Source organism: Harmonia axyridis, chromosome 2 (genome assembly GCF_914767665.1).
Source record: "Harmonia axyridis chromosome 2, icHarAxyr1.1, whole genome shotgun sequence".
Taxonomy (NCBI): domain Eukaryota; kingdom Metazoa; phylum Arthropoda; class Insecta; order Coleoptera; family Coccinellidae; genus Harmonia; species Harmonia axyridis.
Window position 1 is genome coordinate 41335161 of NC_059502.1, and position 72089 is coordinate 41407249.

The window sequence follows — 72089 nt, forward strand, 5'->3', positions numbered from 1 at the left end:
CCTGTGCAATACGATGAAAAGTGTTAGAATGAGAAACATTGAAGAAAATAACAAACGAATGAAATCAACAACAGAAGTCAGTCGTGCATTTGTGGTTACAGCAGCGATTGACCTTACCACGTGGGAGATTACAGCTACCTGCGTGACATCCGAGTCCAAGAAAATGAACAATGTGGAACGGCTTACTTGGATAATTGTTCATTGAACAAAAAGAAGGGAATAAGTACAGTCCCTTATACCAAAGTGGTTTCCTCAGACACGTGTGTCAAGCTTTCGTCCCTGTGCAATACGATGAAAATGTTAGAATGAGAAACATAAGGGGAAATAACAAACAACTGAAATCAACAACAGATGTCAGTCGTGCATTTGTGGTTACAGCAGCAATTGACCTTACCACGTAAAAGATAATAGCTACCTGCGTGTCATCCGAGTCCAAGAAAATCAACAATGTGGAATGGCTCACTTGGATAATTGATCATTATACAGAAAGAAGGGAATAAGAACAGTCCCTTATACCAATGTGGTTTCCTTAGACACGCGTGTCAAGCTTTCGTCCCTGTGCAATACGACGAAAAGTGTAAGAATGAGAAACATTGAAGGAAATAACAAACAAATGAAATCAACATTAGAAGTCAGTCGTGCATTTGTGGTTACAGCAGCAATTGACCTTACCTAGTGGGAGATTATAGCTACCTGCGTGACATCCGAGTCCAAGAAAATCAACAATGTGGAATGGCTTACTTGGATAATTGATCATTATACAGAAAGAAGGAAATAAGAACAGTCCCTTATACCAATGTGGTTTCCATAGACACGTGTGTCAAGCTTTCGTCCCTGTGCAATACGATGAGAAGTGTTAGAATGAGAAGCATTGAAGGAAATAACAAACAAATCAAATCAACAACAGAAGTCAGTCGTGCATTTGTGATTACAGCAGCAATTGACCTTACCACGTAAAAGATAATAGCTACCTGCGTGTCATCCGAGTCCAAGAAAATCAACAATGTGGAATGGCTCACTTGGATAATTGATCATTATACAGAGAGAAGGGAATAAGAACAGTCCCTTATACCAATGTGGTTTCCTTAGACACGCGTGTCAAGCTTTCGTCCCTGTGCAATACGATGAAAAGTGTAAGAATGAGAAACATAGAAGGAAATAACAAACAAATGAAATCAACAACAGAAGTCAGTCGTGCATTTGTGGTTACAGCAGCAATTGACCTTACCACGTGGGAGATTATAGCTACCTGCGTGACATCCGAGTCCAAGAAAATCAACATATATAATAAGCTATAATCTCCCACGTGGTAAGGTCAATTGCTGCTGTAACCACAAATGCACGACTGACTTCTGTTGTTGATTTCATTCGTTTGTTATTTTCTTCAATGTTTCTCATTCTAACACTTTTCATCGTAATGCACAGGGACGAAAGCTTGACACACGTGTCTATGGAAACCACATTGGTATAAGGGACTGTTCTTACTTCATTCTTTCTGTATAATGATCAATTATCCAAGTAAGCCATTCCACATTGTTGATTTTCTTGGACTCGGATGTCACGCAGGTAGCTATAATCTCCCACGTGGTAAGGTCAATTGCTGCTGTAATCACAAATGCACGACTGACTTCTGTTGTTGATTTGATTTGTTTGTTATTTCCTTCAATGTTTCTCATTCTAACACTTCTCATCGTATTGCACAGGGACGAAAGCTTGACACACGTGTCTATGGAAACCACATTGGTATAAGGGACTGTTCTTATTCCCTTCTTTCTGTATAATGATCAATTATCCAAGTAAGCCATTCCACTGTAACGGTTCAATTTACACCATTTGATATTTCGGTTGGTACTACGCCCTCTGGAGTTTGATTGTTGATTCAACTCGGAATATTCCGTATTAATATAAATTTGAATTTATTATGGAACAGTTATTTCCGGATAAGTGAGGTCGAATATCATTACCGTTGGGAAATATTTTATAGTTTCTGGATTTCTTGTTGGTTTTCTTCTGTGTGGGAAGTTTCGTTTGACAACTGGTAGATTCTGTGGTTATGGATTGTAAAAATGGAGGTTATCGGCGATTTGAGATAGTTTTTGAAAGAGAGTTTTTTGGAAAGAAAATTTGCCTGATTGAAGAATATATGATCTAGAATCATCCTTATTATAGGCGATTATTTCTTCAATTTGGATAATTCCCTGTATGGTTTATGGTATTGTGAATATTTCTGGGAAATACGTTTTATACGTGATTATAAAATTTTCTTCCACAAGGCCCATCTCTGGTATCGAATTTTACTCTGAAGATCTGAGAGGTATGATATCATTTCTATATCTTGAGCTGTTGTCTGAAATTTCTGTTTTATTAGGATTCGCTTCCCGCCGATTAGTTCGAATAACTGTTGAGCTTACAAGAGGAATATCAAGAAGATCCTTTTCCCTCGAACAACAACTGAGAGGTATAAATTCCGTTTCATTTTGTGAACAATATCTTATTGTCTTTTATTAGGGTCCTAGTGCCTGGATAATTGTTTGGAATCCTAGTGCCTGGATATTTTTGACAATCCTAGTGCCTGGGTATTTTGGAGAATCCTAGTGTCTGGTAAGAGTCTGGTTGGATTTGAAGAGTCCTAGTGACTGATTACGTTCAGGAGTTCTGGAGTCTGGTGTATAGTACGGTTAAAGTTTATGGTACTTATTTTCTGGTAGATGGTAAATTTCTGGTGCAGTTCTGGTGGATGGTATTTTCTGATAGATGGTACAGTTCGAGTACATAGTATATTGCTGGCATATGGTGTACCTTGAGTAGATGGTATATTCTACGTATAGAGATCTCACCGTTAGATTTGGTGTCAACCTTCAATATTGATTTTGTATCAGGTAACCGGTGCTTGCACTGGGTATTGTATTGAGATTTAGTTTTGGAAGTAACGATTTATTGTACTGATAGTAAATCAGTCACTTGAATAGGAGTTAACGGTTATATTATTAATTTTCTATCCATTGATAGTTATATTTAGGTATATTTAATAAAGGTTGTTTCATGCTTGTTATATACTGTCGACATTGTAAACAGTTTGCGGTGAGGTGCACTTCACTAACTGGCCATTTATTTTAACAACTATAATACTTGTGTATCCCTTCAGGATTTGTGACTGGAATTTGTTATCACTTTATTCAACCTGCTATTTTATACCAGCCAGTTATTACAACCACTGTATTTGTATATTCCTTCTGGATCTGTGGTTTAGGTCAATCTTCTTGTTTACTTGGTTATTTGACTTGTTTAGTATCTGGTATATTTGGAGTTTGTCGAACTCCGTTTACGTTTAGTTTTGGTACTGAAGTTTTAGGTTTAGCCTAAGCCAAGTGTGGCTGATATAAGTATTCTGTTTTGAGGATTAGTTTAGGCATTGTAGGTTGTAGGAAGCCCTTCTGGCATTTGTTGTTGATTATAGTTTATAGGAAGCCCTTCTGGCATTTGTTAGTGTTAGGTAAAGTTTTGGGAAGCCCTTCTGGCTCTTGGTAGTTTAGAGAATTCTTTTTCATTATTTTTTTTTATCAACCACTGCATAAGTATTAATTTTATTAAACGTTTGACTTGAGTGATTTGTTTTATTGCTACTCTGGTAGAGGAGTACGCAATTTATTCTTAAGACAGGCATATCTCTACCTGGCGCCCATTATTTCCACCTTATTTTGAAGAACTCACTCCCGTCTTCACTGAGTGTAGTCGCGAGCCGAATTTAGCCTTGTGACCGGCTTACTCAAGGTCGACACGTCACAAATTGGCGCCCAACGTGGGGCCCAAAAGTCTATTCTATCTGACTTGCAGTGGTTGATCGGTCTTGTTGTTATTATTGATATTTTTCGTGTTGCGTTAGTTTTCAAATCTACCTTGTTATCAATTTTTTCTGTAGTGTCGATTTCCGTTGTATTTATTGGCGCTGTCAATATTTTGTATTTTTGAGGTTAGGTAAGATTGTGTTTTTAGTATTCTGTTGAGTATGGAGGGTCGAATGAACGTGAATCGTCTTGATAAAGATGAATTAAGTTATGAATTAGCTGTTAGAGGTGTAGGTAACGTGAATACGGTTGTTGAGATGAGAAAGAGTCTTAGAGGTTATTTGAGGTTAGAAAAATCTGGAATTACAACCAAATATCCACCATATCCATATCGGTTCGAAGATGACTCAAAGGCGATAGAAAGCTCAATTGCATTCTTTGAAAGAGAATTATTAGAATTTTCGGGTGATGAGAAAAGTCCATCTTTTCTTAAGACGTCTACCCGGTTGGTACATTTGTTTAAGCGAGCGGAAAGATCTCAAGCGCTCTCAGAAGAAGAACAGATCCTCCGGTCAGGATATTTAGCGAAAATAATTGGGTTACAGGCGGAATTAGGTTCGCGAGCTAGGAAATATCGGAGATTGTCGCTGCAAACTCAGTCACCTCTTGAGTTGAGCATGCTGATGGATAAAGCTGGTATGTCTGATTCATCGTCGGAATCTGAGTCGGATGACCTCACAGTTAGTGATGTAGTTCACCGGACCACTAATACAGCTTTAGCTCCCCAATGTAAGGTACCTTCAGTATCTGTGGCCAAATGGAATATTACCAAATTTAGTGGAGATAATTCTAAATGCTCCCTGAGTTCTTTCCTTGAAAATGTTGAGGAATTATGTATTTCCCGGAACGTTACAGAGGAGCAGTTGTTCTTGTCTGCAAGTGATCTATTTGCGGGTAAGGCTCTTATCTGGTTCCGATCTGTCCGGTCCACCTTGTCAACGTGGTCTCAGCTGGTTGATGAACTGAGAAAACAGTTTCTCCCTCCCAATTATAACGAGAAACTTTTCGATGAGATTAAACGCCGAACACAAGGCCCTGATGAAAGCATCGGTATGTATCTGGCAATGATGGACACTATGTTTAAACGTCTTACTGTACCAGTCAATGAGGAAGCTCGACTGAGAATCCTTCTTCGTAATATCTCACCGTTTTACCAGAGTCAGTTAGGTTTGACTAACATAACCTCGATTTCGCAACTCTTGGATATCGGAAGACAACTCGAGGCTCGCAAGGAATCCATCGAATCGTTTGTACCTCCTCCACGAAATAGGAGCTCTTTGATGGAACCTGATCTAGCATACGTATATGCAGAACAACCTTCTGCCTCTTCTGTTGATGTGAGTACTTCTTCTGCTGATGTAAGTACCTCTCCGGCTGCGGTAAGTGCAGTATTAACTTGCTGGAATTGTAAGCAACCTGGTCATGCTGCTAGGGATTGTAAGATGACCAAAAATAAGCACTGTTTCAAGTGTGGTCGTCCAGGTTCCACTGTTCGGACCTGTCCTAAGTGTAAGCCGTCGGAAAACTGAGGGGGAAGACCTCTAATGGCAGTATGTGTGCCTTCCCTCATTTCTCTGCCCGTGATCGTTTACCTTTGCACCAAAAAGCTTTGTTAGATTATGTGTTGGCGCATGCGCAAAATGATGAACGTCCATATTTGTCGGTTTCCGTTTTTGATGTTGATTTGTTAGGTCTTTTGGATTCTGGTGCTTCATGCACGATTATAGGAGGCCCTGGATGGGTGTTGTTGAAGAAATTGAATCTGAATATTAATGTTGATAATGTAATTTCTTGTAGAGTCGCTAATGGACAAAGTTGTTCAAGTATCGGTTCGGTGGATTTACCAATTAAGCTTGAGAATAAGATTAAGATGATTTCAGCCTTAGTAGTTCCTGAGTTGCCGCATTCTTTAATCCTGGGCATTGATTTTTGGAGGAAGTTTGGTGTCGTACCGGATCTTCGTTGTGGGAAATGGATATTTCAACGAGATGCTGATGTCTCTGTGGATGCGATTGCATCAGAGGAACACCTTACCCCTGAGCAATCTAGGATACTGAATGAGGTTGTGCAGGAGGCTTTTCAAAGCATGGGTGACGAGTTAGGATGTACTAATCTGGTGGAACATGAGATAAAAACCTCGTGTCGTCCCATTAAGCAGAGATATTATCCTGTGAGTCCGGTAAAGCAAGGTCATATTGATGCAGAGTTAGACAACTTACTGGAGCAGGGCATTGTTGAACCTTCGACCAGCCCCTGGTCATCCCCGATTCTTCTTGTTAAAAAGAAGGATGGCTCGTACCGATTCTGCGTTGATTACAGGAAATTGAATGCCGTCACCGAAAAAGATGCGTATCCTCTCCCCTATATAAATGCTACCTTGGATCGGCTCCGCAACGCCAAGTTCTTGTCCTCTATGGACATTAAGTCGGCTTATTTTCAAGTGCCCTTAGAAGCATCCTCTCGACCTTTAACTGCGTTCACAGTACCCAATAGAGGTCTGTTTCAGTTCCTCCGTCTGCCTATGGGACTGTCTAATAGTCCGGCTACCTTCCAGCGTTTGGTCGATAGAGTTCTTGGTCCGGATCTTGAACCATATGTTTTTGTCTATTTAGATGACATAATCATCATTACTGATACCTTCGAAAAACATGTAGAGGTATTGAAGGAAGTCTTTAAACGACTCAAAGCGGCTAACTTAACGGTTTCAAAGAAAAAGTGCCATTTTTGTCGACCGGAACTCTTGTATCTAGGTTATGTAGTGGATTCTAAAGGTCTTAGAATGGATCCGGCGAAGGTTCAGGCTATTTTGAACATACCAGTCCCCACTTCTGTTTCAGAGGTTCGACGTATACTGGGTTTGGCTTCATGGTACCGGAAATTCGTACCAAACTTTGCGGATCTGACTGCTCCCTTAACGGAGCTACTCAAGAAAAATCGATCCTTCAGATGGAGTTCCCAATGTGATGAGGCTTTGATTAAGTTGAAGGAATGTTTGATTAGTGCCCCTGTTTTATCTTGTCCGGATTTTTCGAGGTCGTTTACCATTCAGTGTGATGCTTCCGGTTATGGGATTGGTGCTGTCTTGACTCAGCAACAAGAGGATGGAGAAAAGGTGATATGCTATCTTTCCAGGTCTTTAACCCGGTTAGAGCGCAATTACACCACCACGGAACGTGAATGCCTTGCTGTTCTATGGGCGATTGAGAAGCTGCGACCGTATATTGAAGGGTCACATTTCTCGGTCATCACCGATCACGCTAGTTTGCTCTGGCTGGATCGACTGAATTCACCTTCTGGTAGATTAGCCCGGTGGGCTATCAGACTTCAACAGTATGACTATACCATTGTCCACCGTAAAGGTAAAGATAACATCGTACCTGATACCTTGTCTGGGGCGGTACCTATCATCGATACTGTTGATACTCCTCAGAGTCATTCCTCGGATCTGTGGTATGACAAACTTCTAGGAAAAGTGACTCATGCCCCTCACCGGTTCCCATCCTGGCAGGTTATTCAGGGTAAGCTTTTCAAGAATGTAACACCTCGAATTCCTGAATTAGCCTCTGACTCGGATTACTGGAGAGAAGTTGTTCCTCGTCCTCGAAGAAAATCTCTAATTAGGCAGGTTCATGAGTCTTTACTGCATGTAGGAGTTTTCAAAACTTATAGTAAGTTGGCACAACGGTATTACTGGCCAAAGATGCGATATGACGTGGCTTCGTTTATTCGCTGCTGCAGAACCTGTCATGCCATCAAACCAAGCCAGGAGAAGCCTGCTGGCCTCATGCTCTCCAAACAGGTCTCAATTTCTCGACCATTCGAGCTTCTGTCTGCGGATTTGGTTGGTCCTTTACCTCGATCTCGCTCCGGTAACCAATATATTTTTGTCGTCGCGGATTGTTTCAGCAAGTTCCCTCTTCTTTTTCCACTGCGTACGGCTACTGCATCAGCCATTGTAAAAATACTGGATACACATGTCTTTCCTGTCTTTGGGTGTCCCAATTCCATCATTGTCGATAATGGCGTACAGTTCCGGTCTAAAGAATTTGTTAAATTCTTACAATCTTATAATGTCACCATTCAGTATACCGCACTATACCATCCCCAAGCTAATCCGGTCGAAAGAATTAATAGGGTTATAAAAACCATGTTGAGGTCCTACCTGTCAGAAGATCAGAGAGGTTGGGATAAACAGTTAAACCAGGTTGGGTTAGCTATTCGTTCCTCAAAGCACGAAGTCACCGGTTACTCTCCAAGTTTTATTGTTTTTGGAAGGGAAGTTTCGTGTAAGGGTGAAAATACCTGCCCTGATCAGATCAGTTTCGACAGGTCTGCCTTGACTAAGGACCGGGAAAAAGCTTTCGAGAGAATATATGGTGACGTTAAGACTAAGTTAGCAAGAGCGTACGAGGCTAATAGTCGAACTTACAATCTTCGACGTCGGGATGTCCAATACACTGTTAACCAGTTGGTGTGGAGAAGAAATCAGGTACTTTCGGACGCCGCGAAATATTTTACAGCTAAGCTGGCACCGAAATATGTTGGACCTTTCTTGATTTCCGCGCGGGTATCCCCTTGGACTTATGAACTGCAGAGTGAGGACGGTAAATACCAGGGAGTCTGGCATATAAAAGACTTGAAGGCTCATCCACCGGATCAACTGACTGATGAACACTTGTCGGACTAATTTTGGCTGTTTTGTTTTTGCTTTGGGTTAAAGGATGGTTAACCCTTGCCTAGAGCATAAATTTACTAGGGTGGTCACTACCCCCATCTAGTGGCTGACATATGCTTAACATCTTTTGTATCGTCAGAACCACGATAGCAACATGCTATAATATCCATCTCCGTTTCAATTTGCTGAGATTGGACTTTTGAAGTTAATTCAAGTGTGACAATTCTGGTTTTGGTTGTGTCGGTATTGAAGTTTGCTGTTGTCGTTTTCTTTAGGATTCATTGAGGTATTGTCGTTATTTGGTTTACCGTATTTGGCTTTTTGAAGTTGCTGGCAGAAAAAAAATTTTGACCCTTTTGGTAAAATTTTTTTTTAAAGTAAGGGGGGATTTGTAACGGTTCAATTTACACCATTTGATATTTCGGTTGGTACTACGCCCTCTGGAGTTTGATTGTTGATTCAACTCGGAATATTCCGTATTAATATAAATTTGAATTTATTATGGAACAGTTATTTCCGGATAAGTGAGGTCGAATATCATTACCGTTGGGAAATATTTTATAGTTTCTGGATTTCTTGTTGGTTTTCTTCTGTGTGGGAAGTTTCGTTTGACAACTGGTAGATTCTGTGGTTATGGATTGTAAAAATGGAGGTTATCGGCGATTTGAGATAGTTTTTGAAAGAGAGTTTTTTGGAAAGAAAATTTGCCTGATTGAAGAATATATGATCTAGAATCATCCTTATTATAGGCGATTATTTCTTCAATTTGGATAATTCCCTGTATGGTTTATGGTATTGTGAATATTTCTGGGAAATACGTTTTATACGTGATTATAAAATTTTCTTCCACAAGGCCCATCTCTGGTATCGAATTTTACTCTGAAGATCTGAGAGGTATGATATCATTTCTATATCTTGAGCTGTTGTCTGAAATTTCTGTTTTATTAGGATTCGCTTCCCGCCGATTAGTTCGAATAACTGTTGAGCTTACAAGAGGAATATCAAGAAGATCCTTTTCCCTCGAACAACAACTGAGAGGTATAAATTCCGTTTCATTTTGTGAACAATATCTTATTGTCTTTTATTAGGGTCCTAGTGCCTGGATAATTGTTTGGAATCCTAGTGCCTGGATATTTTTGACAATCCTAGTGCCTGGGTATTTTGGAGAATCCTAGTGTCTGGTAAGAGTCTGGTTGGATTTGAAGAGTCCTAGTGACTGATTACGTTCAGGAGTTCTGGAGTCTGGTGTATAGTACGGTTAAAGTTTATGGTACTTATTTTCTGGTAGATGGTAAATTTCTGGTGCAGTTCTGGTGGATGGTATTTTCTGATAGATGGTACAGTTCGAGTACATAGTATATTGCTGGCATATGGTGTACCTTGAGTAGATGGTATATTCTACGTATAGAGATCTCACCGTTAGATTTGGTGTCAACCTTCAATATTGATTTTGTATCAGGTAACCGGTGCTTGCACTGGGTATTGTATTGAGATTTAGTTTTGGAAGTAACGATTTATTGTACTGATAGTAAATCAGTCACTTGAATAGGAGTTAACGGTTATATTATTAATTTTCTATCCATTGATAGTTATATTTAGGTATATTTAATAAAGGTTGTTTCATGCTTGTTATATACTGTCGACATTGTAAACAGTTTGCGGTGAGGTGCACTTCACTAACTGGCCATTTATTTTAACAACTATAATACTTGTGTATCCCTTCAGGATTTGTGACTGGAATTTGTTATCACTTTATTCAACCTGCTATTTTATACCAGCCAGTTATTACAACCACTGTATTTGTATATTCCTTCTGGATCTGTGGTTTAGGTCAATCTTCTTGTTTACTTGGTTATTTGACTTGTTTAGTATCTGGTATATTTGGAGTTTGTCGAACTCCGTTTACGTTTAGTTTTGGTACTGAAGTTTTAGGTTTAGCCTAAGCCAAGTGTGGCTGATATAAGTATTCTGTTTTGAGGATTAGTTTAGGCATTGTAGGTTGTAGGAAGCCCTTCTGGCATTTGTTGTTGATTATAGTTTATAGGAAGCCCTTCTGGCATTTGTTAGTGTTAGGTAAAGTTTTGGGAAGCCCTTCTGGCTCTTGGTAGTTTAGAGAATTCTTTTTCATTATTTTTTTTTATCAACCACTGCATAAGTATTAATTTTATTAAACGTTTGACTTGAGTGATTTGTTTTATTGCTACTCTGGTAGAGGAGTACGCAATTTATTCTTAAGACAGGCATATCTCTACCTGGCGCCCATTATTTCCACCTTATTTTGAAGAACTCACTCCCGTCTTCACTGAGTGTAGTCGCGAGCCGAATTTAGCCTTGTGACCGGCTTACTCAAGGTCGACACGTCACACCACATTGTTGATTTTCTTGGACTCGGATGACACGCAGGTAGCTATTATCTTTTACGTGGTAAGGTCAATTGCTGCTGTAACCACAAATGCACGACTGACTTCTGTTGTTGATTTCATTTGTTTGTTATTTCCTTTTATGTTTCTCATTCTTACACTTTTCATCGTATTGCACAGGGACGAAAGCTTGACACGCGTGTCTAAGGAAACCACTTTGGTATAAGGGACTGTTCTCATTCCCTTCGTTTTGTTCAATCAACAATTCTCCAAGTAAGCCATTCCACATTGTTGATTTTCTTGGACTCGAATGTCACGCAGGTAGCTTTAATCTCCCACGTGGTAATGTCAATTGCTGCTGTAACCACAAATGCACGACTGACTTCTGTTGTTGATTTCATTCGTTTGTTATTTTCTTCAATGTTTCTCATTCTAACACTTTTCATCGTATTGCACAGAGACGAAAGCTTGACACGCGTGTCTAATTAAACCACTTTGGTATAAGGGACTGTTCTTATTCCCTTCTTTCTGTATAATGATCAATTATCCAAGTGAGCCATTCCACATTGTTGATTTTCTTGGACTCGGATGACACGCAGGTAGCTATTATCTTTTACGTGGTAAGGTCAATTGCTGCTGTAACCACAAATGCACGACTGACTTCTGTTGTTGATTTCATTTGTTTGTTATTTCCCCTTATGTTTCTCATTCTAACATTTTTCATCGTATTGCACAGGGACGAAAGCTTGACACACGTGTCTGAGGAAACCACTTTCGTATGAGGGACTGTACTTATTCCCTTCTTTTTGTTTAATGAACAATTATCCAAGTAAGCCGTTCCACATTGTTCATTTTCTTGGACTCGGATGTCACGCAGGTAGCTGTAATCTCCCACGTGGTAAGGTCAATCGCTGCTGTAACCACAAATGCACGACTGACTTCTGTTGTTGATTTCATTCGTTTGTTATTTTTTTCAATGTTTCTCATTCTAACACTTTTCATCGTATTGCACAGAGACGAAAGCTTGACACGCGTGTCTAAAGAAAACCACTTTGGTATAAGGGACTGTTCTTATTCCCTTCTTTTTGTTTAATGAACAATTATCCAAATAAGCCATTCCACATTGTTGATTTTCTTGGACTCGGATGTCACGCAGGTAGCTATAATCTCCCACGTGGTAAGGTCAATTGCTGCTGTAACCACAAATGCACGACTGACTTCTGTTGTTGATTTCATTCGTTTGTTATTTTCTTCAATGTTTCTCATTCTAACAATTTTCATCGTATTGCACAGGGACGAAAGCTTGACACACGTGTCTAAGGAAACCACTTTGGTATAAGGAACTGTTCTTACTTCATTCTTTCCGTATAATGATCAATTATCCAAGTAAGCCATTCCACATTGTTGATTTTCTTGGACTCGGATGTCACGCAGGTAGCTATAATCTGTAACGTGGTGAGGTCAATTGCTGCTGTAACCACAAATGCACGACTGACTTCTGTTGTTGATTTCATTTGTTTGTTATTTCCTTCAATGTTTCTCATTCTAACACTTTTCATCGTATTGCACAGGGACGAAAGCTTGACACACGTGTCTAAGGATACGACTTTGGTATAAGGGACTGTTCTCATTCAATTCTTTTTGTTTAATGAACAATTATCCAAGTAAGCCGTACCACATTGTTGATTTTCTTGGACTCGGATGTCACGCAGGTAGCTATAATCTCCCACGTGGTAAGGTCAATTGCTGCTGTAACCACAAATGCACGACTGACTTCTTTTGTTGATTTCATTCGTTTGTTATTTTCTTCAATGTTTCTCATTCTAACACTTTTCATCGTAATGCACAGGGACGAAAGCTTGACACACGTGTCTATGGAAACCACATTGGTATAAGGGACTGTTCTTACTTCATTCTTTCTGTATAATGATCATTTATCCAAGTAAGCCATTCCACATTGTTGATTTTCTTGAACTCGGATGTCACGCAGGTAGCTATAATCTCCCACGTGGTAAGGTCAATTGCTGCTGTAATCACAAATGCACGACTGACTTCTGTTGTTGATTTGATTTGTTTGTTATTTCCTTCAATGTTTCTCATTCTAACACTTCTCATCGTATTGCACAGGGACGAAAGCTTGAAACAGGTGTCTAAGGAAACCACTTTGGTATAAGAGACTGTTCTTATCCCCTTCTTTTTGTTTAATGAACAATTATCCAAGTAAGCCATTCCACATTGTTGATTATCTTGGACTCGGATGTCACGCAGGTAGCTATAATCTCCCACGTGGTAAGGTCAATTGCTGCTGTAACCACAAATGCACGACTGACTTCTAATGTTGATTTCATTTGTTTGTTATTTCCTTCAATGTTTCTCATTCTAACACTTTTCATCGTATTGCACAGGGACGAAAGCTTGACACGCGTGTCTAAAGAAACCACTTTGGTATAAGGGACTGTTCTTATTCCCTTCGTTTTGTTTAATGAACAATTATCCAAGTAAGCCATTCCACATTGTTGATTTTCTTGGACTCGGATGTCACGCAGGTAGCTATAATCTCCCACGTGGTAAGGTCAATTGCTGCTGTAACCACAAATGCACGACTGACTTCTGTTGTTGATTTCATTTGTTTGTTATTTCCTTCTATGTTTCTCATTCTAACACTTTTCATCGTATTGCACAGGAACGAAAGCTTGACACAGGTGTCTAAGGAAACCACTTTGGTATGAGGGACTGTTCTTATTCCCTTCTTTTTGTTTAATGAACAATTATCCAAGTGAGCCATTCCACATTGTTGATTCTCTTGGACTCGGATGTCACGCAGGTAGCTATAATCTCCCACGTGGTAAGGTCAATTGCTGCTGTAACCACAAATGCACGACTGACTTCTGTTGTTGATTTCATTTGTTTGTTATTTCCTTCTATGTTTCTCATTCTTACACTTTTCATCGTATTGCACAGGAACGAAAGCTTGACACAGGTGTCTAAGGAAACCACTTTGGTATAAGGGACTGTTCTTATTCCCTTCTTTTTGTTTAATGAACAATTATCCAAGTAAGCCATTCCACATTGTTGATTATCTTGGACTCGGATGTCACGCAGGTAGCTATAATCTCCCACGTGGTAAGGTCAATTGCTGCTGTAACCACAAATGCACGACTGACTTCTGTTGTTGATTTCATTTGTTTGTTATTTCCTTCTATGTTTCTCATTCTAACACTTTTCATCGTATTGCACAGGGACGAAAGCTTGACACGCGTGTCTAAGGAAACCACTTTGGTATAAGGGACTGTTCTTGTTCCCTTCGTTTTGTTTAATGAACAATTATCCAAGTAAGCCATTCCACATTGTTGATTTTCTTGGACTCGGATGTCACGCAGGTAGCTATAATCTCCCACGTGGTAAGGTCAATTGCTGCTGTAACCACAAATGCACGACTGACTTCTGTTGTTGATTTCATTTGTTTGTTATTTCCTTCTATGTTTCTCATTCTAACACTTTCCATCGTATTGCACAGGAACGAAAGCTTGACACAGGTGTCTAAGGAAACCACTTTGGTATAAGGGACTGTTCTTATTCCCTTCTTTTTGTTTAATGAACAATTATCCAAGTAAGCCATTCCTCATTGTTGATTATCTTGGACTCGGATGTCACGCAGGTAGCTATAATCTCCCACGTGGTAAGGTCAATTGCTGCTGTAACCACAAATGCACGACTGACTTCTGTTGTTGATTTCATTTGTTTGTTATTTCCTTCTATGTTTCTCATTCTAACACTTTTCATCGTATTGCACAGGGACGAAAGCTTGACACGCGTGTCTAAGGAAACCACTTTGGTATAAGGGACTGTTCTTATTCAATTCTTTTTGTTTAATAAACAATTATCCAAGTAAGCCGTTCCACATTGTTGATTTTCTTGGACTCGGATGTCACGCAGGTAGCTATAATCTCCCACGTGGTAAGGTCAATTGCTGCTGTAACCACAAATGCACGACTGACTTCTGTTGTTGATTTCATTCGTTTGTTATTTTCTTCAATGTTTCTCATTCTAACACTTTTCATCGTATTGCACAGGGACGAAAGCTTGACACACGTGTCTATGGAAACCACATTGGTATAAGGGACTGTTCTTACTTCATTCTTTCTGTATAATGATCATTTATCCAAGTAAGCCATTCCACATTGTTGATTTTCTTGAACTCGGATGTCACGCAGGTAGCTATAATCTCCCACGTGGTAAGGTCAATTGCTGCTGTAATCACAAATGCACGACTGACTTCTGTTGTTGATTTGATTTGTTTGTTATTTCCTTCAATGTTTCTCATTCTAACACTTCTCATCGTATTGCACAGGGACGAAAGCTTGAAACAGGTGTCTAAGGAAACCACTTTGGTATAAGAGACTGTTCTTATCCCCTTCTTTTTGTTTAATGAACAATTATCCAAGTAAGCCATTCCACATTGTTGATTATCTTGGACTCGGATGTCACGCAGGTAGCTATAATCTCCCACGTGGTAAGGTCAATTGCTGCTGTAACCACAAATGCACGACTGACTTCTAATGTTGATTTCATTTGTTTGTTATTTCCTTCAATGTTTCTCATTCTAACACTTTTCATCGTATTGCACAGGGACGAAAGCTTGACACGCGTGTCTAAAGAAACCACTTTGGTATAAGGGACTGTTCTTATTCCCTTCGTTTTGTTTAATGAACAATTATCCAAGTAAGCCATTCCACATTGTTGATTTTCTTGGACTCGGATGTCACGCAGGTAGCTATAATCTCCCACGTGGTAAGGTCAATTGCTGCTGTAACCACAAATGCACGACTGACTTCTGTTGTTGATTTCATTTGTTTGTTATTTCCTTCTATGTTTCTCATTCTAACACTTTTCATCGTATTGCACAGGAACGAAAGCTTGACACAGGTGTCTAAGGAAACCACTTTGGTATGAGGGACTGTTCTTATTCCCTTCTTTTTGTTTAATGAACAATTATCCAAGTAAGCCATTCCACATTGTTGATTTTCTTGGACTCGGATGTCACGCAGGTAGCTATAATCTCCCACGTGGTAAGGTCAATTGCTGCTGTAACCACAAATGCACGACTGACTTCTGTTGTTGATTTCATTTGTTTGTTATTTCCTTCTATGTTTCTCATTCTAACACTTTTCATCGTATTGCACAGGAACGAAAGCTTGACACAGGTGTCTAAGGAAACCACTTTGGTATAAGGGACTGTTCTTATTCCCTTCTTTTTGTTTAATGAACAATTATCCAAGTAAGCCATTCCACATTGTTGATTATCTTGGACTCGGATGTCACGCAGGTAGCTATAATCTCCCACGTGGTAAGGTCAATTGCTGCTGTAACCACAAATGCACGACTGACTTCTGTTGTTGATTTCATTTGTTTGTTATTTCCTTCTATGTTTCTCATTCTAACACTTTTCATCGTATTGCACAGGGACGAAAGCTTGACACGCGTGTCTAAGGAAACCACTTTGGTATAAGGGACTGTTCTTGTTCCCTTCGTTTTGTTTAATGAACAATTATCCAAGTAAGCCATTCCACATTGTTGATTTTCTTGGACTCGGATGTCACGCAGGTAGCTATAATCTCCCACGTGGTAAGGTCAATTGCTGCTGTAACCACAAATGCACGACTGACTTCTGTTGTTGATTTCATTTGTTTGTTATTTCCTTCTATGTTTCTCATTCTAACACTTTCCATCGTATTGCACAGGAACGAAAGCTTGACACAGGTGTCTAAGGAAACCACTTTGGTATAAGGGACTGTTCTTATTCCCTTCTTTTTGTTTAATGAACAATTATCCAAGTAAGCCATTCCTCATTGTTGATTATCTTGGACTCGGATGTCACGCAGGTAGCTATAATCTCCCACGTGGTAAGGTCAATTGCTGCTGTAACCACAAATGCACGACTGACTTCTGTTGTTGATTTCATTTGTTTGTTATTTCCTTCTATGTTTCTCATTCTAACACTTTTCATCGTATTGCACAGGGACGAAAGCTTGACACGCGTGTCTAAGGAAACCACTTTGGTATAAGGGACTGTTCTTATTCAATTCTTTTTGTTTAATAAACAATTATCCAAGTAAGCCGTTCCACATTGTTGATTTTCTTGGACTCGGATGTCACGCAGGTAGCTATAATCTCCCACGTGGTAAGGTCAATTGCTGCTGTAACCACAAATGCACGACTGACTTCTGTTGTTGATTTCATTCGTTTGTTATTTTCTTCAATGTTTCTCATTCTAACACTTTTCATCGTATTGCACAGGGACGAAAGCTTGACACACGTGTCTATGGAAACCACATTCGTATAAGGGACTGTTCTTACTTCATTCTTTCTGTATAATGATCAATTATCCAAGTAAGCCATTCCACATTGTTGATTTTCTTGGACTCGGATGTCACGCATGTAGCTACAATCTCTCAATTGGTAAGGTCAATTGCTGCTGTAACCAAAACTGGACGGCTGACTTCTGTTGTTGCTTTCATTTGTTTGTTATTTCCTCCAATGTTTCTTATTAAGCCATTCCACATTTTTGATTTCCTCCCACGTGGTAAGGTCAATTGCTGCTGTAACCAAAACTGGACGGTTGACTTCTGTTGTTGATTTCATTCGTTTGCTATTTCCTTCAATGTTTCTTACTCTAAAACTTTTTGTCGTATGGCTGAGGGATGAAAGCTAGACACACGTGTCTAAGGAAACCACTTTGGTATAAAGGACTGTTCTTATTTCCTTTTTTTTGTTCAATCAACAATTATCCAAGTAGGCCATTCCACATTGTTGATTTTCTTGGACTCGGATGTCTCGCAGGTAGCTATAGTCTCCCACGTGGTAAGGTCAATTGTTGCTGTAACCACAAATGCACGACTGACATTTGTTGTTGAATTCATTTGTTTGTTATTTTCTTCAATGTTTCTCATTCTAACACTTTTCATCGTATTGCACAGGGACGAAAGCTTGACACACGTGTCTTAGGAAACCACTTTGGTATAAGGGACTGTTCTTATTTCCTTCTTTTTGTTTGATGAACAATTATCCAAGTAAGCCATTCCACATTGTTGATTTTTTTGGACTCGGATAACACGCGGGTAGCTATAATCTCCCACGTGGTAAGGTCAATTGCTGCTGTAACCACAATTAGACGGCTGACTTCTGTTGTTGATTTCATTTGTTTGTTATTTTCTTCAATGTTTCCCATTCTAACACGTATCATCGTAATGCTGAGGAACGAAAGCTTGACACACGTGTCTATGGAAACCACATTGGTATAAGGGACTGTTCTTATTTCCTTCTTTCTGTATAATGAACAATTATACAAGTAAGCCATTCCACATTGTTGATTTTCTTGGACTCGGATGTCACGCAGGTAGCTATAATCTCCCACGTGGTAGAATCAATTGCTGCTCTAACCACAATTGAACGTCTGACTTCTGTTGTTGATTTCATTTGTTTGTTATTTCCTTCAATGTTTCTCATTCTTACACTTTTCATCGTAAATCACAGGGACGAAAGCTTGACACACGTGTCTAAGGAAACCCTATTGGTATAAGGGACTCTTTTTATTTCCTTCTTTCTGTATAATGAAGAATTATCCAAGTAAGCCATTCCACATTGTTGATTTTCTTGGACTCGGATGACACGCGGGTAGGTATAATCTCCCACGTGGTAAGGTCAATTGCTGCTGTAACCACAAATGCACGATTGACTTCTGTTGTTGATTTCATTTGTTTGTTATTTCCTTCTATGTTTCTCATTCTAACACTTTTCATCGTATTGCACAGGGACGAAAGCTTGACACACGTGTCTAAGGAAACCACTTTGGTATGAGGGACTGTTCTTATTCCCTTCTTTTTGTTTAATGATCAATTATCCAAGTAAGCCATTCCACATTGTTGATTTTCTTGGACTCGGATGACATGCAGGTAGCTATAATCTTTTACGTGGTAAGGTCAATTGCTGGTGTAACCTCAAATGCACGACTGACTTCTGTTGTTGATTTCATTTGTTTGTTGAAATAACAAACAAATGAAATCAAGCTTTCGTCCCTGTGTAATACGATGAAAAGAGTTAGAATGAGAAACATTGGAGGAAATCTCCAATGTTTCTCATTCTAACTCTTTTCATCGTATTACACAGGGACGAAAGCTTGACACACGTGTCTAAGGAAACCACTTTGGTATAAGGGACTGTTCTTATTCCCTTCTTTTTGTTTAATGAACAATTATCCAAGTAAGCCATTCCACATTGTTGATTTTCTTGGACTCGGATGTCACGCAGGTAGCTATAATCTCCCACGTGGTAAGGTCAAGTGCTGCTGTAACCACAAATGCACGACTGACTTCTGTTGTTGATTTCATTTGTTGGTTATTTCCTTCTATGTTCCTCATTCTAACACTTTTCATCGTATTGCACAGGGGCGAAAGCTTGACACACGTGTCTAAGGGAACCACATTGGTATAAGGGACTGTTCTTATTTCCTTCTTTTTTTTAATGAACAATTATCCAAGTAAGCCATTCCACAATGTTGATTTTCTTGGACTCGGATGACACGCAGGTAGCTATAATCTCCCACGTGGTAAGGTCGATTGCTGCTGTAACCACAATTGGACGGCTGACTTCTGTTTTTGATTCCATTTGTATGTTATTTTCTTCAATGTTTCTCATTCCAACACTTTTCATCGTATTGCACAGGGACGAAAGCTTGACACGCGTGTCTGAGGAAACCACTTTGGTATAAGGGACTGTTCTTATTCCCTTCTTTTTGTTTAATGAACAATTATCCAAGTAAGCAATTCCACATTGTTGATTTTCTTGGGCTCGGATGTCACGCAGGTAGCTATAATCTTCCACGTGGTAAGGTCAATTGCTGCTGTAACCACAAATGCACGACTGACTTCTGTTGTTGATTTCCTTCCAAGAAAAACAACAATGTGAAAAGGCTTACTTGGATAATTGTTCATTAAACAAAAAGAAGAGAAATAGAACAGTCCCTTATATCAATGTGGTTTGCTTAGACACGTGTGTCAAGCTTTCGTCTCTGTGCTATACGATAAAAAGTGTTAGAATGAAGAAGATTGAAGGAAATAACAAACAAATGAAATCAACAATAGAAGTCAGTCGTGCATTTGTGGTTACAGCAGCAATTGACCTTACCAATTGAGAGATTATAGCTACCTGCGTGACATCCGAGACCAAGAAAAACAACAATGTGAAATGGCTTACTTGGATAATTGTTCATTAAACAAAAAGAAGAGAATAAAAACAGTTCCTTATATTAATGTGGTTTCCTTAGACACGTGTGTCAAGCTTTCGTCTCTGTGCAATACGATGAAAAGTGTTAGAATGAGGAAGATTGAAGGAAATAACAAACGAATGAAATCAACAACAGAAGTCAGTCGTGCATTTGTGGTTACAGCAGAAATTGACCTCACCAATTGAGAGATTATAGCTACCTGCGTGACATCCGAGACCAAGAAAAACAACAATGTGAAATGGCTTACTTGGATAATTGTTCATCAAACAAAAAGAAGAGAATAAGAACAGTCCATTATATCAATGTGGTTTCCTTAGACACGCGTGTCAAGCTTTCGTCCCTGTGCAATACGATGAAAAGTGTTAGAATGAGAAACATTGAATTTAATAACAAACAAATGAAATCAACAACAGAAGTCAGCCGTCCATTTATTGTTAAAGCAGCAATTGATCTTACCACGTGGGAGATTATAGCTACCTGCGTGACATCCGAGTCCAAGAAAATCAACAATGTGGAACGGCTTACTTGGATAATTGTTCATTAAACATAAAGAAGGGAATAAGAACAGTCCCTTATACCAAAGTTGTTTCCTTAGACACGCGTGTCAAGCTCTCGTCCCTGTGCAATACGATGAAAAGTGTTAGAATGAGAAACATTGAAGAAAATAACAAACGAATGAAATCAACAACAGAAGTCAGTCGTGCATTTGTGGTTACAGCAGCAATTGACCTTACCACGTGGGAGATTATAGCTACCTGCGTGACATCCGAGTCCAAGAAAATCAACAATGTGGAATGGCTTACTTGGATAATTGTTCATTAAAGAAAAAGAAGGGAATAAGAACAGTCCCTTATACCAAAGTGGTTTCCTTAGACACGCGTGTCAAGCTTTCGTCCCTGTGCAATACGATGAAAAGTGTTAGAATGAGAAACATTGAAGAAAATAACAAACGAATGAAATCAACAACAGAAGTTAGTCGCGCATTTGTGGTTACAGCAGCACTTGACCTTACCACGTGGGAGATTATAGCTACCTGAGTGACATCCGAGTCCAAGAAAATCAACAATGTGGAATGGCTTACTTGGATAATTGTTCATTAAACAAAAAGAAGGGAATAAGAACAGTCCCTTGTACCAATTTGGTTCCCTTAGACACGTGTGTCAAGCTTTCGCCCCTGTTCAATACGATGAAAAGTGTTAGAATGAGAAACATTGAAGAGAATAACAAACGAAGGAAATCAACAACAGAAGTCAGTCGTGCATTTGTGGTTACAGCAGCAATTGACCTTACCACGTGGAAGATTATAGCTACCTGCGTGACATCCGAGCCCAAGAAAATCAACCATCTATTGCCATCTATTTATCCTGTCCGCTGGACACTTTTTCAATGCGAACTGTGGACCATAGATTACAATAAAATTAAGCTGGAAATGAAGAAACGAAATACAGATAATTTTGTGGGATTGGAATTTTTTATTTCGAGCACAGTTTAGAAACTATCTGTTTGAAAATTATTATTATTATTATATATATTATTATTGAAATTTAATATGAGGCGCACGCGCACTTCTATATTCTACCTAATAGACTAAGGGCCAGTTGCACCATTTGCCTAAACATTAATTAAAAATTTAAACGTTGATTACTCTATGATTTCTCAAGAGAAATCAGAAATTAATCAATGTTTAAATTTTAATCAATGTTTAGGCAAATGGTGCAACTGGCCCCTAATATTAGGTATATGGCTCGACCTGTACATAGTTAAAAAGAAGAAAAATATTCTATGTTCGTCAACCATGCCGGGTTGACAAATTGTAAGTAACCTCAGTTTAGCGAACATTCTTTCAAGAGTTACTTTATAAACAGTTGTTGAAGTGATATTTCTAGTGGAAAGTTTCATGTTTGAATAGAAAAATGTTTGAATATGGAGGTAATTTTTTTAATATTAGCTTAGGGATATTTTCATTTATTCGAATATCTTCAAATATCAGTTATATTTTATGTAGTTAGTTTTTTTTATTGGTTTATGAATTTTCAACTTTCTTAACGAAAAATTTATTACAATTCAAAAAATTTCGACTTTTTAGTTTCTTTTCATGTTTTCTGGAAGTCATAGACTACTCCATTCAATGAGAAATTGCAGTTTTCCTTAGTTGAAGTTTTTCCTCGAAAACTCTTCAAGTATAGAGTTTGCTTGAGACCCCTCTCTTTTTATATCAACGTAAATTTTACTGAATGAATAAAAAAATAAAGATTTTTCCGAAAAACTTTTCATTAGATATCTATAGGAATCTCTTCAACTTATGAACTGTTCAGCTTATACTCAAGTATCGCCATATTGCTGAAATTATCATCAACCGAGCTATCTGATAATGCACTAATATACTGGGTGTGCCGTTTGAGATAAGAAGGTAGTAATCTGAAATTGATTAAATTTTCAGCACAAAATTATTATTAGTTTTCCATAAACAATAAGCCATCGCGGTGAATCACTCTGTACATCATTATCATTCAGCCTTTTGCTTCCACTGAGGGATATAAATTTCGCCTTACTGGTTTATGACTGTTTTGCAATTATCTCTGGCCAAGCGTTTTTATAGACCATTTCAAGGGACTTTGGATATACTATATACAGAAATATTATAATTTCCAAAATGATTTCCACTATTATATTGTTATTTTTTTTTTCAGAATCTACATTTCTTAGAGTTAACTCAGTTAGAAGAAGAAGAGGTATTATTAATAATATATTATTTACCAATTCTAGTGAATACAAATTACCCTGTAGAGTTAAACAAAAATTTTCTGCAAGTAAGTATAGAGATCTTAAAAGAATTATTCATGGTCAATATGAATATGTAATATAATAATGAATCAACTAATATCAACTTTTTCAGAAAATGAGTGTAGAAAATCTGTAATCAATTACAATGGATTATCAATTACAAAACCTTTTATCCAGAATGAGATGACAGGAAAACATTCGAAACCTTCAACTCCCCCTAGTTCAGCTGTAAAAACAGTTGAAATCAATGCAAGAGATAATACGGAGATAATCAAAAATGATACAATTTCCAATAGGACAATTGAAAAAATTGAAAGTAGCATCTCGAATAAAAATGAATCTAAAATTGAGGAGCCCACAGTAAATGTATGGAAAAAATCATGGGCTAGTCTATTTGATAAAGATGTTAAAACAATATCGAATGAGAAAATAGACAATAAAATTAATGATTCACATGTAACATCTTTAAAACATACAAAAGTAGTCAAAAAAATAGATTCAGCCGCTCATATGTTAGGAGGTGAGTTCAAAACCATATCTTTTTTTATATATTTATCTTACTTTCAACTAACAATTTTCTTACATCTACAGTAGATAATTATTTTACTTAGTTGAACCCATTTTACTTGATGAAAAGTGGAATGCTTTGGTTTTCACCTACAAATATCAGTGAAATTCAAGTTTCTATCATGGTTAGTAATATTTTTTAATTTTCAGAATTTCTCAAGAACTATAAAATTGATGGGACCCAAACCAGTTTTGAACCCAGGGGTTTACGAAACAAAAGTAACTTTCGTTATATAAACTCAATATTACAAGCCTTACTTGCTTGCCCACCACTTTGTAATCTCCTCAAACGGCTATCAGAGAACTTCACTCACAAAAATGCACTGAAATCAATAACAATGAGTGAAAATATGTAAGTATGAATTAATATAATTTGCAACTTTGATTGAATAACAATTTTATATATGTATTTTCATTATTCAACTATTCCAGGTGTAAATTTATGAATAACTTCGATAATCTGCCCAATGTAAGACGCAAGTCACGTTCAAAAAAGAAAAACAAGAAGCAAACTTTCGTCAATATAGACAATGGCAATTCGTTTGAGGCCTCATCGTTTTATACGATGCTAAACGGAACACGTAGCGATTCTTTCCTTGTTGAAGGCCGACAAGAAGACGCCGAAGAATTCTTGGGCCTTCTGTTGAATGGACTCAATGATGAAATGATGGGAATAATGAAATTGATTAGCCATGACGAAAATATTCAAGCAGCTAAAAAAGAAGTGAAAATAGATGTGGATGATTGGAAAGTTATTGGTCCTAGGAACGAAGGGAATGTAACAAGAGAAATACAAATGGACAAGACACCGATTAGTGATATATTCGGAGGACTTCTCTGTTCAAGAATCCATAAAACCGGAGACGAAACTTCAGAAAATATTGAACCATTCCTAACATTGCCATTAAATATTAAGAAAGCAAATAACATAGCTGAAGCATTAAAAGGCCTTACAACCAAGAACAAACTAAAGGGTCTGACATCATCGAAATGTAAGAAACGGTTGAAGCATGGCAGCAAGTGATGATAGAGAAGTTGCCTGTAGTTTTAGTATTACATTTGAAATGCTTCGAATACAGAATGAATGGCTGCACTAAAATAATGAAGACTATAGAATTTCCCATCAATCTGCAGATTGATTCTAAAATATTATCTGGAAGGACGAATACTTCAGCGGAGAGACAATATAAATTAATATCTGTAGTATACCATGTAGGAAAGGAGGCCAGCTTTGGGCATTATATAGCAGAAACTTTCCATTCGGGGTATAATACATGGTTGAGGTTTGATGACTCTAAAATAAACAGAGTTACGGAAGAAGATGTTCTTAAACGTCAAGGAGATAGAGTTCCTTATTTATTATTTTATCGAAGGAGTGATACGGTGTGAAGTGTAAAGATTCATTGATATAGTTGTTAATTTGTACAGATTAGATTTAAGGATGCTGAACATTGTAATATTTTTCTGTTGTTTCATGAGAAATGCCATGTCTTGTATTTCGGGAGAATATGATAAATTGACTTTACAATGTTATATATATGTATATGTATATAAAAAATGAATATTATATTTTAATAAACGAACTTTGTATAAATGTAAAATTTTGTTTGTTTTTTTTGAAGAAATTTCTTTTCCTAAAACTTAAATTAAATTTTTGCAAGAACTACTATCTCAGAAGAAAAAAAAGATCGTCTTCGTGAAAATTCCAATCGACCATAAACAGTATTAGCTATTTCAGGACTTTGGACTCTTTATTCTTTTTTCTTTGCTCTTGAAATCAGGTGAATTTCGCTCAATATAATAAAAAAAAACTTGACCAAACTTCATAATTTTCCCCTGTGTTCAGCGGCGCTACGTTCTCCTACTTCTGTAACCTAGATAAATGAGGATATTTTGGAAGATCGTACCTCATGCACTCGAATCATGTAATTTTTTTTTGTTTCACAAAAATCACAAATATACCAGTCATGAACTCTGAATTAACCTATATCTATAATGACCCAAAACAAAACACTCATTAATTTCCGTTTTATAACTTATTATTCCTTTTCCTGGGTCAGAACAATTTTTTTGGATTACTCTGATTACTATGAAATTTCTTTTTTCTATTGGTCATCTAATTCACTTGAAAATCTAAACTCAGTTGAATAATTACTCAAAAAAAAGTTCTGTCCAAGGTCAGATTGGATTTCTTTAAATTTTATTATCCTGGATATTAGACATGAGAACTCAGAATATATTGAATTTCTCTCTTACTACAGTTGAAGGTCTGTGCTTATAATTTACATCTGGTGTACGCTAGTAGTTTCGATTGTCTGGGATACCAACTATTCAATGGCATAGGCCTCGATTTGGTAACATTTTGGATGTTCCACCATTTACTAATGTACATGCCTAAAACCTCTAGAATTTGCTTCTGAATAAGGATTGGTCAATTTTTCATCGTATTGCACAGGGACGAAAGCTTGACACGCGTGTCTAAGGAAACCACTTTGGTATAAGGGACTGTTCTTATTCCCTTTTTTTTGTTTGATCAACAATTATCCAAGTGGGCCATTCCACATTGTTGATTTTCTTGGACTCGGATGTCACGCAGGTAGCTATAATCTCCCACGTGGTGAGGTCAATTGCTGCTGTAACCACAAATGCACGACTGACTTCTAATGTTGATTTCATTTGTTTGTTATTTCCTTCAATGTTTCTCATTCTAACACTTCTCATCGTATTGCACAGGGACGAAAGCTTTACACACGTGTCTAAGGAAACCACTTTGGTATAAGGGACTGTTCTTTTTCCCTTCTTTTTGTTCAATCAACAATTATCCAAGTAAGCCATTCCACGTTGTTGATTTTCTTGGACTCGAATGTCACGCAGGTAGCTATAATCTCCCACGTGGTAAGGTCAATTGCTGCTGTAACCACAAATGCACGACTGACTTCTGTTGTTGATTTCATTCGTTTGTTATTTCCTTCTATGTTTCTCATTCTAACACTTTTCATCGTATTGCACAGGGACGAAAGCTTGACACGCGTGTCTAAGGAAACCACTTTGGTATAAGGGACTGTTCTTATTCCCTTCGTTTTGTTTAATGAACCATTATCCAAGTAAGCCATTCCACATTGTTGATTTTCTTGGACTCGGATGTCACGCAGGTAGCTATAATCTCCCACGTGGTAAGGTCAATTGCTGCTGTAACCACAAATGCACGACTGACTTCTGTTGTTGATTTCATTTGTTTGTTATTTCCTTCAATGTTTCTCATTCTAACACTCCTCATCGTATTGCACAGGGACGAAAGCTTGACACACGTGTCTATGGAAACCACATTGGTATAAGGGACTGTTCTTATTCCCTTCTTTCTGTATGATGATCAATTATCCAAGTAAGCCATTCCACATTGTTGATTTTCTTGAACTCGGATGACACGCAGGTAGCTATAATCTGTAACGTGGTAAGGTCAATTGCTGCTGTAACCACAAATGCACGACTGACTTCTGTTGTTGATTTCATTTGTTTGTTATTTCCTTCAATGTTTCTCATTATAACACTTTTCATCGTATTGCACAGGGACGAAAGCTTGAGACACGTGTCTAAGGAAACCACTTTGGTATAAGGGACTGTTCTTATTCCCTTCTTTTTGTTTAATGAACAATTATCCAAGTAAGCCGTTCCACATTGTTGATTTTCTTGGACTCGGATGACACGCGGGTAGCTATAATCTCCCACGTGGTAAGGTCAATTGCTGATGTAACCACAATTGGACGGCTGACTTCTGTTGTTGATTTCATTTGTTTGTTATTTCCTTCAATGTTTCTCATTCTAACACTTCTCATCGTATTGCACAGGGACGAAAGCTTGACACACGTGTCTATGGAAACCACATTGGTATAAGGGACTGTTCTTATTCCCTTCTTTCTGTATGATGATCAATTATCCAAGTAAGCCATTCCACATTGTTGATTTTCTTGGACTCGGATGACACGCAGGTAGCTATAATCTGTAACGTGGTAAGGTCAATTGCTGCTGTAACCACAAATGCACGACTGACTTCTGTTGTTGATTTCATTTGTTTGTTATTTCCTTCAATGTTTCTCATTCTAACACTTTTCATCGTATTGCACAGGGACGAAAGCTTGAGACACGTGTCTAAGGAAACCAATTTGGTATAAGGGACTGTTCTTATTCCCTTCTTTTTGTTTAATGAACAATTATCCAAGTAAGCCGTTCCACATTGTTGATTTTCTTGGACTCAGATGTCACGCAGGTAGCTATAATCTCCCACGTGGTAAGGTCAATTGCTGCTGTAACCACAAATGCACGACCGACTTCTGTTGTTGATTTCATTCGTTTGTTATTTTCTTCAATGTTTCTCATTCTAACACTTTTCATCGTATTGCACAGGGACGAAAGCTTGACACACGTGTCTATGGAAACCACATTGGTATAAGGGACTGTTCTTACTTCATTCTTTCTGTATAATGATCAATTATCCAAGTAAGCCATTCCACATTGTTGATTTTCTTGGACTCGGATGTCACGCAGGTAGCTATAATCTCCCACGTGGTAAGGTCAATTGCTGCTGTAATCACAAATGCACGACTGACTTCTGTTGTTGATTTGATTTGTTTGTTATTTCCTTCAATGTTTCTCATTCTAACACTTTTCATCGTATTGCACAGGGACGTAAGCTTGACACGCGTGTCTAAGGAAACCACTTTGGTATGAGGGACTGTTCTTATTCCCTTCTTCTTGTTTAATGAACAATTATCCAAGTAAGCCATTCCACATTGTTGATTTTCTTGGACTCGGATGTCACGCAGGTAGCTATAATCTCCCACGTGGTAAGGTCAATTGCTGCTGTAACCACAAATGCACGACTGACTTCTGTTGTTGATTTAATTCGTTTGTTATTTTCTTCAATGTTTCTCATTCTAACACTTTTCATCGTATTGCACAGTGACGAAAGCTTGACACACGTGTCTAAGGAAACCACTTTGGTATGAGGGACTGCTCTTCTTCCCTTTTTTCTTTTTGATGAACAATTATCCAAGTAAGCCATTCCACATTGTTTATTTTCTTGGACTAGGATGTCACGCAGGTTGCTATAATCTCCCACGTGGTAAGGTCAATTGCTGCTGTAACCATAAATGCACGACTGACTTCTGTTGTTGATTTCATTTGTTTGATATTTCCTTCAATGTTTCTCATTCTAACACTGTTCATCGTATTGCACACGGACGAAAGCTTGACACACGTGTCTAAGGAATCCACACCGGTATGAGGGACTGTTCTTATTCCCTTTTTTCTGTTAGATGAACAATTATCCAGATAAGCCATTTCACATTGTTGATTTTCTTGGACTCGGATGTCACGCAGGTAGCTATAATCTCCCACGTGGTAAGATCAATTGCTGCTTTAACAATAAATGGACGGCTGACTTCTGTTGTTGATTTCATTTGTTTGTTATTGAATTCAATGTTTCTCATTCTAACACTTTTCATCGTATTGCACAGGGACGAAAGCTTGACACACGTGTCTAAGGAAACCACATTGATATAATGGACTGTTCTTATTCTCTTCTTTTTGTTTGATGAACAATTATCCAAGTAAGCCATTTCACATTGTTGTTTTTTATGGTCTCGGATGTCACGCAGGTAGCTATAATCTCTCATTTGGTGAGGTCAATTGCTGCTGTAACCACAAATGCACGACTGACTTCTGTTGTTGATTTCATTCGTTTGTTATTTCCTTCAATCTTCCTCATTCTAACACTTTTCATCGTATTGCACAGAGACGAAAGCTTGACACACGTGTCTAAGGAAACCACATTCATATAAGGGACTTTTCTTATTCTCTTCTTTTTGTTATTGAACAATTATCCAAGTAAGCCATTTCACATTGTTGTTTTTCTTGGTCTCGGATGTCACGCAGGTAGCTATAATCTCTCAATTGGTAAGGTCAATTGCTGCTGTAACCACAAATGCACGACTGACTTCTATTGTTGATTTCATTTGTATGTTATTTCCTTCAATCTTCCTCATTCTAACACTTTTTATCGTATTGCACAGAGATGAAAGCTTGACACACGTGTCTAAGGAAACCACATTGATATAAGGGACTGTTCTTATTCTCTTCTTTTCGTTTAATGAACAATTATTCAAGTAAGCCATTTCACATTGTTGTTTTTCTTGGTCTCGGATGTCACGCATGTAGCTACAATCTCTCAATTGGTAAGGTCAATTGCTGCTGTAACCAAAACTGGACGGCTGACTTCTGTTGTTGATTTCATTTGTTTGTTATTTCCTCCAATGTTTCTTATTAAGCCATTCCACATTTTTGATTTCCTCCCACGTGGTAAGGTCAATTGCTGATGTAACCAAAACTGGACGGTTGACTTCTGTTGTTGATTTCATTCGTTTGTTATTTCCTTCAATGTTTCTTACTCTAACACTTTTTGTCGTATTGCTGAGGGATGAAAGCTTGACACACGTGTCTAAGGAAACCACTTTCGTATAAAGGACTGTTCTTATTTCCTTTTTTTTGTTTAATCAACAATTATCCAAGTAGGCCATTCCACATTGTCGATTTTCTTGGACTCGGATGTCTCGCAGGTAGCTATAATCTCCCACGTGGTAAGGTCAATTGCTGCTGTAACCACAAATGCACGACTGACTTCTGTTGTTGATTTCATTTGTTTACCTCATGCACTCGAATCATGTAATTTTTTTTTGTTTCACAAAAATCACAAATATACCAGTCATGAACTCTGAATTAACCTATATCTATAATGACCCAAAACAAAACACTCATTAATTTCCGTTTTATAACCTATTATTTTTTTTCCTGGGTCAGAACAATTTTTTTGGAGAATTCTCGTCTCTGATTACTATAAAATTTCTTTCTTCTATTGGTCCTCTAATTCACTTGATAATCAAAACTTAGTTGAATAATTACTCAAAAAAAATTTCTGTCCAAGGTCAAATTGGATTTCTTTGAATTTTATCATCCTGGATATTAGACATGAGAACTCAGAATATATTGAATTTCTCTCTTACTACAGTTAAAGGTCTGTGCTTATAATTTACATCTGGTGTACGCTTATAGTTTCGATTGTCTGGGATACCAACTATTCAATAGCATAGGCCTCGATTTGGTAACATTTTGGATGTTCCACCATTTACTAATCTACATGCCTAAAACCCCTAAAATTTGCTTCTGAATAAGGATTGGTCAAGTCTATTCAATTCTTTTACATTTTTAGACCTCAGATTTAAAAGAATAGAAAAATTCGTCGTTTCGCAATTCAGAATCAAACAATGAATAATTGACCAATGAAATAGAGTAATGTCTAGAAATGACAATGCATATGAAATATGAAAGCGAGGTTTCAAATGAATGAACTCTGCAATCGATTAAAAAGACGGCATTAAATTTCGAATGTAGAATCTCATATTGTCATTATTAGAACTCTTTATTGCTAAATTCATATGTTAGAATCTTATATTCAATTTTTATATTTTTTTATTTATAAAATCCCAATTCTATTCATGTTTCTTCGGACGAATACCAGTTTCTACTATGAAATGAATAATAACAATTCAATTGTATCTATCAATTTCAACATATGTGATCTCCAATTTCAATATCTTTTTTCAATTATTCCTGAAAAGTGATCATTCAAACTTTCATTCGTAACTTCACAAATAATTAATTACTCAACTATCTAATCATCATCAGTGAATAGTAACGAATATTCATAAATATCAACTACTCACTGAATAGAAAACTATTCACTGAATAGCTAGAAGGCTAATTTCTTAGAGTATATTCTATGTTCTAAGGTAAATTTCATAGAAAACTTCAAAAAGGATGAAAGTGTGGCGGCTTCTCATAAAGCTCCACATAGCAACAATAAACACAGCATTCGGTAGCCTAGACGTTAAGAGGTAGACTCACTCACCGAGATGCGACAAGGTGCCGGGTTCGAGTCCCGGCGGCTCCCGATAATAATAAATTCCCCAAGCGTCTGTGACACGGCACACACAATTATACCAAAGTCACACTCATGAGTCCGGTGTGTGTGCCAGGGACGAAACGCATGAGTAGGCATATGTGCTATCCAACAAAAGTATGTTCGCTTTCTTGGGTTGGCAGATCGAATGTCCCTATTATCGGGAACAAAAAATAATTTCGGAAACTTGTACTTTGGTCGGGAGACACAAAAATAATATTAAAGTAAATATAATAATTTAACATAATTGTTATATTCCACTAAAGATCGAAATGTCGAAATATCAACAGACAATGGTTTTCTCATTACCTATGTTATAATTATCAACAGAATTTAATATTTATTTTTCAGCTTGCCACATCTATCAGAATCAATTATAACCATATATAAGGGGTACATTTGTATTTATCTATGAATATAACCACGCTTAAAATGAAACCACGGAATGCAGATTACAGAAACCACAAAATACAAATATACCCCTAGCTACACTAGCGCCATCTATTTATCCTGTCCGCTGGACACTTTTTCAATGCGAACTGTGGACCATAGATTACAATAAAATTAAGCTGGAAATGAAGAAACGAAATACAGATAATTTTGTGGGATTGGAATTTTTTATTTCGAGCACAGTTTGGAAACTATCTGTTTGAAAATTATTATTATTATTATATATATTATTATTGAAATTCAATATGAGGCGCACGCGCACTTCTATATTCTACCCAATAGACTAAGGGCCAGTTGCACCATTCGCCTAAACATTAATTAAAAATTTAAACGTTGATTACTCTATGATTTCTCAAGAGAAATCAGAAATTAATCAATGTTAAAATTTCAATCAATGTTTAGGCAAATGGTGCAACTGGCCCCTAATATTAGGTATATGGCTCGACCTGTACATAGTTAAGAAGAAGAAAAATATTCTATGTTCGTCAACAATGCCGGGTTGACAAATTGTAAGTAACCTCAGTTTAGCGAACATTCTTTCAAGAGTAACTTTATAAACAGTTGTTGAAGTGATATTTCTAGTGGAAAGTTTCATGTTTGAATAGAAAATTGTTTGAATATGGAGGTAATTTTTTTAATACTAGCTTAGGGTTGTTTTAATTTATTCGAATATTTTCAAATATCAGTTATATTTCATGTAGTTAGTTTTTTTTTATTGGTTTATGGATTTTCAACCATCATAACAAAAAATTTATTACAATTCATGAAATTTCGACTTTTTAGTTTGTTTTCATGTTTTCTGGAAGTCATAGACTACTCCATTCAATGAGAAATTGCAGTTTTCCTTAGTTGAAGTTTTTCCTCGAAATCTCCTTAAGTATAGAATTTGCTTGAGATCCCTCTCTTTTTATATCTACGTAAAATTGACTGAATGAACAAAAAAATATGCGGCGCACGCGCACTTCTATATTTTACCCAATAGACAAAGGGCCAGTTGCACCATTTGCCTAAACATTAATTAAAAATTTAAACGTTGATTACTCTATGATTTCTCGAAAGAAATCAGAAATTAATCAATGTTTAAATTTTAATCAATGTTTAGGCAAATGGTGCAACTTGCCCCTAATATAAGGTATATGGCTCGATCTGTACATAGTTAAGAAGAAGAAAAATATTCTATGTTCGTCAACCATGCCGGGTTGACAAATTGTAAGTAACCTCAGTTTAGCGAATATTCTTCAAAGAGTTACTTTATAAACAGTTGTTGAAGTGATATTTCTAGTGGAAAGTTTCATGTTTAAAAAGTTAATTGCTTGAATATGGAGGTAATTTTTTTAATACTAGCTTAGGGATATTTTCATTTATTCGAATATTTTCAAATATCAGTTATATTTTATGTAGTTGTTTTTTTTTTATTGGTTTATGAATTTTCAACTTTCAAAACGAAAAATTTATTACAATTCAAGAAATTCCGACTTTTCAGTTTCTTTTCATGTTTTCTGGAAGTCATAGACTACTCCATTCAATGAGAAATTGCAGTTTTCCTTAGTTGAAGTTTTTCCTCGAAAACTCTTCAAGTATAGAGTTTGCTTGAGACCCCTCTCTTTTTATATCTACGTAAATTTGACTGAATGAATAAAAAAATTGAGATTTTTCCGAAAAACTTTTCATTAGATATCTATAGGAATCTCTTCAACTTATGAACTGTTCAGCTTATACTCAAGTATTGCCATATTGCTGAAATTATCATCAACCAAGCTATCTGATAATGCAATAATATACTGGGTGTGCCGTTTGAAATAAGAAGGTAGTAATCTGAAATTGATTGAATTTTCAGCACAACATTATTATTAGTTTTCCATAAACAATAAGCCATCGCGGTGAATCACTCTGTACATCATTATCATTCAGCCTTCTGCTTCCACTGAGGGATATAAATTTCGCCTTACTGGTTTATGACTGTTTTGCAATTATCTCTGGCCAAGCGTTTTTATAGACCATTTCAAGGGACTTTGGATATACTATATACAGAAATATTATAATTTCCAAAATGATTTCCACTATTATATTGTTATTTTTTTTTCAGAATCTACATTTCTTGGAGTTAACTCAGTTAGAAGAAGAAGAGGTATTATTAATAATATATTATTTACCAATTCTAGCAATGTTTAGGCAAATGGTGCAACTTGCCCCTAATATTAGGTATATGGCTCGACCTGTACATGGTTAAGAAGAAGAAAAATATTCTATGTTCGTCAACCATGCCGGGTTGACAAATTGTAAGTAACCTCTGTTTAGCGAACATTCTTCAAAGAGTTACTTTATAAACAGTTGTTGAAGTGATATTTCTAGTGGAAAGTTTCATGTTTAAATAGGTAATTGTTTGAATATGGAGGTAATTTTTTTAATACTAGCTTAGGGATATTTTCATTTATTCGAATATTTTCAAATATCAGTTATATTTTATGTAGTTAGTTTTTTTTTATTGGTTTATGAATTTTCAACTTTCTTAACGAAAAATTTATTACAATTCAAGAAATTTCGATTTTTTAGTTTCTTTTCATGTTTTCTGGAAGTCATAGACTACTCCATTCAATGAGAAATTGCAGTTTTCCTTAGTTGAAGTTTTTCCTCGAAAACTCTTCAAGTATAGAGTTTGCTTGAGACCCCTCTCTTTTTATATCTACGTAAATTTGACTGAATGAATAAAAAAATTGAGATTTTTCCGAAAAACTTTTCATTAGATATCTATAGGAATCTCTTCAACTTATGAACTGTTCAGCTTATACTCAAGTATTGCCATATTGCTGAAATTATCATCAACCAAGCTATCTGATAATGCAATAATATACTGGGTGTGCCGTTTGAAATAAGAAGGTAGTAATCTGAAATTGATTAAATTTTCAGCACAAAATTATTATCAGTTTTCCATAAACAATAAGCCATCGCGGTGAATCACTCTGTACATCATTATCATTCTGCCTTCTGCTTCCACTGAGGGATATAAATTTCGCCTTACTGGTTTATGACTGTTTTGCAATTATCTCTGGCCAAGCGTTTTTATAGACTATTTCAAGGGACTTTGGATATACTATATACAGAAATATTATAATTTCCAAAATGATTTCCACTATTATATTGTTATTTTTTTTTCAGAATCTACATTTCTTGGAGTTAACTCAGTTAGAAGAAGAAGAGGTATTATTAATAATATATTATTTACCAATTCTAGTGAATACAAATTACCCTGTAGAGTTAAACAAAAAATTTCTGCAAGTAAGTATAGAGATCTTAAAAGAATTATTCATGGTCAATATGAATATGTAATATAATAATGAATCAACTAATATCAACTTTTTCAGAAAATGAGTGTAGAAAATCTGTAATCAATTACAATGGATTATCAATTACAAAACCTTTTATCCAGAATGAGATGACAGGAAAACATTCGAAACCTTCAACTCCCCCTAGTTCAGCTGTAAAAACAGTTGAAATTAATGCAAGAGATAATATAGAGATAATCAAAAATGATACAATTTCCAATAGGACAATTGAAAAAATTGAAAGTAGCATCTCGAATAAAAATGAATCTAAAATTGAGGAGCCCACAGTAAATGTATGGAAAAAATCATGGGCTAGTCTATTTGATAAAGATGTTAAAACAATATCGAATGAGAAAATAGACAATAAAATTAATGATTCACATGTAACATCTTTAAAACATACAAAAGTAGTCAAAAAAATAGATTCAGCCACTCATATGTTAGGAGGTGAGTTCAAAACCATATCTTTTTTTATATATTTATCTTCTTTTCAACTAACAATTTGCTTACATCTACAGTAGGTAATTATTTTACTTAGTTGAACCCATTTTACTCGATGAAAAGTGGAATGCTTTGGTTTTCACCTACAGATATCAGTGAAAATTCAAAATTCTATCATGATTAGTAATATTTTTAAATTTTCAGAATTTCTCAAAAACTATTAAATTGCTGGGACGCAAACCAGTTTTAAATCCAGGTGTTTACGAAACAAAAGTAACTTTTGTTATATAAACTCAATATTACAAGCCTTACTTGCTTGCCCACCACTTTGTAATCTCCTCAAACGGCTATCAGAGAACTTCACTCACAATAATGCACTGAAATCAATAACAATGAGTGAAAATATGTAAGTATAAATTAATATAATTTGCAACTTTGATTGAATAACAATTTTATATATGTATTTTCATTATACAACTAATCCAGGTGTAAATTTATGAATAACTTCGATAATCTGCCCAATGTAAGACGCAAGTCACGTTCAAAAAAGAAGAACAAGAAGCAAACTTTCGTCAATATAGACAATGACAATTCGTTTGAGGCCTCATCGTTTTATACGATGCTAAACGGAACACGTAGCGATTCTTTCCTTGTTGAAGGCCGACAAGAAGACGCCGAAGAATTCTTGGGCCTTCTGTTGAATGGACTCAATGATGAAATGATGGGAATAATGAAATTGATAAGCCATGACGAAAATATTCAACAGCTAAAAAAGAAGTGAAAATAGATGTGGATGATTGGAAAGTAATTGGTCCTAGGAACGAAGGGAATGTAACAAGAGAAATACAAATGGACAAGACACCGATTAGTGATATATTCGGAGGACTTCTCTGTTCAAGAATCCATAAAACCGGAGACGAAACTTCAGAAAATATTGAACCATTCCTAACATTGCCATTAAATATTAGGAAAGCAAATAACATAGCTGAAGCATTAGAAGGCCTTACAACCAAGAACAAACTAGAGGGTCTGACATCATCGAAAACGAAAGAAACGGTTGAAGCATGGCAGCAAGTGATGATAGAGAAGTTGCCTGTAGTTTTAGTATTACATTTGAAATGCTTCGAATACAGAATGAATGGCTGCACTAAAATAATGAAGACTATAGTATTTCCCATCAATCTGCAGATTGATTCTAAAATATTATCTGGAAGGACGAATACTTCAGCGGAGAGACAATATAAATTAATATCTGTAGTATACCATGTAGGAAAGGAGGCCAGCTATGGGCATTATATAGCAGATACTTTCCATTCGGGGTATAATACATAGTTGAGGTTTGATGACCCTAAAATAAACAGAGTTACGGAAGAAGATGTTCTTAAACGTCAAGGAGATAGAGTTCCTTATTTATTATTTTATCGAAGGAGTGATACGGTGTGAAGTGTAAAGATTCATTGATAAAGTTGTTAATTTGTACAGATTAGATTTAAGGATGCTGAACATTGTAATATTTTTCTGTTGTTTCATGAGTAATGCCATGAATTGTATTTCGGGAGAATATGATAAATTGACTATACAATGTTATATATATATATATATATATATGTATATAAAAAATGAATATTATATTTTAATAAACGAACTTTGTATAAATGTAAAATTTTGTTTGTTTTTTTGAAGAAATTTCTTTTCCTAAAACTTGAATTAAATTTTTGCAAGAACTACGATCTCAGAAAGGAAAAGAAGGTCGTCTTCGTGAAAATTCCAATAAACCATTAACAGTATTAGCTATTTCAGGACTTTGGACTCTCTATTCCTTTTTCTTTGCTCATGAAATCAGGTGAATTTCGCTCAATGTAATAAAAAAAAACTTGACCAAACTTTATAATTTTCCCCTGTGTTCAGCGGCGCTACGTTCTCCTACTTCTGTAACCTAGATAAATGAGGATATTTTGGAAGATCGTACCTCATGCACTCGAATCATGTAATTTTTTTTTGTTTCACAAAAATCACAAATATACCAGTCATGAACTCTGAATTAACCTATATCTATAATGACCCAAAACAAAACACTCATTAATTTCCGTTTTATAACCTATTATTCTTTTTTCTGGGTCAGAACAATTTTTTTGGAGAATTCTCGTCTCTGATTACTATAAAATTTCTTTCTTCTATTGGTCCTCTAATTCACTTGGAAATCAAAACTTAGTTGAATAATTACTCAAAAAAAAGTTCTGTCCAAGGTCAAATTGGATTTCTTTGAATTTTATCATCCTGGATATTAGACATGAGAACTCAGAATATATTGAATTTCTCTCTTACTACAGTTAAAGGTCTGTGCTTATAATTTACATCTGGTGTACGCTAATAGTTTCGATTGTCTGGGATACCAACTATTCAATGGCATAGGCCTCGATTTGGTAAAATTTTGGATGTTCCACCATTTACTAATGTACATGCCTAAAACCTCTAGAATTTGCTTCTGAATAAGGATTGGTCAAGTCTATTCAATTCTTTTACATTTTTAGACCTCAGATTTAAAAGAATAGAAAAATTCGTCGTTTCGAAATTCAGAATCAAACAATGAATAATTGACCAATGAAATAGAGTAATGTCTAGAAATGACAATGCATATGGAATATGAAAGCAAGGTTTCAAATGAATGAACTCTGCAATCGATTAAAAAGACGGCATTGAATTTCGGATGTAGAATCTTATATTGTCATTATTAGAACTCTTTATTGCTAAATTCATATGTTAGAATCTCATATTCAAATTTTATATTTTTTTATTTATAAAATCCCAATTCTATTCATGTTTCTTCGGACGAATACCAGTTTCTAGTATGAAATGAATAATAACAATTCAATTGTATCTATCAATTTCAACATATGTGATCTCCAATTTCAATATCTTTTTTCAATTATTCCTGAAAAGTGATCATTCAAACTTTCATTCGTAACTTCACAAATAATTAATTACTCAACTATCTAATCATCATCAGTGAATAGTAACGAATATTCATAAATATCAACTACTCACTGAATAGAAAACTATTCACTGAATAGCTAGAAGGCTAATTTCTTAGAGTATATTCTATGTTCTAAGGTAAATTTCATAGAAAACTTCAAAAAAGATGAAAGTGTGGCGGCTTCTCATAAAGCTCCACATAGCAACAATAAACACAGCATTCGGTAGCCTAGACGTTAAGAGGTAGACTCACTCACCGAGATGCGACAAGGTGCCGGGTTCGAGTCCCGGCGGCTCCCGATAATAATAAATTCCCCAAGCGTCTGTGACACGGCACACACAATTATACCAAAGTCACACTGATGAGTCCGATGTGTGTGCCAGGGACGAAACGCATGAGTAGGCATATGTGCTATCCAACAAAAGTATGTTCGCTTTCTTGGGTTGGCAGATCGAATGTCCCTATTATCGGGAACAAAAAATAATTTCGGAAATTTGTACTTTAGTCGGGAGACACAAAAATAATATTAAAGTAAATATAATAATTTAACATAATTGTTATATTCCACTAAAGATCGAAATGTCGAAATATCAACAGACAATGGTTTTCTCATTACCTATGTTATAATTATCAACAGAATTTAATATTTATTTTTCAGCTTGCCACATCTATCAGAATCAATTATAACCATATATAAGGGGTACATTTGTATTTATCTATGAATATAACCACGCTTAAAATGAAACCACGGAATGCAGATTACAGAAACCACAAAATACAAATATACCCCTAGCTACACTAGCGCCATCTATTTATCCTGTCCGCTGGACACTTTTTCAATGCGAACTGTGGACCATAGATTACAATAAAATTAAGCTGGAAATGAAGAAACGAAATACAGATAATTTTGTGGGATTGGAATTTTTTATTTCGAGCACAGTTTAGAAAATTATTATTATTATTATATATATTATTATTGAAATTTAATATGAGGCGCACGCGCACTTCTATATTCTACCTAATAGACTAAGGGCCAGTTGCACCATTTGCCTAAATATTAATTAAAAAGTCAAACGTTGATTACTCTATGATTTCTCAAGAGAAATCAGAAATTAATCAATGTTTAAATTTTAATCAATGTTTAGGCAAATGGTGCAACTGGCCCCTAATATTAGGTATATGGCTCGACCTGTATATAGTTAAAAAGAAGAAAAATATTCTATGTTCGTCAACCATGCCGGGTTGACAAATTGTAAGTAACCTCAGTTTAGCGAACATTCTTTCAAGAGTTACTTTATAAACAGTTGTTGAAGTGATATTTCTAGTAGAAAGTTTCATGTTTGAATAGAAAAATGTTTGAATATGGAGGTAATTTTTTTAATACTAGCTTAGGGATATTTTCATTTATTCGAATATCTTCAAATATCAGTTATATTTTATGTAGTTAGTTTTTTTCATTGGTTTATGAATTTTCAACTTTCTTAACGAAAAATTTATTACAATTCAAGAAATTTCGACTTTTTAGTTTCTTTTCATGTTTTCTGGAAGTCATAGACTACTCCATTCAATGAGAAATTGCAGTTTTCCTTAGTTGAAGTTTTTTCTCGAAAACTCTTCAAGTATAGAGTTTGCTTGAGACCCCTCTCTTTTCATATCAACGTAAATTTTACTGAATGAATAAAAAAATAAAGATTTTTCCGAAAAACTTTTCATTAGATATCTATAGGAATCTCTTCAACTTATGAACTGTTCAGCTTATACTCAAGTATCGCCATATTGCTGAAATTATCATCAACCAAGCTATCTGATAATGCACTAATATACTGGGTGTGCCGTTTGAGATAAGAAGGTAGTAATCTGAAATTGATTAAATTTTCAGCACAAAATTATTATTAGTTTTCCATAAACAATAAGCCATCGCGGTGAATCACTCTGTACATCATTATCATTCAGCCTTTTGCTTCCACTGAGGGATATAAATTTCGCCTTACTGGTTTATGACTGTTTTGCAATTATCTCTGGCCAAGCGTTTTTATAGACCATTTCAAGGGACTTTGGATATACTATATACAGAAATATTATAATTTCCAAAATGATTTCCACTATTATATTGTTATTTTTTTTTTCAGAATCTACATTTCTTGGAGTTAACTCAGTTAGAAGAAGAAGAGGTATTATTAATAATATATTATTTACCAATTCTAGTGAATACAAATTACCCTGTAGAGTTAAACAAAAAATTTCTGCAAGTAAGTATAGAGATCTTAAAAGAATTATTCATGGTCAATATGAATATGTAATATAATAATGAATCAACTAATATCAACTTTTTCAGAAAATGAGTGTAGAAAATCTGTAATCAATTACAATGGATTATCAATTACAAAACCTTTTATCCAGAATGAGATGACAGGAAAACATTCGAAACCTTCAACTCCCCCTAGTTCAGCTGTAAAAACAGTTGAAATCAATGCAAGAGATAATACGGAGATAATCAAAAATGATACAATTTCCAATAGGACAATTGAAAAAATTGAAAGTAGCATCTCGAATAAAAATGAATCTAAAATTGAGGAGCCCACAGTAAATGTATGGAAAAAATCATGGGCTAGTCTATTTGATAAAGATGTTAAAACAATATCGAATGAGAAAATAGACAATAAAATTAATGATTCACATGTAACATCTTTAAAACATACAAAAGTAGTCAAAAAAATAGATTCAGCCACTCATATGTTAGGAGGTGAGTTCAAAACCATATCTTTTTTTATATATTTATCTTCTTTTCAACTAACAATTTGCTTACATCTACAGTAGGTAATTATTTTACTTAGTTGAACCCATTTTACTCGATGAAAAGTGGAATGCTTTGGTTTTCACCTACAGATATCAGTGAAAATTCAAAATTCTATCATGATTAGTAATATTTTTAAATTTTCAGAATTTCTCAAAAACTATTAAATTGCTGGGACGCAAACCAGTTTTAAATCCAGGTGTTTACGAAACAAAAGTAACTTTTGTTATATAAACTCAATATTACAAGCCTTACTTGCTTGCCCACCACTTTGTAATCTCCTCAAACGGCTATCAGAGATCTTCACTCACAATAATGCACTGAAATCAATAACAATGAGTGAAAATATGTAAGTATAAATTAATATAATTTGCAACTTTGATTGAATAACAATTTTATATATGTATTTTCATTATTCAACTAATCCAGGTGTAAATTTATGAATAACTTCGATAATCTGCCCAATGTAAGACGCAAGTCACGTTCAAAAAAGAAGAACAAGAAGCAAACTTTCGTCAATATAGACAATGGCAATTCGTTTGAGGCCTCATCGTTTTATACGATGCTAAACGGAACACGTAACGATTCTTTCCTTGTTGAAGGCCGACAAGAAGACGCCGAAGAATTCTTGGGCCTTCTGTTGAATGGACTCAATGATGAAATGATGGGAATAATGAAATTGATTAGCCATGACGAAAATATTCAAGCAGCTAAAAAAGAAGTGAAAATAGATGTGGATGATTGGAAAGTTATTGGTCCTAGGAACGAAGGGAATGTAACAAGAGAAATACAAATGGACAAGACACCGATTAGTGATATATTCGGAGGACTTCTCTGTTCAAGAATCCATAAAACCGGAGACGAAACTTCAGAAAATATTGAACCATTCCTAACATTGCCATTAAATATTAGGAAAGCAAATAACATAGCGGAAGCATTAAAAGGCCTTACAACCAAGAACAAACTAAAGGGTCTGACATCATCGAAATGTAAGAAACGGTTGAAGCATGGCAGCAAGTGATGATAGAGAAGTTGCCTGTAGTTTTAGTATTACATTTGAAATGCTTCGAATACAGAATGAATGGCTGCACTAAAATAATGAAGACTATAGAATTTCCCATCAATCTGCAGATTGATTCTAAAATATTATCTGGAAGGACGAATACTTCAGCGGAGAGACAATATAAATTAATATCTGTAGTATACCATGTAGGAAAGGAGGCCAGCTATGGGCATCATATAGCAGATACCTTCCATTCGGGGTATAATACATGGTTGAGGTTTGATGACTCTAAAATAAACAGAGTTACGGAAGAAGATGTTCTTAAACGTCAAGGAGATAGAGTTCCTTATTTATTATTTTATCGAAGGAGTGATACGGTGTGAAGAGTAAAGATTCATTGATATAGTTGTTGATTTGTACAGATTTGATTTAAGGATGCTGAACATTGTAATATTTTTCTGTTGTTTCATGAGAAATGCCATGTCTTGTATTTCGGGAGAATATGATAAATTGACTTTACAATGTTATATATATGTATATGTATATGTATACAAAAAATAAATATTATATTTTAATAAACGAACTTTGTATAAATGTAAAATTTTGTTTGTTTTTTTTGAAGAAATTTCTTTTCCTAAAACTTAAATTAAATTTTTGCAAGAACTACTATCTCAGAAGGAAAAAAAGATCGTCTTCGTGAAAATTCCAATCAACCATAAACAGTATTAGCTATTTCAGGACTTTGGACTCTTTATTCCTTTTTCTTTGCTCTTGAAATCAGGTGAATTTCGCTCAATATAATAAAAAAAACTTGACCAAACTTTATAATTTTCCCCTGTGTTCAGCGGCGCTACGTTCTCCTACTTCTGTAACCTAGATAAATGAGGATATTTTGGAAGATCGTACCTCATGCACTCGAATCATGTAAATTTTTTTTGTTTCACAAAAATCACAAATATGCCAGTCATGAACTCTGAATTAACCTATATCTATAATGACCCAAAACAAAACACTCATTAATTTCCGTTTTATAACCTATTATTCCTTTTCCTGGGTCAGAACAATTTTTTTGGAGAATTCTCGTCTCTGATTATTATGAAATTTTTTTTTTCTATTGGTCCTCTAATTCACTTGAAAATCGAAACTCAGTTGAATAATTACTCAAAAAAAAAGTTCTGTCCAAGGTCAGATTGGATTTCTTCAAATTTTATTATCCTGGATATTAGACATGAGAACTCAGAATATATTGAATTTCTCTCTTACTACAGTTGAAGGTCTGTGCTTATAATTTACATCTGGTGTACGCTAGTAGTTTCGATTGTCTGGGATACCAACTATTCAATGGCATAGGCCTCGATTTGGTAACATTTTGGATGTTCCACCATTTACTAATGTACATGCCTAAAACCTCTAGAATTTGCTTCTGAATAAGGATTGGTTAAGTCTATTCAATTCTTTTACATTTTTAGACCTCAGATTTAAAAGAATAGAAAAATTCGTCGTTTCGCAATTCAGAATCAAACAATGAATAATTGACCAATGAAATAGAGTAATGTCTAGAAATGACAATGCATATGAAATATGAAAGCAAGGTTTCAAATGAATAAACTCTGCAATCGATTAAAAAGACGGCATTAAATTGCGAATGTAGAATCTTATATTGTTATTATTAGAACTCTTCATTGCTAAATTCATATGTTAGAATCTTATATTCAATTTTTATATTTTTTTATTTATAAATTCCCAATTCTATTCATGTTTCTTTGGACGAATACCAGTTTCTACTATGAAATGAATAATTACAATTCAATTGTATCTATCAATTTCAACATATGTGATCTCCAATTTCAATATCTTTCTTCAATTATTCCTGAAAAGTGATCATTCAAACTTTCATTCTTAACTTCACAAATGATTAATTACTCAACTATCTAATCAACATCAGTGAATAGTAACGAATATTCATAAATATCAACTACTCACTGAATAGAAAACTATTCACTGAATAGCTAGAAGGCTAATTTCTTAGAGTATATTCTATGTTCTAAGGTAAATTTCATAAAAAACTTCAAAAAGGATGAAAGTGTGGCGGCTTCTCATAAAGCTCCACATAGCAACAATAAACACAGCATTCGGTAGCCTAGACGTTAAGAGGTAGACTCACTCACCGAGATGCGACAAGGTGCCGGGTTCGAGTCCCGGCGGCTCCCGATAATAATAAATTTCCCAAGCGTCTGTGACACGGCACACACAATTATACCAAAGTCACCCTGATGAGTCCGGTTTGTGTGCCAGGGACGAAACGCATAAGTAGGAATATGTGCTATCCAACAAAAGTATGTTCGCTTTCTTCGGTTGGCAGATCGAATGTCCCTATTATCGGGAACAAAAAATAATTTCGGAAATTTGTACTTTGGTCGGGAGACACAAAAATAATATTAAAGTAAATATAATAATTTAACATAATTGTTATATTCCGCTAAAGATCGAAATGTCGAAATATCAACAGAAAATGGTTTTCTCATTACCTATGTTATAATTATCAACAGAATTTAATATTTATTTTTCAGCTTGCCACATCTATCAGAATCAATTATAACCATATATAAGGGGTACATTTGTATTTATCTATGAATATAACCACGCTTAACATGAAACCACGGAATGCAGATTACAGAAACCACAAAATACAAATATACCCCTAGCTACACTAGCGCCATCTATTTATCCTGTCCGCTGGACATTTTTTCAATGCGAACTGTGGACCATAGATTACAATAAAATTAAGCTGGAAATGAAGAAACGAAATACAGATAATTTTGTGGGATTGGAATTTTTTATTTCGAGCACAGTTTAGAAACTATCTGTTTGAAAATTATTATTATGATTATATATATTATTATTGAAATTTAATATGAGGCGCACGCGCACTTCTATATTTTACCCAATAGACAAAGGACCAGTTGCACCATTTGCCTAAACATTAATTAAAAATTTAAACGTTGATTACTCTATGATTTCTCGAAAGAAATCAGAAATTAATCAATGTTGAAATTTTAATCAATGTTTAGGCAAATGGTGCAACTTGCCCCTAATATTAGGTATATGGCTCGACCTGTACATAGTTAAGAAGAAGAAAAATATTCTATGTTCGTCAACCATGCCGGGTTGACAAATTGTAAGTAACCTCAGTTTAGCGAACATTCTTCAAAGAGTTACTTTATAAACAGTTGTTGAAGTGATATTTCTAGTGGAAAGTTTCATGTTTAAATAGTTAATTGTTTGAATATGGAGGTAATTTTTTTAATACTAGCTTAGGGATATTTTCATTTATTCGAATATTTTCAAAAATCAGTTATATTTTATGTAGTTAGTTTTTTTTTATTGGTTTATGAATTTTCAACTTTCTTAACGAAAAATTTATTACAATTCAAGAAATTTCGATTTTTTAGTTTCTTTTCATGTTTTCTGGAAGTCATAGACTACTCCATTCAATGAGAAATTGCAGTTTTCCTTAGTTGAAGATTTTCCTCGAAAACTCTTCAAGTATAGAGTTTGCTTGAGACCCCTCTCTTTTTATATCTACGTAAAATTGACTGAATGAATAAAAAAATATAGATTTTTCCGAAAAACTTTTCATTAGATTTCTATAGGAATCTCTTCAACTTATGAACTGTTCAGCTTATACTCAAGTATTTCCATATTGCTGAAATTATCATCAACCAAGCTATCTGATAATGCAATAATATACTGGGTGTGCCGTTTGAAATAAGTAGGTAGTAATCTGAAATTGTTAAAATTTTCAGCAGAAAATTATTATTAGTTTTCCATAAACAATAAGCCATCGCGGTGAATCACCCTCTACATCATTATCATTCAGCCTTCTGCTTCCACTGAGGGATATAAATTTCGCCTTACTGGTTTATGACTGTTTTGCAATTATCTCTGGCCAAGCGTTTTTATAGACTATTTCAAGGGACTTTGGATATACTATATACAGAAATATTATAATTTCCAAAATGATTTCAACTATTATATTGTTATTTTTTTTTTCAGAATCTACATTTCTTGGAGTTAACTGCGTTAGAAGAAGAAGAGGTCCGTATTATAAATAATATATTATTTACCAATTCTAGTGAATACAAATTACCCTGTAGAGTTAAACAAAAATTTTCTGCAAGTAAGTATAGAGATCTTAAAAGAATTATTCATGGTCAATATGAATATGTAATATAATAATGAATCAACTAATATCAACTTTTTCAGAAAATGAGTGTAGAAAATCTGTAATCAATTACAATGGATTATCAATTATCCAAGTAAGCCATTCCACATTGTTGATTTTCTTGGACTCGGATGACACGCAGGTAGCTATAATCTGTAACGTGGTGAGGTCAATTGCTGCTGTAACCACAAATGCACGACTGACTTCTGTTATTGATTTCATTTGTTTGTTATTTCCTTCAATGTTTCTCATTCTAACACTTCTCATCGTATTGCACAGGGACGAAAGCTTGACACACGTGTCTATGGAAACCACATTGGTATAAGGGACTGTTCTTATTCCCTTCTTTCTGTATAATGATCAATTATCCAAGTAAGCCGTTCCACATTGTTGATTTTCTTGGACTCGGATGTCACGCAGGTAGCTATAATCTCCCACGTGGTAAGGTCAATTGCTGCTGTAACCACAAATGCACGACTGACTTCTGTTGTTGATTTCATTCGTTTGTTATTTTCTTCAATGTTTCTCATTCTAACACTTTTCATCGTAATGCACAGGGACGAAAGCTTGACACACGTGTCTATGGAAACCACATTGGTATAAGGGACTGTTCTTACTTCATTCTTTCTGTATAATGATCAATTATCCAAGTAAGCCATTCCACATTGTTGAGTTTCTTGGACTCGGATGTCACGCAGGTAGCTATAATCTCCCACGTGGTAAGGTCAATTGCTGCTGTAACCACAAATGCACGACTGACTTCTAATGTTGATTTCATTCGTTTGTTATTTTCTTCAATGTTTCTCATTCTAACACTTTTCATCGTATTGCACAGGGACGAAAGCTTGACACGTGTGTCTTAGGAAACCACTTTGGTATAAGGGACTGTTCTTATTCCCTTTTTTTTTTTTGATCAACAATTATCTAAGTGGGCCATTCCACATTGTTGATTTTCTTGGACTCGGATGTCACGCAGGTAGCTATTATCTTTTACGTGGTAAGGTCAATTGCTGCTGTAACCACAAATGCACGACTGACTTCTGTTGTTGATATCATTTGTTTGTTATTTCCTTCTATGTTTCTCATTATTACACTTCTCATCGTATTGCACAGGGACGAAAGCTTGACACGCGTGTCTAAGGAAACCACTTTGGTATAAGGGACTGTTCTCATTCCCTTCGTTTTGTTCAATCAACAATTATCCAAGTAAGCCATTCCACATTGTTGATTTTCTTGGACTCGAATTTCACGCAGGTAGCTTTAATCTCCCACGTGGTAAGGTCAATTGCTGCTGTAACCACAAATGCACGACTGACTTCTGTTGTTGATTTCATTTGTTTGTTATCTCCTTCTATGTTTCTCATTCTTACACTTTTCATCGTATTGCACAGGGACGAAAGCTTGACACGCGTGTCTAAGGAAACCACTTTCGTATAAGGGACTGTTCTTATTCCCTTCGTTTTGTTTAATGAACAATTATCCAAGTAAGCCATTCCACATTGTTGAGTTTCTTGGACTCGGATGTCACGCAGGTAGCTATAATCTCCCACGTGGTAAGGTCAATTGCTGCTGTAACCACAAATGCACGACTGACTTCTAATGTTGATTTCATTCGTTTGTTATTTTCTTCAATGTTTCTCATTCTAACACTTTTCATCGTATTGCACAGGGACGAAAGCTTGACACGTGTGTCTTAGGAAACCACTTTGGTATAAGGGACTGTTCTTATTCCCTTTTTTTTTTTTGATCAACAATTATCTAAGTGGGCCATTCCACATTGTTGATTTTCTTGGACTCGGATGTCACGCAGGTAGCTAGAATCTCCCACGTGGTAAGGTCAATTGCTGCTGTAACCACAAATGCACGACTGACTTCTGTTGTTGATTTCATTTGTTTGTTTTTTCCTTCTATGTTTCTCATTCTTACACTTTTCATCGTATTGCACAGGGACGAAAGCTTGACACACGTGTCTATGGAAACCACATTCGTATAAGGGACTGTTCTTACTTCATTCTTTCTGTATAATGATCAATTATCCAAGTAAGTCATTCCACATTGTTGATTTTCTTGGACTCGGATGTCACGCAGGTAGCTATAATCTCCCACGTGGTAAGGTCAATTGCTGCTGAAACCACAAATGCACGACTGACTTCTGTTGTTGATTTCATTTGTTTGTTATTTCCTTCAATGTTTCTCATTCTAACACTTTTCATCGTATTGCACAGGGACGAAAGCTTGACACACGTGTCTAAGAAAACCACTTTGGTATGAGGGACTGTTCTTTTTCCCTTTTTTTTGTTCAATCAACAATTATCCAAGTAAGCCATTCCACATTGTTGATTTTCTTGGACTCGGATGTCACGCTGGTAGCTATCATCTCCCACGTGGTAAGGTCAATTGCTGCTGTAACCACAAATGCACGACTAACTTCTGTTGTTGATTTCATTCGTTTGTTATTTTCTTTCTATGTTTCTCATTCTAACACTTTTCATCGTATTGCACAGGGACGAAAGCTTGACACACGTGTCTAAGGAAACCACTCTGGTATAAGGGACTGTTCTTATTTTTTTTTTTGTTTAATCAACAATTATCCAAGTAGGCCATTCCACATTGTTGATTTTCTTGGACTCGGATGTCACGCAGGTAGCTATAATCTCCCACGTGGTAAGGTCAATTGCTGCTGTAACCACAAATGCACGACTGACTTCTAATGTTGATTTCATTTGTTTGTTATTTCCTTCAATGTTTCTCATTCTAACACTTCTCATCGTATTGCACAGGGACGAAAGCTTGACACACGTGTCTAAGGAAACCACTTTGGTAGAAGGGAATGTTCTTATTCTCTTTTTTTTGTTTAATCAACAATTATCCAAGTAGGCCATTCCACATTGTTGATTATCTTGGACTCGGATGTCACGCAGGTAGCTATAATCTCCCACGTGGTAAGGTCAATTGCTGCTGTAACCACAAATGCACGACTGACTTCTAATGTTGATTTCATTTGTTTGTTATTTCCTTCAATGTTTCTCATTCTAACACTTTTCATCGTATTGCACAGGGACGAAAGCTTGACACACGTGTCTATGGAAACCACATCGGTATAAGGGACTGTTCTTATTCCCTTCTTTCTGTATGATGATCAATTATCCAAGTAAGCCATTCCACATTGTTGATTTTCTTGGACTCGGATGACACGCAGGTGGCTATAATCTGTAACGTGGTGAGGTCAATTGCTGCTGTAACCACAAATGCACGACTGACTTCTGTTGTTGATTTCATTTGTTTGTTATTTCCTTCAATGTTTCTCATTCTAACACTTTTCATCGTATTGCACAGGGACGAAAGCTTGACACACGTGTCTAAGGATACGACTTTGGTATAAGGGACTGTTCTTATTCAATTCTTTTTGTTTAATGAACAATTATCCAAGTAAGCCGTTCCACATTGTTGATTTTCTTGGACTCGGATGTCACGCAGGTAGATATAATCTCCCACGTGGTAAGGTCAATTGCTGCTGTAATCACAAATGCACGACTGACTTCTGTTGTTGATTTGATTTGTTTGTTATTTCCTTCAATGTTTGTCATTCTAACACTTCTCATCGTATTGCACAGGGACGAAAGTTGACACACGTGTCTATGGAAACCACATTGGTATAAGGGACTGTTCTTATTCCCTTCTTTCTGTATAATGATCAATTATCCAAGTAAGCCATTCCACATTGCTGATTTTCTTGGACTCGGATGACACGCAGGTAGCTATTATCTTTTACGTGGTAAGGTCAATTGCTGCTGTAACCACAAATGCAAGACTGACTTCTGTTGTTGATTTCATTTGTTTGTTATTTCCTTCTATGTTTCTCATTCTTACACTTTTCATCGTATTGCACAGGGACGAAAGCTTGACACGCGTGTCTAAGGAAACCACTTTGGTATAAGGGACTGTTCTCATTCCCTTCGTTTTGTTCAATCAACAATTATCCAAGTAAGCCATTCCACATTGTTGATTTTCTTGGACTCGAATGTCACGCAGGTAGCTTTAATCTCCCACGTGGTAAGGTCAATTGCTGCTGTAACCACAAATGCACGACTGACTTGTGTTGTTGATTTCATTTGTTTGTTATTTCCTTCTATGTTTCTCATTCTTACACTTTTCATCGTATTGCACAGGGACGAAAGCTTGACACGCGTGTCTAAGGAAACCACTTTGGTATAAGGGACTGTTCTTATTCCCTTCGTTTTGTTTAATGAACAATTATCCAAGTAAGCCATTCCACATTTTTGATTTTCTTGGACTCGGATGTCACGCAGGTAGCTCTAATCTCCCACGTGGTAAGGTCAATTGCTGCTGTAATCACAAATGCACGACTGACTTCTGTTGTTGATTTCATTTGTTTGTTATTTCCTTCAATGTTTCTCATTCTAACACTTTTCATCGTATTGCACAGGGACGAAAGCTTGACACACGTGTCTATGGAAACCACATTGGTATAAGGGACTGTTCTTATTCCCTTCTTTCTGTATGATGATCAATTATCCAAGTAAGCCATTCCACATTGTTGATTTTCTTGGACTCGGATGACACGCAGGTAGCTATAATCTGTAACGTGGTGAGGTCAATTGCTGCTGTAACCACAAATGCACGACTGACTTCTGTTGTTGATTTCATTTGTTTGTTATTTCCTTCAATGTTTCTCAGTCTAACACTTTTCATCGTATTGCACAGGGACGAAAGCTTGACACACGTGTCTAAGGATACGACTTTGGTATAAGGGACTGTTCTTATTCAATTCTTTTTGTTTAATGAACAATTATCCAAGTAAGCCGTTCCACATTGTTGATTTTCTTGGACTCGGATGTCACGCAGGTAGATATAATCTCCCACGTGGTAAGGTCAATTGCTGCTGTAACCACAAATGCACGACTGACTTCTGTTGTTGATTTCATTCGTTTGTTATTTTCTTCAATGTTTCTCTTTCTAACACTTTTCATCGTAATGCACAGGGACGAAAGCTTGACACACGTGTCTATGGAAACCACATTGGTATAAGGGACTGTTCTTACTTCATTCTTTCTGTATAATGATCAATTATCCAAGTAAGCCATTCCACATTGTTGATTTTCTTGGACTCGGATGTCACGCAGGTAGCTATAATCTCCCACGTGGTAAGGTCAATTGCTGCTGTAATCACAAATGCACGACTGACTTCTGTTGTTGATTTGATTTGTTTGTTATTTCCTTCAATGTTTCTCATTCTAACACTTCTCATCGTATTTCACAGGGACGAAAGCTTGACACACGTGTCTATGGAAACCACATTGGTATAAGGGACTGTTCTTATTCCCTTCTTTCTGTATAATGATCAATTATCCAAGTAAGCCATTCCACATTGCTGATTTTCTTGGACTCGGATGACACGCAGGTAGCTATTATCTTTTACGTGGTAAGGTCAATTGCTGCTGTAAACACAAATGTAAGACTGACTTCTGTTGTTGATTTCATTTGTTTGTTATTTCCTTCTATGTTTCTCATTCTTACACTTTTCATCGTATTGCACAGGGACGAAAGCTTGACACGCGTGTCTAAGGAAACCACTTTGGTATAAGGGACTGTTCTCATTCCCTTCGTTTTGTTCAATCAACAATTATCCAAGTAAGCCATTCCACATTGTTGATTTTCTTGGACTCGAATGTCACGCAGGTAGCTTTAATCTCCCACGTGGTAAGGTCAATTGCTGCTGTAACCACAAATGCACGACTGACTTCTGTTGTTGATTTCATTTGTTTGTTATTTCCTTCTATGTTTCTCATTCTTACACTTTTCATCGTATTGCACAGGGACGAAAGCTTGACACGCGTGTCTAAGGAAACCACTTTGGTATAAGGGACTGTTCTTATTCCCTTCTTTTTGTTTAATGAACAATTATCCAAGTAAGCCATTCCACATTGTTGATTTTCTTGGACACGGATGTCACGCAGGTAGCTCTAATCTCCCACGTGGTAAGGTCAATTGCTGCTGTAATCACAAATGCACGACTGACTTCTGTTGTTGATTTCATTTGTTTGTTATTTCCTTCAATGTTTCTCATTCTAACACTTTTCATCGTATTGCACAGGGACGAAAGCTTGACACACGTGTTTATGGAAACCACATTGGTATAAGGGACTGTTCTTATTCCCTTCTTTTTGTTTAATGAACAATTATCCAAGTAAGCCGTTCCACATTGTTCATTTTCTTGGGCTCGGATGTCACGCAGGTAGCTGTAATCTCCCACGTGGTAAGGTCAATTGCTGCTGTAACCACAAATGCACGACTGACTTCTGTTGTTGATTTCATTTGTTTGTTATTTCCTTCTATGTGTATGTATGAAACGAAGGCTTGACACACGTGTCTAAGGAAACCACATTGGTATAAGGGACTGTTCTTATTCCCCTCTTTCTGTATAATGATCAATTATCCAAGTAAGCCATTCCACATTGTTGATTTTCTTGGACTCGGATGACACGCAGGTAGCTATAATCTGTAACGTGGTGAGGTCAATTGCTGCTGTAACCACAAATGCACGACTGACTTCTGTTGTTGATTTCATTTGTTTGTTATTTCCTTCAATGTTTCTCAGTCTAACACTTTTCATCGTATTGCACAGGGACGAAAGCTTGACACACGTGTCTAAGGATACGACTTTGGTATAAGGGACTGTTCTTATTCAATTCTTTTTGTTTAATGAACAATTATCCAAGTAAGCCGTTCCACATTGTTGATTTTCTTGGACTCGGATGTCACGCAGGTAGATATAATCTCCCACGTGGTAAGGTCAATTGCTGCTGTAACCACAAATGCACGACTGACTTCTGTTGTTGATTTCATTCGTTTGTTATTTTCTTCAATGTTTCTCTTTCTAACACTTTTCATCGTAATGCACAGGGACGAAAGCTTGACACACGTGTCTATGGAAACCACATTGGTATAAGGGACTGTTCTTACTTCATTCTTTCTGTATAATGATCAATTATCCAAGTAAGCCATTCCACATTGTTGATTTTCTTGGACTCGGATGTCACGCAGGTAGCTATAATCTCCCACGTGGTAAGGTCAATTGCTGCTGTAATCACAAATGCACGACTGACTTCTGTTGTTGATTTGATTTGTTTGTTATTTCCTTCAATGTTTCTCATTCTAACACTTCTCATCGTATTTCACAGGGACGAAAGCTTGACACACGTGTCTATGGAAACCACATTGGTATAAGGGACTGTTCTTATTCCCTTCTTTCTGTATAATGATCAATTATCCAAGTAAGCCATTCCACATTGCTGATTTTCTTGGACTCGGATGACACGCAGGTAGCTATTATCTTTTACGTGGTAAGGTCAATTGCTGCTGTAAACACAAATGTAAGACTGACTTCTGTTGTTGATTTCATTTGTTTGTTATTTCCTTCTATGTTTCTCATTCTTACACTTTTCATCGTATTGCACAGGGACGAAAGCTTGACACGCGTGTCTAAGGAAACCACTTTGGTATAAGGGACTGTTCTCATTCCCTTCGTTTTGTTCAATCAACAATTATCCAAGTAAGCCATTCCACATTGTTGATTTTCTTGGACTCGAATGTCACGCAGGTAGCTTTAATCTCCCACGTGGTAAGGTCAATTGCTGCTGTAACCACAAATGCACGACTGACTTCTGTTGTTGATTTCATTTGTTTGTTATTTCCTTCTATGTTTCTCATTCTTACACTTTTCATCGTATTGCACAGGGACGAAAGCTTGACACGCGTGTCTAAGGAAACCACTTTGGTATAAGGGACTGTTCTTATTCCCTTCTTTTTGTTTAATGAACAATTATCCAAGTAAGCCATTCCACATTGTTGATTTTCTTGGACACGGATGTCACGCAGGTAGCTCTAATCTCCCACGTGGTAAGGTCAATTGCTGCTGTAATCACAAATGCACGACTGACTTCTGTTGTTGATTTCATTTGTTTGTTATTTCCTTCAATGTTTCTCATTCTAACACTTTTCATCGTATTGCACAGGGACGAAAGCTTGACACACGTGTTTATGGAAACCACATTGGTATAAGGGACTGTTCTTATTCCCTTCTTTTTGTTTAATGAACAATTATCCAAGTAAGCCGTTCCACATTGTTCATTTTCTTGGGCTCGGATGTCACGCAGGTAGCTGTAATCTCCCACGTGGTAAGGTCAATTGCTGCTGTAACCACAAATGCACGACTGACTTCTGTTGTTGATTTCATTTGTTTGTTATTTCCTTCTATGTGTATGTATGAAACGAAGGCTTGACACACGTGTCTAAGGAAACCACATTGGTATAAGGGACTGTTCTTATTCCCCTCTTTCTGTATAATGATCAATTATCCAAGTAAGCCATTCCACATTGTTGATTTTCTTGGACTCGGATGACACGCAGGTAGCTATAATCTTTTACGTGGTTAGGTAAATTGCTGCTGTAACCACAAATGCACGACTGACTTCTGTTGTTGATTTCATTTGTTTGTTATTTCCTCCAATGTTTCTCATTCTAACACTTCTCATCGTATTGCACAGGGACGAAAGCTTGACACACGTGTCTAAGGAAACCACTTTGGTATAAGGGACTGTTCTTATTCTCTTTTTTTTGTTTAATCAACAATTATCCAAGTAGGCCATTCCACATTGTTGATTTTCTTGGACTCGGATGTCACGCAGGTAGCTATAATCTCCCACGTGGTAAGGTCAATTGCTGCTGTAACCACAAATGCACGACTGACTTCTGTTGTTGATTTCATTTGTTTGTTATTTCCTTCTATGTTTCTCATTCTAACACTTTTCATCGTATTGCACAGGGACGAAAGCCTGACACGCGTGTCTAAGGAAACCACTTTGGTATAAGGGACTGTTCTTATTCCCTTCGTTTTGTTTAATGAACAATTATCCAAGTAAGCCATTCTACATTGTTGATTTTCTTGGACTCGGATGTCACGCAGGTAGCTATAATCTCCCACGTGGTAAGGTCAATTGCTGCTGTAACCACAAATGCACGACTGACTTCTGTTGTTGATTTCATTTGTTTGTTATTTCCTTCTATGTTTCTCATTCTAACACTTTTCATCGTATTGCACAGGAACGAAAGCTTGACACAGGTGTCTAAGGAAACCACTTTGGTATAAGGGACTGTTCTTATTCCCTTCTTTTTGTCTAATGAACAATTATCCAAGTAAGCCATTCCCAATTGTTGATTTTCTTGGACTCGGATGACACGCGGGTAGCTATAATCTCCCACGTGGTAAGGTCAATTGCTGCTGTAACCACAATTGGACGGCTGACTTCTGTTGTTGATTTCATTTGTTTGTAATTTCCTTCAAAGTTTCTCATTCTAACACTTCTCATCGTATTGCACAGGGACGAAAGCTTGACACACGTGTCTATGGAAACCACATTGGTATAAGGGACTGTTCTTACTTCATTCTTTCTGTATAATGATCAATTATCCAAGTAAGCCATTCCACATTGTTGATTTTCTTGGACTCGGATGTCACGCAGGTAGCTATAATCTGTAACGTGGTGAGGTCAATTGCTGCTGTAACCACAAATGCACGACTGACTTCTGTTGTTGATTTCATTTGTTTGTTATTTCCTCCAATGTTTCTCATTCTAACACTTCTCATCGTATTGCACAGGGACGAAAGCTTGACACACGTGTCTATGGAAACCACATTGGTATAAGGGACTGTTCTTACTTCATTCTTTCTGTATAATGATCAATTATCCAAGTAAGCCATTCCACATTGTTGATTTTCTTGGACTCGGATGACACGCAGGTAGCTATAATCTTTTACGTGGTTAGGTAAATTGCTGCTGTAACCACAAATGCACGACTGACTTCTGTTGTTGATTTCATTTGTTTGTTATTTCCTCCAATGTTTCTCATTCTAACACTTCTCATCGTATTGCACAGGGACGAAAGCTTGACACACGTGTCTAAGGAAACCACTTTGGTATAAGGGACTGTTCTTATTCTCTTTTTTTTGTTTAATCAACAATTATCCAAGTAGGCCATTCCACATTGTTGATTTTCTTGGACTCGGATGTCACGCAGGTAGCTATAATCTCCCACGTGGTAAGGTCAATTGCTGCTGTAACCACAAATGCACGACTGACTTCTGTTGTTGATTTCATTTGTTTGTTATTTCCTTCTATGTTTCTCATTCTAACACTTTTCATCGTATTGCACAGGGACGAAAGCCTGACACGCGTGTCTAAGGAAACCACTTTGGTATAAGGGACTGTTCTTATTCCCTTCGTTTTGTTTAATGAACAATTATCCAAGTAAGCCATTCTACATTGTTGATTTTCTTGGACTCGGATGTCACGCAGGTAGCTATAATCTCCCACGTGGTAAGGTCAATTGCTGCTGTAACCACAAATGCACGACTGACTTCTGTTGTTGATTTCATTTGTTTGTTATTTCCTTCTATGTTTCTCATTCTAACACTTTTCATCGTATTGCACAGGAACGAAAGCTTGACACAGGTGTCTAAGGAAACCACTTTGGTATAAGGGACTGTTCTTATTCCCTTCTTTTTGTCTAATGAACAATTATCCAAGTAAGCCATTCCCAATTGTTGATTTTCTTGGACTCGGATGACACGCGGGTAGCTATAATCTCCCACGTGGTAAGGTCAATTGCTGCTGTAACCACAATTGGACGGCTGACTTCTGTTGTTGATTTCATTTGTTTGTAATTTCCTTCAAAGTTTCTCATTCTAACACTTCTCATCGTATTGCACAGGGACGAAAGCTTGACACACGTGTCTATGGAAACCACATTGGTATAAGGGACTGTTCTTACTTCATTCTTTCTGTATAATGATCAATTATCCAAGTAAGCCATTCCACATTGTTGATTTTCTTGGACTCGGATGTCACGCAGGTAGCTATAATCTGTAACGTGGTGAGGTCAATTGCTGCTGTAACCACAAATGCACGACTGACTTCTGTTGTTGATTTCATTTGTTTGTTATTTCCTCCAATGTTTCTCATTCTAACACTTCTCATCGTATTGCACAGGGACGAAAGCTTGACACACGTGTCTATGGAAACCACATTGGTATAAGGGACTGTTCTTACTTCATTCTTTCTGTATAATGATCAATTATCCAAGTAAGCCATTCCACATTGTTGATTTTCTTGGACTCGGATGTCACGCAGGTAGCTATAATCTGTAACGTGGTGAGGTAAATTGCTGCTGTAACCACAAATGCACGACTGACTTCTGTTGTTGATTTCATTTGTTTGTTATTTCCTCCAATGTTTCTCATTCTAACACTTCTCATCGTATTGCACAGGGACGAAAGCTTGACACACGTGTCTAAGGAAACCACTTTGGTATAAGGGACTGTTCTTATTCTCTTTTTTTTGTTTAATCAACAATTATCCAAGTAGGCCATTCCACATTGTTGATTTTCTTGGACTCGGATGTCACGCAGGTAGCTATAATCTCCCACGTGGTAAGGTCAATTGCTGCTGTAACCACAAATGCACGACTGACTTCTGTTGTTGATTTCATTTGTTTGTTATTTCCTTCTATGTTTCTCATTCTAACACTTTTCATCGTATTGCACAGGGACGAAAGCCTGACACGCGTGTCTAAGGAAACCACTTTGGTATAAGGGACTGTTCTTATTCCCTTCGTTTTGTTTAATGAACAATTATCCAAGTAAGCCATTCTACATTGTTGATTTTCTTGGACTCGGATGTCACGCAGGTAGCTATAATCTCCCACGTGGTAAGGTCAATTGCTGCTGTAACCACAAATGCACGACTGACTTCTGTTGTTGATTTCATTTGTTTGTTATTTCCTTCTATGTTTCTCATTCTAACACTTTTCATCGTATTGCACAGGAACGAAAGCTTGACACAGGTGTCTAAGGAAACCACTTTGGTATAAGGGACTGTTCTTATTCCCTTCTTTTTGTCTAATGAACAATTATCCAAGTAAGCCATTCCCAATTGTTGATTTTCTTGGACTCGGATGACACGCGGGTAGCTATAATCTCCCACGTGGTAAGGTCAATTGCTGCTGTAACCACAATTGGACGGCTGACTTCTGTTGTTGATTTCATTTGTTTGTAATTTCCTTCAAAGTTTCTCATTCTAACACTTCTCATCGTATTGCACAGGGACGAAAGCTTGACACACGTGTCTATGTAAACCACATTGGTATAAGGGAATGTTCTTATTCCCTTCTTTCTGTACGATGATCAATTATCCAAGTAAACCATTCCACATTGTTGATTTTCTTGGACTTGGAAGACACGCAGGTAGCTATAATCTGTAACGTGGTGAGGTCAATTGCTGCTGTAACCACAAATGCACGACTGACTTCTGTTGTTGATTTCATTTGTTTGTAATTTCCTTCAATGTTTCTCATTCTAACACTTTTCATCGTATTGCACAGGGACGAAAGCTTGACACACGTGTCTAAGGAAACCACTTTGGTATAAGGGACTTCTTTTTGTTTAATGAACAATTATCCAAGTAAGCCATTCCACATTGTTGATTTTCTTGGACTCGGATGACACGCAGGTAGCTATAATCTGTAACGTGGTAAGGTCAATTGCTGCTGTAACCACAAATGCACGACTGACTTCTGTTGTTGATTTCATTTGTTTGTTATTTCCTTCAATGTTTCTCATTCTAACACTTTTCATCGTATTGCACAGGGACGAAAGCTTGACACACGTGTCTAAGGAAACCACTTTGGTATAAGGGACTTCTTTTTGTTTAATGAACAATTATCCAAGTAAGCCATTCCACATTGTTGATTTTCTTGGACTCGGATGACACGCGGGTAGCTATAATCTCCCACGTGGTAAGGTCAATTGCTGCTGTAACCACAATTGGACGGCTGACTTCTGTTGTTGATTTCGTTTGTTTGTTATTTCCTTCAATGTTTCTCATTCTAACACTTCTCATCGTATTGCACAGGGACGAAAGCTTGACACACGTGTCTATGGAAACCACATTGGTATAAGGGACTGTTCTTATTCCCTTCTTTCTGTACGATGATCAATTATCCAAGTTAACCATTCCACATTGTTGATTTTCTTGGACTTGGAAGACACGCAGGTAGCTATAATCTGTAACGTGGTGAGGTCAATTGCTGCTGTAACCACAAATGCACGACTGACTTCTGTTGTTGATTTCATTTGTTTGTAATTTCCTTCAATGTTTCTCATTCTAACACTTCTCATCGTATTGCACAGGGACGAAAGCTTGACACACGTGTCTATGTAAACCACATTGGTATAAGGGACTGTTCTTATTCCCTTCTTTTTGTATGATGATCAATTATCCAAGTAAGCCATTCCACATTGTTGATTTTCTTGGACTCGGATGACACGCGGGTAGCTATAATCTCTCACGTGGTAAGGTCAATTGCTGCTGTAACCACAATTGGACGGCTGACTTCTGTTGTTGATTTCATTTGTTTGTTATTTCCTTCAATGTTTCTCATTTCTCATCGTATTGCACAGGGACGAAAGCTTGACACACGTGTCTAAGGAAACCACATTGGTATAAGGGACTGTTCTTATTCCCTTCTTTCTGTATGATGATCAATTATCCAAGTAAACCATTCCACATTGTTGATTTTCTTGGACTCGGATGACACGCAGGTAGCTATAATCTGTAACGTGGTGAGGTCAATTGCTGCTGTAACCACAAATGCACGACTGACTTCTGTTGTTGATTTCATTTGTTTGTAATTTCCTTCAATGTTTCTCATTCTAACACTTCTCATCGTATTGCACAGGGACGAAAGCTTGACACACGTGTCTATGTAAACCACATTGGTATAAGGGACTGTTCTTATTCCCTTCTTTCTGTATGATGATCAATTATCCGAGTAAGCCATTCCACATTGTTGATTTTCTTGGACTCGGATGACACGCAGGTAGCTATAATCTGTAACGTGGTAAGGTCAATTGCTGCTGTAACCACAAATGCACGACTGACTTCTGTTGTTGATTTCATTTGTTTGTTATTTCCTTCAATGTTTCTCATTCTAACACTTTTCATCGTATTGCACAGGGACGAAAGCTTGACACACGTGTCTAAGGAAACCACTTTGGTATAAGGGACTGTTCTTATTCAATTCTTTTTGTTTAATGAACAATTATCCAAGTAAGCCGTTCCACATTGTTGATTTTCTTGGACTCGGATGTCACGCAGGTAGCTATAATCTCCCACGTGGTAAGGTCAATTGCTGCTGTAACCACAAATGCATGACTGACTTCTGTTGTTGATATCATTCGTTTGTCATTCTCTTCAATGTTTCTCATTCTAACACTTTTCATCGTATTGCACAGGGACGAAAGCTTGACACACGTGTCTATGGAAACCACATTGGTATAAGGGACTGTTCTTACTTCATTCTTTCTGTATAATGATCAATTATCCAAGTAAGCCATTCCACATTGTTGATTTTCTTGGACTCGGATGTCACGCAGGTAGCTATAATCTCCCACGTGGTAAGGTCAATTGCTGCTGTAATCACAAATGCACGACTGACTTCTGTTGTTGATTTGATTTGTTTGTTATTTCCTTCAATGTTTCTCATTCTAACACTTCTCATCGTATTGCACAGGGACGAAAGCTTGACACACGTGTCTATGGAAACCACATTGGTATAAGGGACTGTTCTTATTCCCTTCTTTCTGTATAATGATCAATTATCCAAGTAAGCCATTCCACATTGTTGATTTTCTTGGACTCGGATGACACGCAGGTAGCTATAATCTTTTACGTGGTAAGGTCAATTGCTGCTGTAACCACAAATGCACGACTGACTTCTGTTGTTGATTTCATTCGTTTGTTATTTTCTTCAATGTTTCTCATTCTAACACTTTTCATCGTATTGCACAGGGACGAAAGCTTGACACACGTGTCTATGGAAACCACATTGGTATAAGGGACTGTTCTTACTTCATTCTTTCTGTATAATGATCAATTATCCAAGTAAGCCATTCCACATTGTTGATTTTCTTGGACTCGGATGTCACGCAGGTAGCTATAATCTCTCAATTGGTAAGGTCAATTGCTGCTGTAATCACAAATGCACGACTGACTTCTGTTGTTGATTTGATTTGTTTGTTATTTCCTTCAATGTTTCTCATTCTAACACTTCTCATCGTATTGCACAGGGACGAAAGCTTGACACATATGTCTGAGAAAACCACTTTGGTATGAGGGACTGTTCTTATTCCCTTTTTTTTGTTTAATCAACAATTATCCAAGTAAGCCATTCCACATTGTTGATTTTCTTGGACTCGGATGTCACGCATGTAGCTACAATCTCTCAATTGGTAAGGTCAATTGCTGCTGTAATCACAAATTCACGACTGACTTCTGTTGTTGATTTCATTTGTTTGTTATTTCCTTCAATCTTTCTCATTCTAACTCTTTTCATCGTATTACACAGGGACGAAAGCTTGACTTTCGTGTCTAAGGAAGCCACATTGGTATGAGGGACTGTTCTTATTCCCTTTTTTCTTTCTGATGAACAATTATCCAAGTAAGCCATTCCACATTGTTGATTTTCTTGGACTAGGATGTCACGCAGCTAGCTATAATCTCCCACGTGGTAAGGTCAATTGCTGCTGTAACCACAAATGCACGACTGATTTCTGTTGTTAATTTCATTTGTTTGTTATTTCCTTCTATGTTTCTCATTCTAACACTTTTCATCGTATTGCACAGGGACGAAAGCTTGACACACGTGTCAAAGGAAACCACAAGGGTTTGTTCTCATTCCCTTTTTTCTTTTTGATGAACAATTATCCAAGTAAGCCATTCCACATTGTTGATTTTCTTAAACTCGGATGTCACGCAGGTAGCTATAATCTCCCACGTGGTAAGGTCAATTGCTGCTGTAACCACAAATGCTCGACTGACTTCTGTTGTTGATTTCATTCGTTTGTTATTTTCTTCAATGTTTCTCATTCTAACACTTTTCATCGTATTGCACAGGGACGAAAGCTTGACACACGTGTCTAAGGAAACCACTTTGGTATAAGGGACTGTTCTTATTCCCTCCTTTTTGTTTAATGAACAATTATCCAAGTAAGCCATTCCACATTGTTGATTTTCTTGGACTCGGATGTCACGCAGGTAGCTATAATCTCTCACGTGGTAAGGTCCTTTGCTGCTGTAACTACGAATGCACGATTGACTTCTGTTGTTGATTTCATTTGTTTGTTATTTCCTTCTATGTTTCTCATTCTAACACTTTTCATCGTATTGCACAGGGACGAATGCTTGACACATGTGTCTAAGGAAACCACTTTGGTATGAGGGACTGTTCTTATTCCCTTCTTTTTGTTTAATGAACAATTATCCAAGTAAGCCATTCCACATTGTTGATTTCCTTGGACTCGGAAGTCACGCAGGGAGCTATAACCTCCCACGTGGTTAGGTCAATTGCTGCTGTAACCACAAATGCACGACTGAATTCTGTTGTTGATTTCATTCGTTTGTTATTTTCTTCAATGTTTCACATTCTAATACTTTTCATCGTATTGCACAGGGACGAAAGCTTGACACACGTGTCTAAGGAAACCACTTTGGTATAAGGGACTGTTTTTATTCCCTTTTTTCATTTTGATGAACAATTATCCAAGTGAGCCATTCCACATTGTTGATTTTCTTGGACTACGATGTCACGCAGGTAGCTATAATCTCCCACGTGTTAAGGTCAATGGCCAGAAAGAAGGGTATAAGAACAGTCCCTTATACCAATGTGGTTTCCATAGACACTTGTGTCAAGCTTTCGTCCCTGTGCAATACGATGAGAAGTGTTAGAATGAAAAACATTGAAGGAAATAACAAACAAATGAAATCAACAACAGAAGTCAGTCGTGCATTTGTGGTTACAGCAGCAATTGACCTTACCACGTGGGAGATTATAGCTACCTGCGAGACATCCGAGTCCAAGAAAATCAACAATGTGGAATGGCCTACTCGGATAATTGTTGATTAAACAAAAAAAAGGAAATAAGAACAGTCCTTTATACCAAAGTGGTTTCCTTAGACACGTGTGTCAAGCTTTCATCCCTCAGCAATACGACAAAAAGTGTTAGAGTAAGAAACATCGAAGAAAATAACAAACGAATGAAATCAACAATAGAAGTCAACCGTCCAGTTTTGGTTACAGCAGCAATTGACCTTACCACGTGGGAGGAAATCAAAAATGTGGAATGGCTTAATGAGAAATATTGGAGGAAATAACAAACAAATGAAATCAACAACAGAAGTCAGCCGTCCAGTTTTGGTTACAGCAGCAATTGACCTTACCATTTGAGAGATTGTAGCTACATGCGTGACATCCGAGTCCAAGAAAATCAACAATGTGGAATGGCTTACTTGGATAATTGATCATTATACAGAAAAAAGGAAATAAGAACAGTCCCTTATACCAATGTGGTTTCCATAGACACGTGTGTCAAGCTTTCGTCCCTGTGCAATACGATGAGAAGTGTTAGAATGAGAAACATTGAAGGAAATAACAAACAAATCAAATCAACAACAGAAGTCAGTCGTGCATTTGTGATTCAGCAGCAATTGACCTTACCACGTGGGAGATTATAGCTACCTGCGTGACATCCGAGTCCAAGAAAATCAACAATGTGGAATGGCTTACTTGAATAATTGATCATTATACAGAAAGAATGAAGTAAGAACAGTCCCTTATACCGATGTGGTTTCCATAGACACGTGTGTCAAGCTTTCGTCCCTGTGCAATACGATGAGAAGTGTTAGAATGAGAAACATTGAAGAAAATAACAAACGAATGAAATCAACAACAGAAGTCAGTCGTGCATTTGTGGTTACAGTAGCAATTGACCTTACCACGTGGGAGATTATAGCTACCTGCGTGACATCCGAGTCCAAGAAAATCAACAATGTGGAACGGCTTACTTGGATAATTGTTCATTAAACAAAAAGAAGGGAATAAGAACAGTCCCTTATACCAAAGTGGTTTCCTTAGACACGTGTGTCAAGCTTTCGTCCCTGTGCAATACGATGAAAAGTGTTAGAATGAGAAACATTGAAGGAAATAACAAACAAATGAAATCAACAACAGAAGTCAGTCGTGCATTTGTGGTTACAGCAGCAATTGACCTTACCACGTTAATGATTATAGCTACCTGCGTGTCATCCGAGTCCAAGAAAATCAATAATGTGGAATGGCTTACTTGGATAATTGATCATCATACAGAAAGAAGGGAATAAGAACAGTCCTTTATACCAAAGTGGTTTCCTTAGACACGTGTGTCAAGCTTTCATCCCTCAGCAATACGACAAAAAGTGTTAGAGTAAGAAACATTGAAGGAAATAACAAACGAATGAAATCAACAACAGAAGTCAACCGTCCAGTTTTGGTTACAGCAGCAATTGACCTTACCACGTGGGAGGAAATCAAAAATGTGGAATGGCTTAATAAGAAATATTGGAGGAAATAACAAACAAATGAAATCAACAACAGAAGTCAGCCGTCCAGTTTTGGTTACAGCAGCTATTGACCTTACCATTTGAGAGATTGTAGCTACATGCGTGACATCCGAGTCCAAGAAAATCAACAATGTGGAATGGCTCACTTGAATAATTGTTGATTAAACAAAAAAAAAGGGAATAAGAACAGTCCCTCATACCAAAGTGGTTTTCTCAGACATGTGTGTCAAGCTTTCGTCCCTGTGCAATACGATGAAAAGTGTTAGAATGAGAAACATAGAAGAAAATAACAAACAAATGAAATCAACAACAGAAGTCAGTCGTGCATTTGTGGTTACAGCAGCAATTGACCTTTCCACGTGGGAGATTATAGCTAGCTGCGTGACATCCTAGTCCAAGAAAATCAACAATGTGGAATGGCTTACTTCGATAATTGTTCATCAAAAAGAAAAAAGGGAAGAAGAGCAGTCCCTCATACCAAAGTGGTTTCCCTAGACACGTGTGTCAAGCTTTCGTCACTGTGCAATACGATGAAAAGTGTTAGAATGAGAAACATTGAAGAAAATAACAAACGAATGAAATCGACAACAGAAGTCAGTCGTGCATTCGTGGTTACAGCAGCAATTGACCTTACCACGTGGGAGATTACAGCTACCTGCGTGACATCCGAGCCCAAGAAAATCAATAATGTGGAACGGCTTACTTGGATAATTGTTGATTAAACAAAAAAAAGGAAATAAGAACAGTCCTTCATACCAAAGTGGTTTCCTTAGACACGTGTGTCAAGCTTTCATCCCTCAGCAATACGACAAAGAGTGTTAGAGTGAGAAACATTGAAGGAAATAACAAACGAATGAAATCAACAACAGAAGTCAACCGACAATTGCCTTATACCAAAGTGGTTTCCTTAGACACGTGTGTCAAGCTTTCGTCCCTGTGCAATACGATGAAAAGTGTAAGAATGAGAAACATTAAAGGAAATAACAAACAAATGAAGTCAACAACAGAAGTCAGTCGTGCATTTGTGGTTACAGCAGCAATTGACCTTACCACGTAAAAGATAATAGCTACCTGCGTGTCATCCGAGTTCAAGAAAATCAACAATGTGGAATGGCTCACTTGGATAATTGATCATTATACAGAAAGAAGGGAATAAGAACAGTCCCTTATACCAATGTGGTTTCCATAGACACGTGTGTCAAGCTTTCGTCCCTGTGCAATACGATGAGAAGTGTTAGAATGAGAAACATTGAAGGAAATAACAAACAAATCAAATCAACAACAGAAGTCAGTCGTGCATTTGTGATTACAGCAGCAATTGACCTCACCACGTGGGAGATTATAGCTACCTGCGTGACATCCGAGTCCAAGAAAATCAACAATGTGGAATGGCATACTTGGATAATTGATCATTATACAGAAAGAATGAAGTAAGAACAGTTCCTTATACCAAAGTGGTTTCCTTAGACACGTGTGTCAAGCTTTCGTCCCTGTGCAATACGATGAAAAGTGTTAGAATGAGAAACATAGAAGGAAATAACAAACAAATGAAATCAACAACAGAAGTCAGTCGTGCATTTGTGGTTACAGCAGCAATTGTCCTTACCACGTGGGAGATTATAGCTACCTGCGTGACATCCGAGTCCAAGAAAATCAACAATGTGGAATGGCTTACTTGGATAATTGTTCATTAAACAAAAAGAAGGGAATAAGAACAGTCCCTCATACCAAAGTGGTTTCCTTAGACACCTGTGTCAAGCTTTCGTTCCTGTGCAATACGATGAAAAGTGTTAGAATGAGAAACATAGAAGGAAATAACAAACAAATGAAATCAACAACAGAAGTCAGTCGTGCATTTGTGGTTACAGCAGCAATTGACCTTACCACGTGGGAGATTATAGCTACCTGCGTGACATCCGAGTCCAAGATAATCAACAATGTGGAATGGCTTACTTGGATAATTGTTCATTAAACAAAAAGAAGGGAATAAGAACAGTCCCTTATACCAAAGTGGTTTCCTTAGACACGCGTGTCAAGCTTTCGTCCCTGTGCAATACGATGAAAAGTGTTAGAATGAGAAACACAGAAGGAAATAACAAACAAATGAAATCAACAACAGAAGTCAGTCGTGCATTTGTGGTTACAGCAGCAATTGACCTTACCACGTGGGAGATTATAGCTACCTGCGTGACATCCGAGTCCAAGAAAATCAACAATGTGGAATGGCTCACTTGGATAATTGATCATTATACAGAAAGAATGAAGTAAGAACAGTTCCTTATACCTAAGTGGTTTCCTTAGACACGTGTGTCAAGCTTTCGTCCCTGTGCAATACGATGAAAAGTGTTAGAATGAGAAACATAGAAGGAAATAACAAACAAATGAAATCAACAACAGAAGTCAGTCGTGCATTTGTGGTTACAGCCGCAATTGACCTTACCACGTGGGAGATTATAGCTACCTGCGTGACATCCGAGTCCAAGAAAATCAACAATGTGGAATGGCTTACTTGGATAATTGATCATTATACAGAAAGAATGAAGTAAGAACAGTTCCTTATACCAAAGTGGTTTCCTTAGACACGTGTATCAAGCTTTCGTCCCTGTGCAATACGATGAAAAGTGTTAGAATGAGAAACATTGAAGGAAATAACAAACAAATGAAATCAACATTAGAAGTCAGTCGTGCATTTGTGGTTACAGCAGCAATTGACCTTACCACGTGGGAGATTATAGCTACCTGCGTGACATCCGAGTCCAAGATAATCAACAATGTGGAATGGCTTACTTGGATAATTGTTCATTAAACAAAAAGAAGGGGATAAGAACAGTCCCTTATACCAAAGTGGTTTCCTTAGACACCTGTTTCAAGCTTTCGTTCCTGTGCAATACGATGAAAAGTGTTAGAATGAGAAACATAGAAGGAAATAACAAACAAATGAAATCAACAACAGAAGTCAGTCGTGCATTTGTGGTTACAGCAGCAATTGACCTTACCACGTGGGAGATTATAGCTACCTGCGTGACATTCAAGTCCAAGAAAATCAACAATGTGGAATGGCTTACTTGGATAATTGTTCATTAAACAAAAAGAAGGGAATAAGAACAGTCTCTCATACCAAAGTGGTTTCCTTAGACACCTGTGTCAAGCTTTCGTTCCTGTGCAATACGATGAAAAGTGTTAGAATGAGAAACATAGAAGGAAATAACAAACAAATGAAATCAACAACAGAAGTCAGTCGTGCATTTGTGGTTACAGCAGCAATTGACCTTACCACGTGGGAGATTATAGCTACCTGCGTGCCATCCGAGTCCAAGAAAATCAACAATGTGGAATGGCTTACTTGGATAATTGTTCATTAAACAAAACGAAGGGAATAAGAACAGTCCCTTATACCAAAGTGGTTTCCTTAGACACGCGTGTCAAGCTTTCGTCCCTGTGCAATACGATGAAAAGTGTTAGAATGAGAAACATTGAAGGAAATAACAAACAAATGAAATCAACATTAGAAGTCAGTCGTGCATTTGTGGTTACAGCAGCAATTGACCTTACCACGTGGGAGATTATAGCTACCTGCGTGACATCCGAGTCCAAGATAATCAACAATGTGGAATGGCTTACTCGGATAATTGTTCATTAAACAAAAAGAAGGGAATAAGAACAGTCCCTTATACCAAAGTGGTTTCCTTAGACACCTGTGTCAAGCTTTCGTTCCTGTGCAATACGATGAAAAGTGTTAGAATGAGAAACATAGAAGGAAATAACAAACAAATGAAATCAACAACAGAAGTCAGTCGTGCATTTGTGGTTACAGCAGCAATTGACCTTACCACGTGGGAGATTATAGCTACCTGCGTGACATCCGAGTCCAAGAAAATCAACAATGTGGAATGGCTTACTTGGATAATTGTTCATTAAACAAAACGAAGGGAATAAGAACAGTCCCTTATACCAAAGTGGTTTCCTTAGACACGCGTGTCAAGCTTTCGTCCCTGTGCAATACGATGAAAAGTGTTAGAATGAGAAACATAGAAGGAAATAACAAACAAATGAAATCAACAACAGAAGTCAGTCGTGCATTTGTGGTTACAGCAGCAATTGACCTTACCACGTGGGAGATTATAGCTACCTGCGTGACATTCGAGTCCAAGAAAATCAACAATGTGGAATTGCTCACTTGGATAATTGTTGATTGAACAAAAAGAAGGGAATAAGAACAGTCCCTTACAAAGTGGTTTCCTTAGACACGTGTGTCAAGCTTTCGTCCCTGTGCAATACGATGAGAAGTGTTAGAATGAGAATCATTGAAGGAAATAACAAACAAATGAAATCAACATTAGAAGTCAGTCGTGCATTTGTGGTTACAGCAGCAATTGACCTTACCACGTGGGAGATTATAGCTACCTTCGTGACATCCGAGTCCAAGATAATCAACAATGTGGAATGGCCTACTTGGATAATTGTTGATTAAACAAAAAAAGAGAATAACAACAGTCCCTTATACCAAAGTGGTTTCCTTAGACACGTGTGTCAAGCTTTCGTCCCTGTGCAATACGATGAAATGTGTTAGAATGAGAAGCATAGAAGGAAATAACAAACAAATGAAATCAACAACAGAAGTCAGTCGTGCATTTGTGGTTACAGCAGCAATTGACCTTACCACGTGGGAGATAATAACTACCTGCGTGACATTCGAGTCCAAGAAAATCAACAATGTGGAATGGCTTACTTGGATAATTGTTCATTAAACAAAACGAAGGGAATAAGAACAGTCCCTTATACCAAAGTGGTTTCCTTAGACACGCGTGTCAAGCTTTCGTCCCTGTGCAATACGATGAAAAGTGTTAGAATGAGAAACATTGAAGGAAATAACAAACAAATGAAATCAACATTAGAAGTCAGTCGTGCATTTGTGGTTACAGCAGCAATTGACCTTACCACGTGGGAGATTATAGCTACCTGCGTGACATCCGAGTCCAAGATAATCAACAATGTGGAATGGCTTACTCGGATAATTGTTCATTAAACAAAAAGAAGGGAATAAGAACAGTCCCTTATACCAAAGTGGTTTCCTTAGACACCTGTGTCAAGCTTTCGTTCCTGTGCAATACGATGAAAAGTGTTAGAATGAGGAACATAGAAGGAAATAACAAACAAATGAAATCAACAACAGAAGTCAGTCGTGCATTTGTGGTTACAGCAGCAATTGACCTTACCACGTGGGAGATTATAGCTACCTGCGTGACATCCGAGTCCAAGAAAATCAACAATGTGGAATGGCTTACTTGGATAATTGTTCATTAAACAAAACGAAGGGAACAAGAACAGTCCCTTATACCAAAGTGGTTTCCTTAGACACGCGTGTCAAGCTTTCGTCCCTGTGCAATACGATGAAAAGTGTTAGAATGAGAAACATAGAAGGAAATAACAAACAAATGAAATCAACAACAAAAGTCAGTCGTGCATTTGTGGTTACAGCAGCAATTGACCTTACCACGTGGGAGATTATAGCTACCTGCGTGACATTCGAGTCCAAAAAAATCAACAATGTGGAATTGCTCACTTGGATAATTGTTGATTGAACAAAAAGAAGGGAATAAGAACAGTCCCTTATACCAAAGTGGTTTCCTTAGACACGTGTGTCAAGCTTTCGTCCCTGTGCAATACGATGAGAAGTGTTAGAATGAGAAACATTGAAGGAAATAACAAACAAATGAAATCAACATTAGAAGTCAGTCGTGCATTTGTGGTTACAGCAGCAATTGACCTTACCACGTGGGAGATTATAGCTACCTTCGTGACATCCGAGTCCAAGATAATCAACAATGTGGAATGGCCTACTTGGATAATTGTTGATCAAACAAAAAAAGAGAATAACAACAGTCCCTTATACCAAAGTGGTTTCCTTAGACACGTGTGTCAAGCTTTCGTCCCTGTGCAATATGATGAAATGTGTTAGAATGAGAAACATAGAAGGAAATAACAAACAAATGAAATCAACAATAGAAGTCAGTCGTGCATTTGTGGTTACAGCAGCAATTGACCTTACCACGTGGGAGATAATAGCTACCTGCGTGACATTCGAGTCCAAGAAAATCAACAATGTGGAATGGCTTACTTGGATAATTGTTGATTGTACAAAAAGAAGGGAATAAAAACAGTCCCTCATACCAAAGTGATTTCCTTAGACACGTGTGCCAAGCTTTCGTCACTGTGCAATAAGATGAGAAGTGTTAGAATGAGAAACATTGAAGGAAATAACAAACAAATGAAATCAACATTAGAAGTCAGTCGTGCATTTGTGGTTACAGCAGCAATTGACCTTACCACGTGGGAGATTATAGCTACCTGCGTGACATCCGAGTCCAAGAAAATCAACAATGTGGAATAGCTTACTTGGATAATTGTTCATTAAACAAAACGAAGGGAATAAGAACAGTCCCTTATACCAAAGTTGTTCCCTTAGACACGTGTGTCAAGCTTTCGTCCCTGTGCAATACGATGAGAAGTGTTAGAATGAGAAACATTGAAGGAAATAACAAACAAATGAAATCAACAACAGAAGTCAGTCGTGCATTTGTGGTTACAGCAGCAATTGACCTTACCACGTGGGAGCTTATAGCTACCTGCGTGACATCCGAGTCCAAGAAAATCAACAATGTGGAATGGCTTACTTGGATAATTGTTGATTGAACAAAAAGAAGGGAATAAGAACAGTCCCTTATACCAAAGTGGTTTCCTTAGACACGTGTGTCAAGCTTTCGTCCCTGTGCAATACGATGAGAAGTGTTAGAATGAGAAACATTGAAGGAAATAACAAACAAATGAAATCAACATTAGAA